This window comes from Mytilus trossulus, chromosome 6 (assembly GCF_036588685.1).
Source record: "Mytilus trossulus isolate FHL-02 chromosome 6, PNRI_Mtr1.1.1.hap1, whole genome shotgun sequence".
Lineage (NCBI taxonomy): Eukaryota > Metazoa > Mollusca > Bivalvia > Mytilida > Mytilidae > Mytilus > Mytilus trossulus.
Window position 1 is genome coordinate 49482290 of NC_086378.1, and position 72089 is coordinate 49554378.

General features: G+C 31.4%; 3 protein-coding genes across 7 annotated transcripts in view; 1 reads left to right on the top strand and 2 right to left on the bottom strand.

Annotated features, from left to right (window-relative positions):
* LOC134723496 (leucine-rich repeat-containing protein 15-like) overlaps positions 1-3458 on the bottom strand; it is a 6082-nt gene extending 2624 nt beyond the window's left edge. Inside the window, exons 1-2 of the mRNA XM_063587093.1 lie at positions 3395-3458; positions 2601-2672 (exon numbers count right to left, since the gene is read on the bottom strand). Coding sequence (XP_063443163.1) covers positions 2601-2672; positions 3395-3414 — 92 coding nt within the window. The 5' untranslated portion in view covers positions 3415-3458. The remainder of the gene's footprint in view (positions 1-2600; positions 2673-3394) is intronic.
* A 14525-nt stretch (positions 3459-17983) lies between these two features.
* LOC134721473 (leucine-rich repeat-containing protein 15-like) lies at positions 17984-49310 on the bottom strand. Of its 5 annotated transcripts, none has more exons than XM_063584523.1 (14): positions 49158-49310; positions 35424-35606; positions 35072-35143; positions 34371-34442; positions 33400-33471; positions 32063-32134; positions 30950-31021; positions 28452-28523; positions 27874-27945; positions 26915-26986; positions 21057-21128; positions 20592-20663; positions 19691-19762; positions 17984-18065 (listed from the first exon to the last, which is right to left on the bottom strand). In XM_063584523.1, the coding sequence occupies exons 2-14, from the start codon at positions 35591-35593 to the stop codon at positions 17990-17992; spliced, it is 1038 nt and encodes a 345-aa protein (XP_063440593.1). In that variant the 5' UTR covers positions 35594-35606; positions 49158-49310; the 3' UTR covers positions 17984-17989. The 5 variants fall into 5 exon arrangements, 4 of the variants coding, with proteins under 4 accessions (XP_063440593.1, XP_063440592.1, XP_063440591.1 ...); XM_063584522.1 differs by lacking the exon at positions 49158-49310 and adding an exon at positions 47814-48025; XM_063584521.1 differs by lacking the exon at positions 49158-49310 and adding an exon at positions 41314-41553.
* A 6301-nt stretch (positions 49311-55611) lies between these two features.
* The window catches only part of LOC134723497 (bactericidal permeability-increasing protein-like), a 17766-nt gene continuing 1288 nt past the window's right edge, over positions 55612-72089 (top strand). Inside the window, exons 1-14 of the mRNA XM_063587094.1 lie at positions 55612-55797; positions 56332-56431; positions 56808-56939; positions 59231-59304; positions 61604-61758; positions 62528-62591; positions 63276-63367; positions 64016-64192; positions 65053-65121; positions 66267-66431; positions 67275-67342; positions 67677-67719; positions 68304-68367; positions 70322-70398. Of these exons, the coding sequence (XP_063443164.1) occupies positions 55695-55797; positions 56332-56431; positions 56808-56939; positions 59231-59304; positions 61604-61758; positions 62528-62591; positions 63276-63367; positions 64016-64192; positions 65053-65121; positions 66267-66431; positions 67275-67342; positions 67677-67719; positions 68304-68367; positions 70322-70398 (1383 nt within the window). The 5' untranslated portion in view covers positions 55612-55694. The remainder of the gene's footprint in view (positions 55798-56331; positions 56432-56807; positions 56940-59230; positions 59305-61603; positions 61759-62527; positions 62592-63275; positions 63368-64015; positions 64193-65052; positions 65122-66266; positions 66432-67274; positions 67343-67676; positions 67720-68303; positions 68368-70321; positions 70399-72089) is intronic.

Here is a 72089-nt window from a genome sequence, read left to right on the forward strand (position 1 = left end):
GCGCAACTTTGTCATGTATTGTTCAGAACTTTACCGTTGGGTCAATATTTTAAGCGTGAACCCAAAAGTGTACATTTATGAGTTCTTAACTGGATGAATTATCATGGGTAGATATGTTTATTTATAAGAGTGTATGATTATAAGCATTTTGAAACGAGGACTCCTATATTTTTATGTCAGCGTTTTACGTTGTGTTTTTCTTCCTGCTTAGAATATTTACTTCCGGTAATTTGAAATAAATACGAGTGCAACGTCACGTTCGGGAGTCTTTACTGTGTTTACGTTTAACTTACAGCAAGGCTCATCCCGGGGGTACCTAGCGGTAAGAAGCAGCGCATTAGCTGTATGCCTTGCATTTTATATTCCTAGTAAGGGTCATAGTTTAGAGGTAAGAAGCAGCACAGATAGCTGTATGCCTTGCATTTTATTATGGCACCCTCAACGGAGTTGGGGTGACATATTGTTATTCTACGTTTCTTTTTTTTCTTATTTTTCTTCCACACATTTTTGTCCAGGCGATTTCTCGAAATCCAATGGACCAATGTTGATGAAACTCTACTATAGTGAGGACCCCCAGATCAAGTTGTGCACGAAGCATGGAATGGTTTAAGATGGCTACCGTTTCCATGGAAACAGAACAAATGTAAAAAAATCAAGTTTTTTGTTTTGGTGAACTGTTTGGTTATGCTTGAACTCAGAATCCTTATATTTTAATACAATGTAGGTGCCCACTATATACAGGTGTTGGATGATTTTGACACTCATTGGAACTACTATGTTGCCATGGAAACTACACCAAAAATTTCAAAAATATCAAAATGCTCCAAACTTCAGGAAACTTCACAGTAACGATGAGCAACATTGGCAGATGAGGAATTTGGCGTTGGAATTTCCAAAATCGCTCTTGTTACCATGGAAACAATGCAAAAAGGTCAAAACTTTGAAATTTTCACAGAACATTCCAGAACATCAATGTAAAATTTATTCTAGAGACAGTAAATGGTATATGATAATGGAGGGAAAAAATTGCAGCGGGGGGTTTACTTTGGAATATTCAAAATGGCCGCTGTTACCATGGAAACAGCAAAAATATGAAAAACTTTAAAATGCTTCAAATTTAATGAAACTTATAACAAATGTCGCCTAGCTAATGTAGACTTGACTTTTGAGTTTGGAATTTTCAAAATGGCCGCCGTTGCCATGGAAACAGCAAACATATCCAAAATTTCAAAATGCCTCAAACTTTGCAAAAATGTTACTCAACATCTGTAGATGCACTATTTGACTTTGGAGTTTTCAAAATTGCTGCCGCTCACCTGGCAATGAGGGGAAGGGTGCCATCCGTTATTGCTAGCAATTACAAATCTAGTTCATTTTGTTATTGATATATGTAAGATAATCCCAGTTGACCCATACGAAAATACATGAGAAAGAATATTATTTAAGTAACTTCGCCCCGTATGTTTATTATATATTGTTGTTGGAATATTGTATTAGTATAGAAATATATCGGCTGTTTATCATTTTTACTATTGATCATAATTTTTCACGCTACCAATGACGAGAGAGAACAGACAACAGATTTGACGTCCGTATTTATTTATTACTCCGTGTTTTTTACTAGTTTTATGAGATATTCGTATTTGCTGGTTTTATAACTATATATGTTTTTTATAGCAAAAAGCAGAAATAACGACATATATGAAGGACTCGGAGGTGCGACAGCAACACTGAAGTGCGATGGTCACGCTGAAGTGCGATGGTCCACGCCGAAGTACGATGGTCCTTGCACTGAAGTGCGATGGTTTTGTGTATGACGTTGTCAGGTTGTTTTGGATTTATGAGACTGATAGTCCCTTTAGTATCTGTCGTCCCTCTCTTGAATAATGTGACGTTTCAAATACAACATGGATTCTCAGGCAGGAGAATATGGTTTTGTAGATGAAAGTTGCATGCTAGAAAAGGAAATTAAAGAAAAAAGAAAGAAAGAAACGAAACGTTTTTAAGTCCCGGTTTGAAGCATTACATGCTGAGGTTACAAAAAATTGTTAAAACATGTTAGGCAGCAAATCGACTGAAAGATGAATTTGGTTACCAAATGGGCTAACAAGTTTTCTGAATTATGCCTCAGACATTTCGTACGATAAATACAGTATACTTATCTAAACATTAATCTTAATTCATTTTTACGTATAAGCGTCACATGATTGTATGTGGGCAACATAAATTACGTTAAAAGGTGGTAACTTACACTACAGGAAAATAACTCTGTAAAATCAGCTCAACGTTTTAATAACGTTGTGTTAAGGGAATATTAAGCTTCTCAATGATCAAAATTATTTTTTTGTCAAACTGCTATATAATAATTGTATTTTTTGTGATAAAATTGTTTGTTCAATTTTTTTGAAATTTTTATATTTTTGTCAATTGGTCAAAGTAAATACTTTGTCAAAGTTTTATGAAAATTAAACGAGCCAAATAAATTTTAGTGAAAGTGTTGGGTACCACATTAAAGACCTTTAAAAAATGTAGTGAGTTTTAAATACCACTGCTAGAAAGTTTAGCTTGGATTACATAGCAACATATAAAAAAATACTTACAGTTGACGGAGGTTTGGTAGATTCATAAATGCTGACTGTTTTATTGCAGATATTTCATTGTTGTAGAGATGCCTTAAAGATAAATTATTCTTAAAAGGCGACTTTCTGACAATGAATTAAAGTAAGTACATTTTTAACAGTCATCAAGTTTATATATAAAATATAGGCCTCATAACTTGTCATTGAAACGATACTATTCTACAAGGTTTTTGTAGAGTACAACGATGAAATGAACTGTTTACAGGCCAATACAATAGAGAACAGACATGAAGAATGTAAAATCCCAAAATGTAAAACAATTTGAGTTAGTACGTTTTTGTGTGATTTTTCTGAACTTAAACTATACAACTGTTCACACTTTATCATCAATAAAGTAGGCGCCTATGTGTGGCTCCTAATAAAATATATTTTATTTCTGTAAATTATTTTGGTGTTTTAACACCACTTGTTAGCACTGAATTTAGGCTATTCCGCAGCGTCAATTTTTTATTGGCGGAAGAAGCCGGAGAGACCGGAGAAAACCACCTACATTGATAGGAAAACTGACAATCCTAGTCAATTAAGATTAGACCACTCGGCCACTGAGACTTCTCTATTTGATTTAAGTGTTCAATCAATATTGCATGATAATATATATCATAAACCTTTTTTCTTTTAATTTAACTTGTATAATTCAATGTTGAAAAACTTGAACATTTTGATATATTTCAAGATCCATCCATCAAGTCTCTTTTAATTGGACGCTTAACTAGAATTTTATTCCCATAAAAAATAGAAATATTATCATTACTTACAGACTATACAAATTTGTCATATTGACGAACGTATTACTTTCTATAGATTGTATCTTGTTGTTATGAAGATGACTGGAATATGAACAAATATTCAATAGTAATTATAGATTTCAAATTTCATAAAATCGAACAAGTAGTAACAAAAAACAAAAGGAATATATGATGCATCGAAACAGCTAGCGTGTCTTTCAAAACTCGCAGCACCCACTTTACCAATCATAGTCGAAATGTTACATTCTTGTACATGTTGTATACGACACCATAGGTAAAATGCAGAAATGACGACTTTTCTTCTATCTAAGAAGAGTTAACTGTGAAACACAAATCGTCATTGATAATGACCTCTAAGTGTTGAACGCTTTCTTATGCTCTTTAACTTCGTACTTTATTTGGCCTTTCAAACATTTTCTTAATCGAGCGTCACTGATGAGTTTTTTTGTACGCGAAACGCGCGTTTAGAGAAGTGTTAAAGTTTAGTCATAGTATCTATGATGAGTTTATTTATGTTGTAGCGATTTCAGATTATTCTAACTTGGAAATATTTAACCGTCATATTATAGTATCTGCAATAAAAAACGATTTATTTAGTGCTCATTGGTGAAACGTAAACAAGGATTGGCATGTAAAATTGTAAATTTGAATCAAAATGAAGGATACATTTTCAAATATTGTGTTACTGTACTATGTTAACAAACATAATATTACCAATGAGTTTTGGAACAGATGTATTGTGATAGAAGACATCAACTGTACATAACATACAGCAGCATCTGAGCAGAAAGTTGATATACCAGGGTAATGTCAAAGAACGTCTCGTACTTTTTCTAAACTAATCCCGTTGGAATTTGTTAAAAAATATTCCGTATCAACTTTTCAAATAATACACGATGGTCTGGATGTATACATTCTGCGTACTAACGTTGTTTATCATCTTACTCATGTTACTAACGTGTAAACTTGTTCTTTCATTTGTCTTTGTTCTATTATTAATATTACTTTTACTGTTTGGTTCGTTTCCTTTGATTTTCATTTGACGTGGTTCGACTTATACATCCTGTCAATGTGTTTGTAATATCTTTTCTGTTTGGTGGTGTGTTTTGTATATGCGACTTTTTTGTGTTTCTTTGGTTCTTATAATGTGACTCTGTACATTGTAATACCCTTCATTATGTTATTGCTCTATTATATATCACTATATTATAGTTCTACTATAAATTAGAAAATACTTTAAAAGAGGGACGAAAGATATCAAACTCATAAATCTACAACAAACTGACAACGCCATGGTTAAAATTAAGAAGACAAAAGTACACATGACACACCATAGAAAACTAAAGAAAAAACAACACAACCTCCACCAAAAACTAGGGATGATCTCAGGTGCTTCGGACAAACGACACAATTATTTTAAACGCGTAGTAGTATTAACCATTTGTGTATTCTTAAAAATTCTAAAGAACTTTTGGACAATTTCAATTATCGGTCTATTTCTGCAATTAATTCTAACATACATTTTATTATTTAACCCTGAATGCCAACATTTCCCATGTGAAATTATAAAATTGTTTTGAATGAACACTGAACGACAAAATTCCTTCCTATGTGACGTTAAATTTTTCTGATGTCAGATAGATGAAGCAATAAATGTGTTTTTATTTGATAGATGCTTTTTGTGCTTTTTATTCTAAGTTGTAACACAGCTGCTGTACCACTTTTTTGACTATTTTATGCATTATGTCTGTGTTGTTCAAATCCTTGTAAATATACTGGAATTGGATGAGATTGTCGTACAAGTGAGAGTTTTAGCGATATAAAACTACGTTCAATTCACCATTTTCTACATTTGAAAATGTCTGTACCAAGTCAAGAATATGACAGTTGTTATCCATTCGTTAGATGTGTTTTGTCATTTGATTTTGCCATGTGATTATTGACTTTCTGACTGAATTTCCCGGGATTTAGTATTTTTTTTATTTTACGTTTTACTCTATGAATGCTTGATAGAAAACTTTGATTGAACAAAATGTCTTATTTGTGCATTTTTTTTCTTTTTTTCAAATGTAAATATATTTTGAAACTGGACACAGTGACGCTTTTTAATTATCTTAAATGCCTTTATCAAAAGAAACAACTGATTTAAAGATTTCGAACCAAAAGTTACTATACGCACGAATTTATATCATCAAGTTTTTCTTTATGTTTTTTGTTCAAAAGATACTGTCGCCAAATAGTTTTATGTGTCTCTTGAAGTTGAAGAAGATTGTCAATGTTGACTGTGAATGACGTTTTTGTTAATCACTGAATATCAATATTGACTGTGAATGACCTTTTGTTAATCACTGAATATCAATATTGACTGTAAATGACGCTTTGTTAATCACTGCATGTCAATGTTGACTGTGAAGGACGCTTTGTTAATCACTGAATGTCAATGTTGACTGTGAATGACATTTTGTTAACCACAGAATGTTAATATTGACTATGAATGACGTTTTGTTAATCAATGCATGTAAATGTTGACTGTGACGGACGCTTTGTTAATCACTGAATGTCAATGTTGACTGTGAAGGACGCTTTGTTAATCACCAAATGTCAATGTTGACTGTGAAGGACATTTTGTTAACCTCAGAATGTCAATATTGACTGTGAATGACACATTTTGTTAATCACTGAATGTCAATATTGACTGTAAATGACGTCTTGTTAATCACTGCATGTAAATGTTGACTGTGAAGGATACTTTGTTAATCACTGAATGTCAATGTTGACTGTGAATGACGTTTTGCTAATCACTAAATGTCAATGTTGACTGTGAATGACGTTTTGCTAATCACTGAATGTCAATGTTAATTGTGAATGACATTTTGTTAACCACAGAATGTCAATATTGACTGTGAATGACGTTTTGCTGATCACTAAATGTCAATGTTGACTGTGAATGACGTTTTGCTAATCACTAAATGTTAATGTTGACTGTGAATGACGTCTTGTTAATCACTGCATGTCAATGTTGACTATGAATGACATTTTGTTAACCACAGAATGTCAATATTGACTGTAAATAACGTTTAGATAATCACTAAATGTCAATGTTGACTGTGAATGACATTTTGTTAACCACAGAATGTCAATATTGACTGTGAATGACGTTTTGCTGATCACTAAATGTCAATGTTGACTGTAAATGACATTTTATTAATCACTGAATATCAATGTTCACTGTAAATGACTTTTGTTAATCACTTAATGTCAATATTGACTGTAAATGACACATTATGTTAATCACTGAATATCAATGTTGACTGTGAATGAAATTTTATTAATCATTGAATATCAATATTGACGGTGAACGACACATTTTGTTAATCACTGATTGTCAATGTTGACTGTGACATTTTGTTAATCACTGCAAGTCAATGTTGACTGTGAATGACATTTTGTTAATCAATGAAAATCAAAATTGAATGTGATTGACATTTTGTTAATCACTAAATGTCAATGTTCACTGTGAATGACGTTTTGTCAAACACTGAATGTCAATGTTCACTGTGAATGACGTTTTGTTAATCACTGAATGTCAATGTTCACAGTGAATGACGTTTTGTTAATCACTGAATGTCAATATTGACTGTGAACGACATTTTGTTAATCACTGAATGTCAATGTTGACTGTGAATGACACATTATGTTAATCACTGAATGTCAATGTTGACTGTGAATGACACATTATGTTAATCACTAAGTGTCAATGTTGACTGTGAATGACATTTTGTTAACCACAGAATGTCAATGTTGACTGTGAATGACAATTTGTAAACCACAGAATGTCAATATTGACTGTGAATGACGTTTTGCTAATCACTAAATGTCAATGTTGACTGTGAATGACATTTTATCAATCACTGAATATCAATGTTCACTGTGAATGACATTTTGTTAATCACTGAATGTCAATATTGACGGTGAATGACACATTTTGTTAATCACTGAATGTCAATGTTGACTGTGCATGACATTTTGTTAATCACTGCAAGTCAATATTGACTGTAGATGACATTTTGTTAATCAATGAAAATCAAAATTAAATGTGAATGACATTTTGTTAATCACGAAATGTCAATGTTGACTGTAAATAACGTTTTTTGTTATCACTGAATGTCAATAATGACTGTGAATGACATTTTGCTAATCACTAAATGTCAATGTTGACTGTGAATGAGTTTTTCCTAATCACCAAATGTCAATGTTGACTGAAAATTACGTTTTTGTAATCACTGAAAGTCAATGTTGACTGAAAATTACGTTTTTGTAAACACTGAATGTCAATGTTCACTATGAATGACATTGTGTTAATCACTGAATGTCAATGTTCACTGTGAATGACATTATGTTAAGCACTGAATGTCAATGTTGACTGTGAATGACCTTTTGGTAATCATTAAATGTCAATTTTGACTGTGAATGACATTTTGCTAATCACTAAATGTCAATGTTGACTGTAAATGACGTTTTTGTAATCACTGAATGTCAATGTTGACTGTAAATGACATTTTGGTAATCACCGAAAGTCAATGTTGACTGTGAATGACATTTTGGTAATCAATGAATGTCATTGTTGACCTTGAATGACATTTTGCTAATCACTAAATGTCAATAATGACTCTACATGACGTTTGTGTAATCACTGAATGTCAATGTTGACTGTTAATGACATTTTGGTTATCACTGAATGTTAATTTTGACTGTAAATGACATTTTGTTAATCACTAAATGTCAATGTTGACTGTGAATGACGTTTTGTTAACCACTCAGTGTCAATGTTGACTGTCAATGACATTTTGTTTATCACTGCGTGTCAATGTTGACTGTGAATGACATTTTTGGTAATCACTGAGTGTCATTGTTGACTGTGAATGACATTTTGGTAATCACTGAATGCCATTGTTGACTGTGAATGACATTTTTGTTGTCACTAAATGTCAATGTTGACTGTGATTAACATTTTGCTAATCACTTAATGTCAATGTTGACTGTCATTGACGTTTTGTTAGTCTCTGAAAGTCAATGTTTACTGTGAAAGACATTTTGTTAACCACTGAATGTCACTATTGACTGCGAATGACACTTTGTTAATCATTGAATATCAATGTTGACTGTAAATGCCATTTTTGTAATCACTGAATGTCAATAAAATTGAGAATGGAAATGGGGAATGTGTCAGAGAGACAACAACCCGACCAAATAAAAAACAACAGCAGAAGGTCACCAACAGGTCTTCAATGTAGCGAGAAATTCCCGTACCCGGAGGCGTCCTTCAGCTGGCCCCTAAACAAATATATACTAGTTCAGTGATAATGAACGACATACTAATTTCCAAATTGTACACAAGAAACCAATATAAAAATAATACAAGACTAACAAAGGCCAGAGGCTCCTGACTTGGGACAGGCGCAAAAATGCGGCGGGGTTAAACATGTTTGTGAGATCTCAACCCTCCCCCTATACCTCTAACCAATGTAGAAAAATAAGCGCATAACAATACGCACATTAAAATTCAGTTCAAGAGAAGTCCGAGTCTGATGTCAGAAGATGTAACCAAAGAAAATAAACAAAATGACAACAATACATAAATAACAACAGACTACTGCAGTTAACTGACATGCCAGCTCCAGACTTCAATTAAACTGACTGCAAGATTATGATTTCATCATATGAACATCAGGCACAATCCTTCCCGTTAGGGGTTTAGTATCATACCATCATAACATATATGAGAAGAACATAACCCGTGTCATGCCAACAACTGTTTTTAGAATAAATGTCTTTAGTTCCGACGCAAAGACCTTATCAGTGACTCAATATTAACGCCAAAATATGCAATCTTTAATGACTTGACAACAGTATCGTAATTATATCCCTTCTTAATCAGTCTATTTAAAGGTTTTGTAAGTTTCTGAGGTGAATACTGACACCTTTGTGCTTTATAAAGAATATTTCCATAAACAATTGGATGTGAAATACCTGAACGTATAAAAAGTTTGCATGTTGAGCAATATTTACGAATGATGTCTTTATACCGATGATAAAATTTAGTAAAAGTTTTGACTAGTTTGTGATATCGAAAACCCTGGTGTAATAATTTTTCAGTAATACATAAATTTCTCTCGTTAAAATCTAAAACATTGTTACAAACACGAGCGAATCGTACAAGTTGAGATATATAAACACCGTAAGATGGTGACAAGGGAACGTCACCATCTAAAAACGGATAATTAACGATAGGAAATGAAAAATCATCCCTTTTATCATAAATTTTAGTATTCAGCTTTCCGTTAGTGATATAGATATCAAGATCGAGGAAAGGGCAGTGGTCATTATTAGTATTAGCTTTATTTAAAGTAAGTTCAGCAGGATAAATTTCATTAATATACATACTGAAGTCGTCATTATTGAGAGCCAAAATATCATCCAAATATCTAAAAGTATTATTAAATTTGTTTATCAGATGTTGTTTTGATGGGTCTTTGCTTATTTTTGTCATAAACTGTAACTCATAACAATACAAAAAGAGGTCCGCAATAAGTGGTGCACAGTAAGTCCCCATTGGAATTCCGATAATCTGACGTTATACGGAATCCCAAAAGTGAACAAAAATGTTATCTAGTAAAAATTCAAGGGCATATATAGTATCAAAGCATGTCCAATTAACATAGTTTTTTTGTTTATTGCTACTAAAAAATGACCTAAAAGAGTTTGAACATATATATTCACATTCTGATTTTTTGAATGCCCATTTAATTAGGTGTGTGAATTTTTTCTTAATGAGAATGTGAGGCAATGTGGTATACAGGGTAGAAAAATCAAAACTTTGAACAGATTCAAAATCACCAATATGAGCATGCAATTTATCAAGTACTTCCAACGAGTTCTTGACACTCCAAAAGTAATTTATTCCACTATTTTCGAAGGCCTTATTTGAACAATTTATTATAAGGTTTTTAATTGTACCAAGTGTGCTGGTAAGAAGAATAGACAATTAAGTAGTTGAACAATGGCTTGAAGACGAAATAAATCTATATTTGATATATCTATATGTTTTGTGTAGCTTCGGAAGCCAATACATAGTTGGGACTTTTATTGTATTTGGCTCTGCTTGTAAAGCGGTGGCTAAAAGTTTATGTTTGTTACAGATTTCGTTTTCTGAAAATGGAGTCAATTGGAATGTTGGTGAATTTGTGATTTCCTTTTTCAGAACCTCAATGTAAAATTTACGTCAAACAATAATAATATTATTAGCAGCTTTATCGGCCGGGACAAAAACAAATTCCTTGGCTAGTTCTTTAAGTTTATGTTTGATACGAGAAATAGGTTTATTGTGGTTATTGTTAACAGTAAAATGTTCTTTAAAATGTTGAATACGTATATCAACTATCTTCATTACTGAATTAAAAAAAGAGTCCAAAGATTTTTTGTCAGCTTTTTCCCGTTTTATCCATTTCATACAGTAAGTATGGAGTGAGTCGTGGATGATATTACGACACTCATTCCAATTAATAATTGACGGGGGACGATATTTAGGTCCTTTACTGAGGAATGATTTTAACTCTCGGTCTTGAACGATGTTAAGATCTCCTGTTATAACATGGGAAATGGGTCCATAAATATAAGCAGAATTACTGCAATTACATGAAGTAGGTGTATTTTCACTGATATTAACATCTTTACACAATTGCCTATAATTAAACACAAATTTCCGGGTAGATTTCTTGTAAATATAACAAATAAGAGGTAACTCAGTATTATCAAAATAACCAGGAATTTGTTCTTTAACAGAATGGTCGTTAAATATACCGGCAATATTTACATAATCAATGCAATGTTGACTGTGAATGACATTTTGTTAATCTCTGTATGTCAAGGTTGACTGTGAATGACATTTTGGTGATCACTGAATGTCAATGTTGACTGTGAACGACATTTTGTCAATCACTGAATGTCAATGTTCACTGTGCATGACGTTATGTCAATCACTGAATGTCAATGTTCACTGTGAATGACGTTTTGGTTAATCACTGAATGTCAATATTGACTGTGAATGACGTTTTGTTGATCACTGAATGTCAATGTTGACTGTGAATGACATTTTGGTAATCACTGAATGTCAATGGTAAATATGAATGGCGTTTTTGGAATCACTGAATGTCAATGTTGACTGTGAATGACATTTTGTTAACCACTGAAGGTCAATATTGACTGTGAATGATATTTTGTTTATCATTGAATGTCAATATTGACTGTGAATGACATTTTGGTAATCACTGAATGTCAATATTGACTGTAAATTGCATTTTGCTAATCACTTAATGTCAATGTTGACTGTGAATGACATTTTGTTAATCACTGAATGTCTATGTTGACTGTGAATGACATTTTGTTAATCACTAAATGCCAATGTTGACTGTGAATGACTTTTTGTAATCACTGAATGTCAATGTTGACTGTAAATGACGTTTTTGTAATCACTGAATGTCACTGTTGACTGTAAATGACCTTTTGGTAATCATTAAATGTCAATTTTGACTGTGAATGACATTTTGCTAATCACTAAATGTCAATGTTGACTGTAAATGACGTTTTAGTAATCACTGAATGTCACTGTTGACTGTAAATGACATTTTGGTAATCACTGAAAGTCAATGTTGACTGTGAATGACATTTTGGTAATCAATGAATGTCATTGTTGACCTTGAATGACATTTTGCTAATCACTAAATGTCAATAATGACTCTACATGACGTTTGTGTAATCACTGAATGTCAATGTTGACTGTTAATGACATTTTGTTAATCACTAAATGTCAATGTTGACTGTGAATGACGTTTTGTTAACCACTCAGTGTCAATGTTGACTGTCAATGACATTTTGTTAATCACTGAGTGTCAATGTTGACTGTGAATGACATTTTTGGTAATCACTGAGTGTCATTGTTGACTGTGAATGACATTTTAGTAATCACTGAATGCCATTGTTGACTGTGAATGACATTTTGGTAATCACTAAATGCCATTGTTGACTGTGAATGACATTTTTGCTATCACTAAATGTCAATGTTGACTGTGATTGACGTTTTGTTAATCTCTGAAAGTCAATGTTTACTGTGTAAGACATTTTGTTAACCACTGAATGTCACTATTGACTGCGAATGACACTTTGTTGTTCATTGAATATCAATGTTGACTGTAAATGCCATTTTTGTAATCACTGAATGTCAATGTTGACTGTGAATGACGTTTTGTTAATCTCTGAATGTCAAGGTTGACTGTGAATGACATTTTGGTGATCACTGAATGTCAATGTATACTGTGAACGACACTTTGCTAATCATTGAATGTCAATGTTGACTGTGAATGACGTTTTGTTAATCACTGAATATCAATGTTCACTGTGAATTACATATTGTAAATCACTAAATGTCAATATTGACTGTGAATGACACATTTTGTTAATCACTGCATGTCAATATTGACTGTGAATGACACATTTTGTTAATCACTGCATGTCAATGTTGACTGTGAATGACATTTTGTTAATCACTGAATGTCAATATTGACTGTGATTGACGTTTTGTAAATCACTGCATGTCAATGTTGACTGTGAAGGACGTTTTTATAATCACTGAATGTCAATTGTGACTGTTAATAACGTTTTGCTAATCACCAAATGTCAATATTGACTATGAATGACGTTATGTTAATGACTGAATGTCAATGTTCACTGTGAATTATATTTTGTTAATCACTGAATGTCAATGTTGACTGTGAATGACATTTTGTTAATCACTGAGTGTCAATGTTGACTGTGAATGACATTTTGTTAATCCCTAAATGTCAATGTTGACTGTGAATGACATTTTGTTAATCACTAAATGACAATGTTGCCTGTGAATGACATTGTGTTAATCACTGACTGTCAATGTTGACTGTGAATGACATTTTGAAAGTCACTGAGTATCAATGTTGACTGTGAATGACTTTTTGTTAATCACTGAATGTCAATGTTGACTGTGAATGACATTTTGTTTATCACTGAATGAAAATGTTGACTGTGAATGACATTTTGTTAATCACTGAATGTCAATGTTGACTGTGAATATCATTTTGTTAATTACTGAATGTGAATGTTGACTGTGAATTATCTTTCATATTGTGCCGCTGTGTTTTGTATATGCGACTTTATTTTGTGTTTATTTGGTTCTTATAACGTGACTCTGTACATTGAAAGGCCCCGTCGATATGTTATTGCTCTATTATATGTCATTATGTTATTGTTCTATTATAAATTATAAAACACTTTAAACGACAAACGACACAATTATTTTAATCGCGTAGCATTGTTAACCATTTGTGAATTCTTAAAGATTCTAAAGAACTTCTGGACATTTTCAAATCTAGGTCTATTTCTGTAAATAATTCTTACATACATTTTATTATTAAACCCTGTATGCCAACATTTCCCATGTGAAAGTATAAAACTATCTTTAATAAACACTGAACGACAAAATTTCTTCATATGTAACGTAAACATTTTCTGATGTCAGACACACGAAGTACTGAATGTGTGTTTTATTTGATAGATGCTTATTGTGTTTTTGTGTAATATTGTTTTAATTTTATTTTAACACGGCTGCTGTGCCTATATTTTGACTATTTTATTCATTATGTCTTTATTGTTCACATATTTGTAAATATACCGGAATTGGATGAGATTGTCTTACAAGTGAGAGGTTTAGCGCAAAGAAAGCACATTCAATCCACCATTTTCTACATTTGAAAATGTCTGTACCAAGTCAAAAATATGACAGTTGTTATCCATTCATTGGATGTGTTTTGTAATTTGATTTTTCCATTTAAATATGGACTTTTCGACTGAATTTTCCCAGACTTTAGTATTTTTGTGATTTGACGTTTTACTCTATACATGCTTGATAGAAAACCTTAATACAACAAAATGTCTTAATTATGCAAATTTTATAATCACTGAATGTCAATGTTGACTGTGAATGACATTTTGTTAACCACTGCATGTCAATGTTGACAGTGAATGACATGTTGTTAATCACTGAATGTCAATATTGACTGAATGATATTTTGTTAATCACTGAATGTTAATGTTGTGTCTGTGAATGACATTTTGTTAACCACTGAATGTCAATGTTGACTGTGAATGACATTTTGTTAATCACTGCATGTCAAAATTGACTGCGAATGACTGTTTTCTTTTATAAATTGTTATATGCAAAGGGACCTCAGTGTGACCCATCTCGAAAAAATCTGGTGATCTCAGTGCACATGGATGTTCTTAAACTATTATCTGATTGTAAATGTTAAACACGTGCTCAATATCCAGGCCTTTTTGTTGTTTGTTGACAAACAGGTGACAATTGTTTGACTTCGGCTTCAAAACACGAACTTTAATTGCCTGCCATATTTTCACAACAACACTGACCGATTGAAAAAAAAATTGACGATTATACGAAATGTTTACGAAAAAAATGAAATAAAATCGTATACAGAGGACTTAGTTTATGATGTTTGTATGCACTGGTTCAAGAATTGGAATAACATTATTTCTCACCGGTCACTCTTTTATTATGACTTTAATAAATTTGATATTTGAAACTTCAGATTTTCATTAACATAAAGAGATGACACATCACTCTTCAATGTAGATTGCTGTTTGGAATAAATAATTAAAACATCATTGTATTTTATTCACCAGCGCTAGGCCTTGACAGAACAAAGTTGAAAGATGAGGGACACGCCAGACGAAGCTATAACGTAGACCATAGTGAGCTAGTATTCCCCAGATTACGTCACAGGCCTCATTAAGATTCTTAGAAAGAAAGAAAAATGCACGAAAGCTAGAATAGTCCTCAAGTGAAAGATGTCCGTTCCTCAAGTATTGAATTATCTAGATGTTTTGGACAGAAAGGAGAGACAAGCGGACAGAGTAGCGATTCTTTCCACTTTTCCTGTATACACAACCACCACATTGGAAACTGCTTTGTCTGCCGATGTCCTATAGCCATTCTTCCCCCCCGAGAAAAAAAACCTGGATTGATCAAATTATTCCCCACGAAAATATTAGCATGATTCAACATTTACCCCTTAGCGTGATGAATGGGGACCAGGATCGGGCCAATTTCCCCCCTAATAGGTCGAGAACCTTACTTTTTCCCTTTGTTATTTTATAACGTTGGCGACGTCAGACTGATTGTTGTTTAATAACGAAATAACTACGAACGTTTTTGTTTTAAGTTTAAGGCAATGCTTTAGTTCATTAAAAAAAAAAGCACGCTGAGACAGACATAAACAGCAAAAACATGTATATTTAGTCTATTTAGTATGACTGTGAAACGACAGTTTTTCAACCCGAGATAGATAAGATAAGACTATTTACTTTTGATTTTTTACTTGCATTATTGAAATACAAGTTTACTCGTCATACTAGCCTGTTGTCATAAAAAAAACCTAACTGTTTGGCATTTCAAAGCATGAGGGTATTAGTATGTAGTATACACCTACATGTAGTAAGTTTTCAGTTAAAAAAAAACCATGTTAATGTCTGTATCTTGAGGATTCGTATGATCAGACAAAACAACACAAAAATACAGACGGGTAAGAAAAAAGACGAAACTGATGGACATGCAAGCACAGTATGGTATATATATAAACCGGCTGGTAAGGTAGATATGTAAACAGAATGATGGACACATAATCAGTCTTTTCACTGCCTGGTAAACTTGTAAACAGACTATTAAACACGGAAACAGAATAGTTGTCATCAAGACGAATTGGGGAATATAAAGTCTGACTATTAAACATGAAGAAAAACTAATGGATACATAGACAAACCGTTGAAAATGTAGACGGACAATTGGACATAGGCAGACTAAAACCCCGTTTACAGACTTGTGGACACATATCCAAACTGTGGAGAATGTAGACAAAACTAGGGGACTATTAGAAAGACTGGTAGACACATAGACAGACTAACGAACAATTGAGTAATTTAAATGGAAATTAACAAAAAAATATTGTTCAGCATACAAATCTAATTTAACTAAGTAGAATTTAATTTTCAGACTTATATAAATATAATGAAATATATCATATGGGGGAAAGATTGTCATGGGGAAAAAGTGATTGTTTGTATACGTTTTGACAAATTTCCGCGAGGGAAGAACTCCAATAATCCAAAATTTCCTATGGGGAAAATGGCTTGTGGGAACAATGGCTATGTTCCGGACCATATGAGTATTTGGACCATACGCGTATGGTCATGACCATATGGGTATAAACTCATATGGTCCGACCATACGCGTATGGTCGGACCATACGCGTATGGTCGGGGTAATTTACACTCTGTTACAGTTTACTTTTAATACTTCTAAACTCTTCATATGGTATGACCGTTCATTCAAAAGACGCTATCATATACTAGGTAATTTTATCATTATTTTATAATAAAAAGATAAGCTAAATAAAAATAAGAAGTTTCACATTGTTAATTTTACTTAATTGTCAAATTTAAAGTAAACACATTTTATACCGATGGTCATTACCGATGGTCATTACCGATTTGTTATTACGAGTAAATGGCAATATGTCGACTAAAAAATTAAATTCCAAAAATTTCTTAATGAACTGTTACATAAGAAGTCACTTGAAAGTAGCATACTATTAGTTTATTTAAGTTGTGTTGTGAAGATGGTGTATTGCAGTCAACCATTTTACGATATTTTAGATCTAGAGCTTCTTAAAAACACTGTAGACATCAGAATTGCCAAAGACCTCGGTATCACTGTACGTAGCTGCAAAAAAGGCTTGTTTTTCACTCGCAAACAAAATGTGTAAATGAAAAAGATCGTGCACAAAACTTGCAAATGCAAAAAAAGCTATGATACCGTGTGGAAGTGAATGTCATCCAAGCCTACATGCACGAATGTAACTAGCGATGAAAACTAACTATGGCGTCAATGTTAAAATTTTTACGTAGTTTTTTGGATTATAAAATTAAAAAATTGTCAGGTTTTAAACCATCACTGTTTTTTTAGATAAAGTTCTTGTATTATTGAAACGTTTATAATGTAATTTGGAACAATTAATATACCTATATGGTCCAAATACTCATATGGTCCGGCCCGTTAATAACCAAACGAGTATTATACTCATATGGTCCGACCATACGCGTACGGTCGGACCATACGCGTATGGTCGGACCATATGAGTATACGCATATGGTCATGACCATACGCGTATGGTCCAAATACTCATATGGTCCGGAACAGCTATATATAACACCGGTACAAACACATACCGCATTGTTAATTCTTAAAGTTTAATTTTCATTCTTGAAATAGACGTATTGTGTACTATTTAATTTATTTCTGAATAATTTTCAAATGTGATATTCTATTATCTACAGTATCATGAGTATTCATACATTTATTTAAATAAGAATTAACTAATCTTTAACACCTCTTTTTTTTTTATCTATCATTGCAATAATTATCAGCTTAGATTAAAGATATACTTACAGGTGAAATAGCCTTGGTAGATTCATAAAAGCTGATTGTTTTATTGTAGATATTTCATTGCTGTAGAGAATCCTTGAAAAATATAAAATCAATTTTGCTTAAAAGACGCCTGTCAGAGCTATACGTTTAAGTTTGTATATTTAACAATTTTCAACAAGTGGCGAGATACCAGATGGACATTTTAACTCATAAGTCTAAAATAAAGTGGAAGCGCCATGGCATGGCTAAAAAAAAATAAGACAAACAGACAAACAAAAGTGTACAAAACAAAACTTTAAAAAGACGCAATAATAAGAATCTAAGGGTGCCATCAAGTATTCTGGAAAGGTAGGCAGATCCTGCTCCAGCTCCACAAGTTGCGTGTAGCTCATGTAAAAACAAACCCGGTAATAACTCTAATCCGGTATGATCTATTCGAGAAAAGGGGAATCGATTAGAGATACGATATAAGGAACATATTCTTCATCATCTGTGAAACAAATATTGCATAACGACCAACCTACTCGTGATAGCGTACGTAAAATCTAAAGAGGATTGGTTTTAATTTAATCGCATGAATTGATCAGTTAATTAGCTTTCTTGTGAACAGCAACCCTTGATCCAAGAAATGCTGATAGAAAAAAACATGACCTGGAATATTTATTATCAACTGGGATATATACTGTAAACCAACTTATTGCCGCCGATTCTTTATTTTGTATTAGAGACTTACTTTTGATAACTATTTACACCACTGGGTTGATGCCACTGCTGGTGGACGTTTCGTCCCCGAGGGTATCACCAGCCCAGTAGTCAGCACTTCGGCGTTGACATGAATATCAATTATATGGTCATTTTTATAAATTTTCTGTTTAATACAAAACTTTGAATTTTTCGAAAAACTAAGGATTTTCTTACCACCAGGAGTGGATTACCTTAGCCGTATTTGGCACAACTTTTTGGAATTTAGGGTCCTCAATGCTCTTCAACTTTGTATTTGTTTGTTTTTTTAACTGTTTTGATCTGAGCGTCACTGATGAGTCTTATGAAGACGAAACGCGCGTCTGGCGTATTAAATTATAATCCTGGTACTTTTGATATCTATTTACTAGCGAATTTGCCGAGATCTACTTTAGCGATTTTCCAATTCTCATTATATTGGTAAATGAAGAGGTGAAGACCTAAGAATTACATTTGGAATGTTTTTCTCCTCGCTAGAGAGGCGAAAACTGGTTGTTTACTGTGCATGCAGGCGCTACGGAAATATTGCTACATAGATATGTACAGATCACAACTGGGAAACTAAATTCATCTCTTTCATCGTAAAGTTTTGTGTCCAACTGATACTCATTGTCAATTTTAACACGTTAGTCAATATATGAGATTTGGCGAAACTTTAAGGAATTTGTGTTCATGAATGCTCTTTAACTTCGTACTTTATTTGGCCTTTTTAATATTTTTGTGTTTTGAGTGTCACTGATGAGTCTTTTGTAAACGAAACATCAAATTTCAATCCGGGTATAATTGAGTTATAATAAATAGTTAATCAATATTATATTGAAATGACGATGCCTCATAAATATTTTTACTATTTAGTCAGTGTTAAACATACTTAAGTCCAGGAATCATAATACATTGATACTTAGTAATTGACGCCAAAGTTTGTTTCATCGAATGTGTTTTAAACCCGAAGAAATCAACATGACTTTGTTACTTACAATTCATACAAATTTGTCATGTTGACGAACGTATTACTCTCCACATACTGTATCTTGTTGTTATAAAGGTATCTAGAATATATAAATATACAATAGCAGTTATCGATGTTTATATTTTATAAATCGGCAAACATAACCAAGAAAAAATATTAAAGGAGCAAAAAAGGATTAATCTTTTGCGATTGATGACTGTGACCGTACACTCAATTTATTAAGTGTAAATGGATAAACAGATTCAAGTTTAATCTTTTGTTAATTTCTGTCTCTTTTGAAACATCTGTATTTTCACTGACTTTGAAAGATATGAGTCTTTTTCGTTTTCGTCTTTTTTAAGACATTGTTAAGACCAAACAAAGTCTTTTGAATCTAATAATGATACATGAAATATTGTGAATTTTAAAGTAATCAACCTATAACGTTTCCAATACTGTGTTATGCGGTTTGAGAAGAAACATCGTATTATAAATCCATGTTTGAACATATGTATTTCGATTGAGGATATTCTACAAAGTTTGCAGAAGTGTAAATCTTAAAGTTTATAGATAGAAAATCTTGATGCATGATTTTTGTACTTGAAGCTTCCGTTCCACTTTTTTCCAATGGAAACATAAATCAAAACAGTACATAACAAGGAAAATGTCATTGATTAATTTCAATCCTTCTATCTATGTAAAAATAGGGTATTTTTTAAAAATCAAGGAAAGGGGTGATTTTCAATTAGTTAGGTGTGTGAAGTTCACATAGATCGGTAAGATAAACATTTTCAAACAACTACTTTTATACGCTCAGATTCCAATTTGTTTTTACTATAGAATTATTGCTTGCAAAAAAAACCAGTTGCTAAATGTAATTGTATAGCGAGAGCCTACAAATTCATTTAGTTTCAAACATTTATACGAACAGATATCGAAGGTTAGGTAGATTCGTAAAGGCTGGCTGTTTAATTGTAGATATTTCGTTGTTGTAGAGATACCTGAAAAAATAAATATATAGAAAGGCGCCTTGCAGACCAATAAGTTAAAGTAAATATATATCTAACAGCTGTCAATTATACAGATACTATTGTAATATATGAGCCTCATCAATTTTTAAATGAACACAACTAGTCTACGGATTTTGTTTTTTCAAAGAAAAAGGCTGTAGAGGCCTGTTTATAAAACTACGAAAATAAGAAAAATACATAAAGCATGGCAACACTGCAAAAGCGGTGACTTCAATATGTCAATAGCAAAGGATGAAACATCCTTAACTCTAAACTCAGTGTTAAACAATTTTAATTATTTCTTCATCGTTTATTCGACGCCGAACTTGGTTTTATCGAGTGCATCTTATATAAAAAAAAAATGCAAATGACGTCGTTACTTACAGATTATACAAACTTGTCATGTTGACGAACGTATTATTTTCTATAGACTGAATCTTGTTGTTATAAAGGAATCTAGAATTTAAAATATATATGATATAACAGTTATTGATGATCAAATCTCATAAATTGACTAAAACGAAATTTTAAAGAAAAAAAAGGATATATCATCAGGTTAACTGTCTCCTGCAACACTCCCAATCCCTCGTATACAGTTAACGTATTATATTCTCGAAATTTGAACAGTACGTAGATAAACCAATTTGACGACTAATTTGCCTCTGAAACGCATCTCGAATCGGTTCAGTTTGGGATTATTACATTCAAGCAGTGATCGCTTTATTATGTGGTGTTGATATCAGTTGTTTTTTTCCAATTTTTCAACAATCATTGTTTACTTTGAGGCATATGCCATTAATACAATGCATTTCATTTATTAAGGCGGTATGGGAGTCTGAAATAAAAATGATAGAATTTGTTCGTACTTTGCCAAAACGTAGTAGCTATTGATATATGTTGAAAAATATAATAAAAATGATAGGTCATCGTGCATTTTCTCAAGCTACAGGACGTGACAAAATGACACATTTTGTATGGATTATACAGGAAAAAAACACCATATTGTGATTAGAAAATAAACAAAATGATAGAATTATTAGATACTAAAGGAAAAGATAGGTTTCAGACATTGCTTTGAGATTATCAAACGAAAAGATAGGGTCACCGTACGTTATTCCCGGCTAAACTACAAAATAGGAAAATTCCATGTAGATTCCTTCAGACAATGCACTGTTTTAGAGTAACCTCCCCTTAAAATGCCGATCTAAAAAAAAAAAAAACGACCAAAATTAATCAACATTTGCAAAAATATTAATATTTATAAGTTTTATTCTTATAAACTGTTTTTTCTAAATGAAAATTCACATTAAATATCTGCATTCCTGCATCAAGTTTGCTGACTTGATAGAAAATCTGGACCTTTGGTTCTCTGTTTTTTACAATCCAAGATGGAGGCAGACACCCATACCACCTTAAGTACTATTTGATATAACGTTTAATCATGTTCATATCAATGTCTTTCAGTTCTAAATTGTTGTAAATGGAATCTGATTGATAAAGTTCACTGTATAAGGACGTGTGCACAGTCCTCTTCACATGTTTTTGTAATTTCCACTCTATCGTATAGACAGGGAAGAAAGTCTACTTAACAAAGGATAGGTATACTCGTCGACTTCATAACAAACTAAACATAACATAACATAACATAAGGTAGGACCCTTTTTTGAATGTAAAAAAAAAGCCAATACATTAAGCTAACTTTTTTGTCCGGTCGTAGACATTTCATGTGGTGCAGTTTTTTTACAAAATGGAAAGAAAATGATATTTGGATTGTTGTTCAAATTTCAAGATGGGGAACAATTTGAGTTTTTTTACTTTGTTTTTGGCTTTTGACATATCATTTTGCCTATTATACAGAGTTAAGTTGTTTATTCATGGTATGGAACTAAAATTCTTTATCTTTTTTCTAAATTGTGTCCATTTTCACTCAGTTTAGCGACAGCACAACATTTTAAATTTCGATTACATTGATAATATCACAATTTTCCGAATTAAAATATTTTAGACTTCCCGTTGTTAAGTTTCGAAGCCATTCAAATACAGTATTTCTTATATATCAACTTTTATGAGGATTTTTAACTTTGCATTATAGTTCAATGAGTATGATTTGGACCTCCTAGTTATTATAATATTTATTGAAAGATTGTAGTTATGTTCTAAACTTTCAGTCGACAAACTGCGAAAAGTCCTGGCAAGAACAGAATGCATATTACTTTAAACATAAATCTTTTAACCCCATACCATCTTGCTTTGGCATTACAATTACACCATGAGGTTGGCTTAAATTCTTTTATTTAAAATGCACACTTTCGTTTTTTTTTTGTTTGCATCCAACTCTGAAGTACGTAGATATGGGACAAATGGAAATAGACAGAATCGAAGATATGTCCGATGTACCTTATGGTATTTCTGTATTTCGAAAAAAGTGGTCGTATTGTACAGGAGGTAGCAGAAAATATTGACTTAAATGCTGAATCAATCGATGGTAAAGATACATTTCACTCCATGCCTAGATTTGAAATTCATTATCAAAACGAATCATCAAACACCCACACGAGTTCCATAAAGGTTAAATGGGAACTAGAAAGATCTTTGATGTTGAATGATTGAATACTAATCTTATGGCATGTTTACCTTTCGACCAGCCAACAGAACGGTATGGGCCTCCTCGTTATTCTAAAGTTTATGGGAAGATTGTGTCTTGCTTCATCGCAAACTGAGATATATCTGTCCTGTCCTGTCCTGTTATTTCTGCGACTTCTTTCGAGACAAAACTTATATTCAATTCCATTTTCTACAGAAAGCAAGGAACAAATTGTTCCTTTTTTGACCGGTTCTTACAAGAGGCTAAATCTGAAATTTCGTCTGTAGCCCATGCTCCGGTTTTAGATGCCAAGCCTCAACTTGGCAATAGTATTTAAAACTATGAAACAATGCTTAAATATGCCAAAACGTGCTAGTCAACAATATGCTGTGCAAACATTTGACAATTAATTGTATGATGTTGCCCAAATGTACAACGGTCTATTCTGGACGTGTTCGAGGATTAACTTTGGTATATGAGTCTAGCTCTCATGGCTCTTTTGTTCAATTTAAAAGTGTTTTTCAATTGGTGTTAATTAAGACAAAAATCGTTTATCATATAATAAAGAACCAAATGTATGCCACAGTTCATTTGCTTAAACACCCGAGAGTGCTGAAGGTATTGCATTTTTTTCTAGTTTAAAATAATATATGTTGCCATTGTTTGAAAAATTCAGAATACACTCTTGTAAACTATCACCAACATTCGCATTTAGTGATATGTTTCTTCGTGCAGTTGAGATATTGTTACAGAACATTAGGGCTGAACTGACTGGGTAGTGGCTTTTACATTTGAAAATGGTAGCAGCGATGTTGCGATGCTTTTTCATTACCAATCAGAGGAACTATGCTAGGTGGACACCAGCCTTCATCTTGGATATGTTGAATTTTTTTGAAACGGTAAAATCTGTCTTTATATTAGGTGAGTTTACAACCAGACACAAACATGGAGCCATAAATAGAACTTGGGTCATATGGCTACAGAGAAATTCGAGATTCTAAAGGTTGTAGAGGCATAATATAGGACTGACAAGGAAAAACCCGCTGTATTTCTTTGAATTTTGCAAGACACATTCTTGCGTATTTTAGTTCTGAATTGAGATCAAGATCGGGATTAGCGACGGATGCGAAATGTGAACACGAAGAAAACAAGCCAACTGTAATTCCACGAGTCAAGAAGAATTTGATTTGATTGAGTATATGCATTCAAATATGACCTATCTATTTATCGTTGCCGATTAGCCTTAGCCATTGATAGATACCAGTAGTTCTACAGAAACGAAAGCCTAAAAAACATTCATGATTCTCTTCTTAAATCTCTTGAACGTGGCATCCAGATGGTGAAACATTTTGTGGAAAGCTGCTCTAGTCTTTAACCCATGTCTTCCACAGTCCTATGTCGAGGTCTCCTCTCAATACTTTTGATGATACGACCAAGACCTCAAAATTCAAGTGTAAATCGTGTGACTGTGTTAAGGCACATACTAACCAAGTAAAAATAGTTCGTCGTGCTTTATTTCTTGCTAATGTTTGCGAGAATGAGACTGTAGTCAGGATATTGGCATATCCTATTAGTTCCATACCTTCAACTCTGTTCCATGATGATGGTACCATGTGGAAATGTTGGAAATGTGATTTAATGCATCTCCCTGAAGAGGAAATTTGCTCTCCCTTCAATCTTCTAAGTTCTGATTGTATTTATCAAAGGTACCAGGATTATTATTTGATTCCCCAGAAGCACGTTGCTTCTACATAAGACTCAAATAAAAATAGTTAGAGAACCCAAACAAGTATAAAGTTGAAGATCATTGAGGACAAAAATTCCAAAAAGTTGTGCCAAATCCGATTAGTTTTCAAACGGGAGATTAGGAACCGCCATTAAAATTGAAAGTGCATTTATCGACTCATTATATGATCCGAAGGGAAAGTTAAGGTATCTTCATGATGATATAAACAAGCTAAGGATGGAGTTTGCCGCCACAAAGAATGCCAGTCATATGAAAATTCCGCCAAGTTTGGATAAATTCTCATATTGCTAAACCAGTGATCATACTTACCTAAGACTCTGGTTGGAAAGAAGATAAACACAGTTTGATTTCGGTTTTCTGTTAGGGACCAATGTCTGTAGTTTTACTTCAAGACCTTGTTTGTACGTATACGGACAAGGGAAAAGAGCTTGCAATTACAACTGTGTATGCAACCAACAGAAATCCGTTTATACCAATATTTGTTCATGTGAAATGTCTGATGGTTGTAGAAATTAATTAATTCACCGAGAAATATTCAAAGAGGACGACGACAAAAACGATGACTGATGTCAGGTTTTCAAAAGTTGTCATGCCCTTTGTTTGTTTAAATACCCCCATGCAACCACTTTTTCTAAGGGATTAATGTGTGTTTTTGTAAGGCAAACAAAACGTTCATAGAGCTAGAATATACGCTGAAACTTTAGTACATCATTAAACTCATTTGATTTAATTGCCTTGTGAAATATGTGTGACTGGCAATAAATAAACATCAAAGCAAAACCAAAATGACTTCGATTCTTTTTATAAATGCCGTAAAATTCAGAAATATATAGATGCGATGTAAAAACAAAATGAATTGAGATTCGGTAGTTCTATCATCTATTCTGTTGCTAGTCTGAATTCCCTTTTAAATGTGAATTCGGTGGTTTCATTTTTTTCAAATTAAGTTGACAATGAAGTGATACAGTTTATTTCATTGTGAATTTCCTGTTTAGAAACAATTCAGATATTTTTTTGGGACTTTTTAAAAGCTATTGTGAAATAAATTGACAACAGTGAAAAACTCAATCACTAACCATGACCTTATTTAAAAAAAATGCATTATACTTCAATTCTACGACCAGGCAAAAATTAAAGAATAAACATTTCTCTTTTTTTAAAGACACAATTAAGCCTGCAGGTAGGATGGTTCATTAAAGTTGAAAAAGTGTTGGTTTGGTCACTCCACTAAATAGAATAATCGTCGAAAGTTGCATGAAAAAGAATGAAATTAAGTTATTAATGAAACTTTCAAAGATATGTGTTGTCATTTTGAACCAATCATTATTTAACGCGCATATAATTTGTATCTCGTAAGTTTCTGTCATCATTAGTTTTAATATAAAGTCCACAAAGGCGGCTTTACGTTGTCGTTGATTGGTTTACTTATAATGAATTGTGTATTCTTTTCTTTGATAAAAGTTAATCAACATGGTTCAGGTTTCTAAATAAAAGGTTAACTTATTTCATCCAACAAGAGAGGTGCATTTTTTGATAACTTGAGATTGAATTATAAGTAAGAGATTAAATATAAAAAAGAAGATGTGGTATGATTGACAATAGGACAACTATCCTCAAAAGACCAAAATGACACAAACATTAGAAACTATAGTTCACCGCAAAACATAGCAGTTTCGTATGTAAAACAATGCCTTTGATAAATAAACCCCAATAAACGTCCATTTGAAAAAGACGAATGGCTGATACGAAACTTTTGATAAATACGGCAATTACTGATGATAGCCTGTTGTCTCGCTTACTTCATATATTTTGTATCTGTAACTTGTAAGTTTGATTGATAAAGACACATACATTGATAAGTAACGATATTGAAAACGCATTGCTATGAATCTTAAAAAGGTAAATACATACATTCTATATAACTGTGATAAGTTATTGAAAGCATCTCTTGGTATAGCTGTGATTCTGTTATATTGTAGATGACTGTAATATTAAGGCTTAGTACTGTAGAATATATTTGATCATCCTATGCTTGATTGTCATTGGATAAACAAATTATTACAACTAAAGTTTTTTGGCATATATTTACTAAATTTCGATAAAAATTAATGTTAATCATTTTTAAAATGTCACATATATCATGCAAGGCTTTATCTAAAAGATATAACAGACACTATTAAAAAACTATCGCAACATACATAATACTGGATGTGTAAGTATTGACAGAGTCAAAAATCTAAATAAATATGATATAGGTATACAGATCTGCATCGTTCTGTTATATCTATAAGAATGTTAGATAAGTTCCAATGGAGAGAAAACATCGAATTCAACTGTCAATATATAGTTGACGGTTGTATGGTCTTCACTTGTAAATTAGAACAGAAATTGAACCTCTGCTTTTAAATAAAATATCATTGATACTTTGGGACAGGAAAACATTTTGTTTGCCCTCCGCCTTTTTCCACAATCTGTTATATTTTTGGTTTTCAAATAATTATTTTTGCGTTTTTCCGTATCATTCGACGAAAATGTACTACAAATAATTTGCATTTGCTATTAACTTCCAATTCCAAGTTTACTATCCACAGCAGGCATTGATATATTATATAACGAGAAGGTATATTTCGTACATTTAGTTAGTACAAATATAGTTTGACCTCTCACACTGGAAAAAATGAAAGTTGACACCAGCCGTTAATGAATATTGCATAAAATTTAGAGTTATTTGTATTCTACATTGATCGATATGTACAAAAAATCATACTGTTCACGCTATCAACAGTATCTAAGCATTGCAAAAGTGCAAGGTAGTGTTGTATTAGTAACATATGTAATTCAAATGCTCCATATATTTTTTCTTAACTTACAGATAATACAAATTTGGCATTTCTTGAAATGGAATTGAATTGATGCTAGATATATTATTGTTTTCCATGTATCTGAAAAAAAAAGAAACCATTTGGTCAAGATCTAAGTGTTGAATAAATTGATACATTCAATTTCTACATAGGTTTTTGTTTAGCGCAAGATGGCTTTATACCTTGAAGAAAAATGATCCAATAAATTATTATTTTGCTTTTTCTTTAAAGGCGGAAGATTTCATTCAGCCATGATGCATGTATTCGGTATTAACAACATTACTGTGAGCACATTACTTTTAAACAATATTTATCATGATATTACTTACATGTATCATTGATTTGATTTTTCCGATACTGCTATTATCTTAAATTGTTTCTTATTAATTAATTTGACACACTTGAGTATGTTGCTGTTTTATATGCACCTGTGTTTTTCTACTTTATTTGCACTATTGTTTCTATTAAGTTGATGAGTGTATTCTATGAGTGCACCTTTTACCATAAAGCCAGTTTAAGTTGGAGAATCTTAACTGTCATGAGAATATACAAAATGCTTCTTTAAAAGGACAATAAAAAATACTCACAAATATCGAAGGCTTGAAAGGTGTCTAAACGTATTTTCGTCGACATAATTAATTTTGTTGTAACCAAGCTCGCTATGAAAATAAACATTGTATTCATTTGTTAGAACCATACACAATATCTCAGCATGCATATCGACGCTATCTTAAGGTAATATTAAATAGGATGTTCTAACCGCTGTCATAAGTAATAGCGTAAAATTGACTAAAAGAAGTTAGCAAAATAAAATGAACAAAAATGAAAATATTGTATCAAATTTAACCAATACATGTAGTAAAAATTGTAAAAAGATTAATGATAAAAAAAATACTTTTGGTTTTGTATTAAAGGCAATATATATTTTTTTATTATATAATTGCACATTCAAACTCTACTAAAACATTATAATAGCGTTTTATATAATAATTAAACAAACGTATTGTGAGAAGATATATAATCGATAACAAGCAGTTTATTAGAGATGAGTTCGAAGTGACACGGCTTCATAATTCAAAGGCAAATTTCGTGCATCCTTCATACCAATACGGAGTTGTCCAATTATTTTATAACTGAAAAAAGCGTGAACATAAGCAAGAGACAAAATCTAAATTTACCGATGGAAAATCAACAGACTAACCTGGACGAAGTGGGAAAGGTTTAAACTTTTTCTTTTTTTCCAAGGGCTTTGGATTCGATATGCATTTGCAATAATACGACCAATACCTGCCACATATCGAGTCAATATCAAATTCAGACTGTAACTATTGGTTGTCGTTTACATCAATGTTGTCATACGGGTCCTTTTAACAAGCTGGCTATGATCATTATTGAAGGTCGTATTGTGACATATAGTTGTTAGTTATTGTGTCAGTTGGTCTTTAGTGCTGATTAGTTCTATTGGCATTCAAGGTCTTTTTAATATTTAAACTTCTTACAAATTATATAAGATATAATTCAGGGCTTAGTCTTTCAACTTGTGAATACATTCTATATGGACCTGTTATATAACGATGAACTTCTGACTTCGTCCTCATTCAATATCACATGAACATGAACATATATGACGTATTGACCTCGTCAAACGTCCATAGTTGATAAATAAAATAAACATTATTAATTGAGGATAAACGTTAACTTACCTTAGTCAAAATTCATTATATGCTTTATTCATTATCAAAGTACTATATATATGTGATGTTTAAATTCACAGCCCCTGTTTTAATTCATCTACCGTTTATACAGTCTGTGTTGTAATAAGCTTCGTCATGTTTTAAAATTTTAGAATTGTATGATTTGTGGGTAAGACTGATATATTGTATTGATAACAAGATTGTTATAATTGTCAGAATAGATTAATATTTATTTTACATCATGGTCATAGTGATAAAAGATAAATGTTATCCTAAATACTTCTCATTTTTTTTTTTTATTATTATTTTACGATGAAGTTGTTCCTTGTTGGACTTGCTACAAATTAATTTAAAGGTGTTATGTATGATTATCATATGATTCATGGCGCGCCCAGTAAGATGTCGTAGGTTATTATTCAGTCTTTATATATAGATGTATATATATAGCTTAAAAGTAAAAATCTTGCTAAAGCAAATTTACAGATCTAACATTGTTGGGTTGGTGTTTAGACGAGTTGTATATACATTATGTACACAGCCATGTATCACGACCATTGATGGCGATCCGGTGGATACATCTGTTGTAGAGTTGTCACTGACTCAGACGTACTTATAAATATAATTATTTTCTGTGACTGTATCTTACATTAATTTGTAGGATCCTTTACTATAGATAATTTAGTTGATCTGTAACAATAACATCTTCATGCCTTATATATCATGTACTTCAGTACGCCGCTAGATTAAAACTGACGTGGAAAGGTAACACACGACCAGCGAAAGCACTATTATCGTAGAGCCCAGGTGGTCGTGTGGTGTAGCGGAACGGCTGTAGTGCAGGCGATTTGGTGTCACGATATCACAGTAGCATGGGTTTGAATCACGGCGAGGGAAGAACCAAATACTTGCGAAAGCAAATTTACTGATCTAACATTGTTGGGTTGATCTTTAGACGAGTTGTATATATATATATATATATATATATATATATATATATATATATATATAACCCATGCTACTGTGATATCGTGACACCAAATCGCCTGCACTGCAGCCGTCCCGCTAGACCACACGACCACCTGGGCTCTCAATAAAAGAGCTTGCGGTGGGCATGTGCTACCTTTCCTCGTCAGTTTTAATCTAGCGGTGTACTACAGTACATGATATATAAGGCATGAAGATGTAATTGTTACAGATCAGCTAAATTATCTATAGTAAAGGATCCTACAAATCAATGTAAGATACAGTCACAGAAAATAATTATATTCATAAGTACGTCTGAGTCAGTGACAACCCTACAACAGCTGTATCCATCGGATCGCCATCAATGATGGTGATACATGGCTGTGTATATATATGGTTATGTGTTTATGAAACAAAAACTATCTTACAGATTTGTCAGGGATGTCAAGTTACAAAAGGTTTCCTGTCGTACATATTCAATTGCATTATTTTGTAAGTATCTGAAAAATAAAATACTCGATAAATTATTGAGATTGGAGAAAAATACAAAAAACTAATAACGGAATGCCTCGCAACATAAACATTTCATTGACTCACATCCCTCATCCCTTTAAAGTTTTGATTTGGTTGGAAGCTTTCAATATTTTGATCATTGACTGGTGTTGCTCCATATGAATGCTTTAATGATTAGGATTTTTTTCTTTTTTTCTCAAAAATTAAGCACTGCGGCTTGTAAAACATGCAAAATTGAAAACTCACTTTCTTTAAGATATGCCACAAAACATGAACACAATACATGTGAAAGGTAGTTAAACACATGTTTTACTTGGATTTTCATTTTTTCTTTGCATAAACATTTTTGTAATGTATTGAATAAAGAGCCAGGTGCTTGTGGCTTGATCTTGATTTGTAGTCCGTTAGGAATGCTCTTATTATACTCTTAGTTTCACAAATTAGATAAAGGGTGTTCAATTCTATTTTTTTTTGTTTAATAGCTCTCAGTTGTTTAAAATAATCATCGATGTTCATGATATAGGAGCTAAAAACTTAACTTCACTGGGGTTATGTGGATAACATGATACAGGTCATTCAGAGAAAAAATAATATAGAAGTCTATGAAAAGGACCAACCATCAAATTTAGTATGTACCGGATCATTTAGAATAGACAATACTATGCAGATAAGAAAAAATTATGTCAGTCTAAAAGGTTGCACAACGGTACTGATATATGATGTTATAATACGATTTTTTTTTTTATTAAATCGTGTTGACAAATATTTCGGCTCAACAAATGGCCTTCTTCAGGGTCAAAAGTTTTAACAATACTTATATTAGGTGTAAAAATAGATCAGTAATAATACGTGTAAGTTTTTGTCTATTTATTTTAATCCAAAATCCTGAATCTCTTAATATAAACAAAACACAATGATTAAATATACGTGACTGTGTATATTAACATTAAAAAATGAACGAAAAACAAAACTGTTAGTATTTATCATTGATGCAGTTTGGATGCCGTAAAGAACGAATAAAATCTTACAGATGTTTTAGTGATGTCAAGGTACGAAATGCTTCGGGATGTATATGTTCAATGGTATTATATCTGAGGTCTCTGAAAATAATAAAACTCTATGCGTTAATAAGATGAGTGAAAAATACCAAAAGCATACTAGAATGTATTGATCCAATGCATAAGTTATATAAGAAATGTATGTCATGCTAGTATTTATTTCGCTGTCTCATATCCGTCACTAATTTAGGATTTTGATTGGTTCTCAGGCGTAATTCAATATTTGATTTTCTACAATGTTTGTTTTTGATCTATGTATAATTTCCTTATGGGTATAAAATGTCTCTTTTTTTAATTTAAGCACTACAGTTAATAAAACCTGCAAAACTGAGTTGATATAATATCAAGCTTGTGCTTTTTTTTTCATTTGCATAGTGTTTTACTTAACAAATAAATCGACTGACAGAGTCGAAGTCATAATAATGTGTTGACATAGGGTGACACGTCAATCTTCAGAATTATATACAAATTTGGTATTACCTTAAACGATATCTGAACGGGTGTATGTATTAAAAACATTGCACTTCTGATAATTGTAACGTTATAGTTGAAAACTCAAACTGGTGTCAAACAAAAAGATGACGCTTTATTACAATTTTTTATAATATAAGCATATCTTTCATTGTCTTTATCGTGAACGATTTAGTGCTACTTTTTATAAGTGTTTTCAACTATATCATTGTGTAAGTGTTAAGTAACAGTTACTTAATTATTTCTATAAAATTTCTGCGCTACTGTCACTTCCTTAGAACGTTCTTAACTCTCCTAGTTTGCTCGGTTTTCTCATTACTCATTATTAAAATGTATTGTGATTCGTAATCGTACTTTCATAAGGAAAATTTATTTGTTTTTCTTTATGTTCTTCTCACTTTGATCAATATATATTTTACACGAGTTTCTGAAGAATTTTGGCAACTAAGCGATCGTTTTCTAAAATAAAACGCATGGTAGTGGTTTGAAAGTTGGTTTTGGTTAATACCTAGCACGATATATGTTTATGTTTTCATCTATTTCAACCGGATAATTGTTTTGTATTGAGATTAATTTTTAACCAAATCAAGTTTGTTTCTCACTTGATTTGAATTTTTGATAAATGACATTGACAATAGAAACAAACCAAATTCCTCCTTAAAACTCCGTTGGTGTGTAAGGCAGTTTATGCAATGCGCTTTTTTAAAATGTAACTCCGGTTGTTAGTTAAAAAGTTAAATAGAGAAATCACGAATAACGATTGTTTCATTTTCTTTTCAGAAAACAGAACATACTGTCTAACCAATACGCTTCGCAAAAGTAAAAACTATACTTACAATGTTTGTAGTTGTCTTAAATTGCTAAATACCATTTTTGCTATACTTGTTAATTTATTGCGATGTATATCCCTGGTGACAAAACAATTATGATTAATTTGCGTCAAAAACTTTTTTTTTTCGATTATGCTCCCATGAACGCTAAAACTCTTTATATTTAGGTGAGGTATGGATTTATACTCGAACAATGTTACCTTAAAGACACAGGATAAAGCAAGATTAGTTTACTGATGTTGAAATAACAAAATTTAGTTAAGACGATATAATCAATATAAACACACACAAAAATGAAAAACTGAGGTTTGGCAATACGGTAAGAGTCGCTTGATCTGATAATGCCTAATGAGTCAAATTATTTTAATCGGAAAAGAAATCACAATGGACAAAATTAAAGATCTGACGTCTATATAGGTATCAAACGATATAGAACCTCGAAAATATGTTGATAGTGAGTTGAGATACAGACCATTGTTACAGTATTGGTTATTTTATTCATTGTAAATGAAAGTCATGCACTCACTAAATAAGTGGGGTTATGGGGTGACCGGATATTCGCAATATATCTTAAGGTGACATTAAAGAAAATTTATTGTTGGAAACAATCTGATTAAACTATCAAAAATACCAGCTTCACCTGCATATATAAGAAATACATTTAAACAACTGATCATTTGGTATTAAAGATCTTTCAGCTGCTACGTAGACTATTTAAACGTAGACAATTCCTGAGCAGAACGAGGGTTACATCACGGAACTTCACGGCCTTTTCCTAACATTTGATATTAATTTTATTTAGTCCTACTGGTATTATCGGAGAATGGCGACAATTGACTGGATTTTTAATTATCAAATTAGAAATTGAATACATTTTTAATGAAGTTGTTGTGTAATACTTTTCCTTAAATAAATTCTGAGTGCATTATGATTTAGTCTCATTTTTTTCAAAGTCGTTTTTTATGTGGTATACTTACAGAGTGATCAACTGGTGACAGTCTGTGTAGGTTTCATTTCTAATTTCTCGAATCAAATTGGTATGAATGATGCTGGTTGTAATAAAAAAAAAAAAAATACAAATATCTCAACAACAAAATTCGATAATTTACAACAGCGTCAAGTTTAATAACATTTTACAAGTATTTATAAAAAATATACCTATGTCTTTCAGTATCATTCGTTTTAATTTTTCTGTATTTTGCTTAAATCAATGCTACCCGTCGATTTAACGATCCTTTCAGTTAGGTTATGTTATAGATGTGAATATGAAATAGTTTTTTTGTAACTTTTAAAAGTGAATAAAAATAAAGGAATGTTGTCTTTAATCTTTTTCAAGCTCTTCTATGGGGTTGACCATCATGTCACTTGAGCGCATGAACTACTAGTATAAACTGTCAATTTCTGTAGTGTTCGTAAGCTTTAAAGGAGACGAAATTTGTGTCATCGCTTCATGTTTATTCGTTGATCCTTATTTTAATATTATCTGTTTTCTCTGATCTTATGTTTATAATTGACTCTTTTTCCTTGGTCTTTTTTCATGCTTTCCAAAATACGTTCACAACAGTTTTTCAAAGGATTTCATTTTAAAATAATTTTTAATGATGTATGTGCATGTATAAGTAATCATGGGACAATCAATCTAAACTGATTAAGTGCAAAATTTTAATTATTGACTCACATGTATTGTAAAAGTGGCATCTCTTTACAAAGTTGAACATCAATTTCATCGATGTTGTTGTACGCAAAATTCCTTGAACAAAGAAAATTGATTAAAAATAATCAGAAATTATATCAAATATATAAGTATTGAAAAAATCTGCAGATTTTATGTTTAATTAACAATGTCAAAGTCAATTTTTTATCTCCAATATTCGTTCTTCTGATGCCACATGTTAATAAATGGATTTGTAAAAAATGTCGTTTTATTTCTTTGTTGGTATTTTTTTTGCAATATTGTATATTGCTTACTTATTGTTATAAATATGAAATTTGAAATAAAAAAATTAACACAATCAACTCTATATACTTACAGGCGGTACGTATCATTTGGTAAGTCTGGAATACGTTCAAAGGATTTTGAATAACAGTTTACATCAAACCCTAATGTTGAGTTACTACAACTGCAAGTCGACGGACATGATGTATTCACTAGTTTAGCACAAACAATTAGTACAATAAAGAACAGACTTCTATTCTTCATTTTGATTGATTAACTGAAAAGCAAATAAAAAAATGAAGTAAATAAGAAAACATCATATCAAATGATGAATCAACTGTAATTATAGCAAAATATTAACACAAATATTACAACAAATGAACTGAAAATATACGGCTTTGCTTAAAATACTGAGATATAGCCCGAGTCAAGTGTTGCTTTCACTAGTATATGAATTGAAAATTTTTCTGGACTGGATATAGTTGTACCTCTTTGACAAATGTTTCTTTATTAACCAAGTCAGCAGTATACTTGAGTATAACGAGATACATTATATGTTTCTTTATAAACACTCCCTATAAGTTGTTTTTTTATTAACTCAACATATATCTCCATAACATTTAGCAAGGAGAAAATCATTGGTAAGAAATTATAGGGTTCGCTCTATGTTCCTTTAGAATTTAAGCCAAAGATGAAGAACTGGATCTTCCGTCATACTGTATTTGATACCTTAACTATACATTTGGTGTCCTTGGTAACAACGGTATATTGCTGGGTCTTCCAAGTTCCACAAAACCTCTTTCTAAATTATCAATATGTATTTAATCAAGCCGGGCTTGCGAACCAAACTATAATACATGTGGCGTGATTCCGATGTGGATACTAAACAAAATCCAAACATCTTGTGGAGTAAGTACAATCTTAAACTCTTTCATATTGTAATAGTATAACACTATAAACGTCAAATTTTCACTATTTGAACTAAATGATAAGCTAAAGGTCCTACTTTGTTTCATAAAACAAAACGTCCTACGTAGGTATACGTGCAATGTTCTTTTCATAGGGACGAACAATCGGAATTCCCAGGGGAACAGAGTGTGCCTTCTTTTTGCCTACTAGTTGCTTTTTTCATATGAGACTGACGTTCGACATTCTTAGGAAGAAAAGAACCAACTGCAGCAGTTTCCATTATGTTCGCTTTTCGCTATACAGCTGATTATCTGCTCTTCTAAAAAGCTCAACATTTGATGGAAACATCTATCCTCTCGAACTTGAGATAAATTAGCTAACAGATTAAATTAAGTCTCCCTGTTATCAAGACTTTCGTCTAGAAATTCATAATAACGATCGATAAAAAACAATGGTTTACGACTAGAGTGATGATTTCAGTTTTCCAATTGTATATTATTAGGTAGCAGCATTACAGCGACGCCTGCCGCCGGAGTATATATCTAATAGGTGATACGATAATCTAGGGCTTGTAATTCCTATCTTATTTTTCCTTGATATAGGAATGACAATCACAAGGAAGATATTCAACAAAGATTTCCCAGTAAAAAAGTTGAAATCGTCACTTCGTAACTTTTACGAACGCCCTAACTCGTTAAACACGTCAAACCTTATAAAATGTCCGTTTTACAGATGACAACGGTTATGTGCCAATTATCGTTACCACAGTCACTTACCCTTTTCCCTTATGTAACGTACCGAATAAGATTTATCAACTAAATTTTGTTTAAATGAAGTAACATGACGGGTGCCACATGTGGAGCCAAAACTGTTTACCCTTCCCATGTACCCTCAGTGTTGGTTGATGATTTGTATTGTAAAGTTTTTGGTTTTCTATATGTTGTATTTTGTGTGGTGTTGGTTTTTTTTTACTTATTCTTATTTTGCAGTGTCATTGTCAGTTTGTTTTCCGACTTGTGATTTTGAATGTGTCATTGGTGTCTTACGCTCCTCTTTTATCAGAATCAATTAAAAATGTTAAACTGATATAATCACATTTGATATTATGGCTGGTTTACTCCTCAATTGCCAATAATTTACTTTGTTTAGCTATTGCATTCGTCATGAAACAATAAAAATGTACTTTAAAATAGCATAATTTACGGTAAGACTTGTTCTCATCATCGAAGGCCGTTCGGTTACCTATAATTAGGTTCATATACTTTACTGAAACTAAGGTGGTCAGCTAAAGCCTATTGCTTGGATAAAATAAGAAAAAAAACCGTGTATGGTGTAATATTGTATAGCATTTGGTGCAATAGTAGAATATGTATGGAACTATGGTGTATGGTGAAGAGGGAATAGTGTGATGGTGTAACGTGCGATCAACAATGATGTGAATGAATGGTGTAAATATAAAAAGGAAAATTTAGTTTGATTGCAAATGAGATAACTGTCCAAATAAGACCTAAATGACACCGAAATAAGATATAGGTAATCGTACGTCCTTAAACATTTAGCAAATTCCATACCGCATAGTCAGCTATAAAATGCCCGAACTAACGACCTTTTTTATATAAAAAATCAGCAAAAAAGTAACATGTAGCACTTAAACAAAAGACAATCACCGATTTACAGGCTCTTGACTTGGGACAGGCATATACATACATAATGCGGCGAGTTTAAAAATGTTAGCGGGATCTCAATTCTTCCCTTACCTGGGACAGTAATTAAACAAAACAACATAAGAACGAACTATTAAAATCAGTTGAAAAAGGCTTAGATCATCAAATGGACACAATAGCAAGTGGACGTCGCCGGGTACTTGTACAACCTAACAACAAAAAGACAATAGGAAAAGATCTGACAGTACTTGCAGTTATCTGACAGCAAATTTAAAGCCACAAACAACAAAATACACGCATCTAAGACTAAAATATCAATCTTTTCATCACACATTTAATGGATTTAGTTTAAAGACTATTGTCAGAGAAAACTTGACCTTGTGCAATGCCAAGATACATGTGTCTACACATTGTAGATCCCTGAATGTGTATATGTACATGTATATAACATCCTTGTTATATTTAGTTTGCTTTAAATTTACTGATAAAAAAATCAATATTTATACTAATAAAAACAAAATTGAAAGATCGTATTACAGTGTTGAATTGGTAAACTTTTATAATAAATTTATTCAAAGATGCGATAATTTTTTAAGTATAATTTCTAAATTTCTGGTCACGGTTAACAACATTGCGGCAAAAATGAGGATGTGCTATCCCATTTGAAATAAGTTTTCTATAGGTACAACCAAACTTCAAAACCAAATCTTTCTTTCTCTGAAAAATTTAGTAAAGGTTTTAAGTAATTTATGGTAACGATATCCCTGGTTTAAAAATCAACCCGTTATACACATATTACGTCCGTTAAAATCAAAAAACGTCAAAATAGAAAGGAGCATAGCAATCGAGCTGCGAAATCTAAACACCGTAAGATGGTGTCAGAGGAACATCTTCATCTAAAAATGGAATAGGTAATAAAACATCGTCCCTTTTCGTCGTAAATTTTAGTGTAGAGTTTATCGTTTAACACCGAAATATCCAAATATAGAAAAGAACAGTTACCCCAGTTCCTTGGGGTAAATTTCAGCAGTATATTGAGAACATTCTTGATTATTCAACGAAAATATATTATAAAGATAACAGAAATTGTTGTTTATCAATCAAATTCAATTTCGACGGTTCTTTACTGTGTGTAAGAAACTTTAAGAAATTTAAACTATGCAAAAAATTGATAAGAACTGAATTTTGACTTTATACATTAATTAGCAATATTGTGATCAAAATTCGTTTTTTTAAGATAATTAAAAATTTTATAGTCGCATGCTTTCTTTGAAATTAAATTACATTATCGTGTAATGTGTATGTTGCAAAGGTGTTACCTGTATATTGTAAGGGTTGATGGTGTTTGTGGGAAGTTTACACCATTAACAAAATGCATTTTGTCTGATTTATATTCTTTCTGCTGGCTTCTCACAACCAACCGATGTCTATATCAATTTAACACTAGATAAACACAAGGACTTATACACAGACGAAATATAATTTTGGAATGGTTTTATCATGTGCTTGCTTCTTCCAACAAAACGTTGTCATAACAACGGTCTAATCCAACCAAAACAAATACATACCACATGTGCATCTCATATAAAAGAATTTCTGTTATAAATCATATTAAGTGAAATGATATATTTACGTTAAATAATCTTTCTACACATCTAAAATTCACCCAACCATATTTAATGGCATTCCAGTATCAAAAACCAATAACTTTTGTTTCCTATATTTAGATTTGTCAGAACTACACAAGAAACTCTTCGAAAAATATTAGGATAAACGTCAGTTATTTCGTTACCTCCAATCATTTAAACTTTTATAAAATTCTTCATAGTTATAAAGCTTGTAAGGCTTGTTTTGCATGTAAAGGGGTATCGATAGAAAACTTATTTAAAAACGAATCCTCGTAATATTAACAATCCTTAAAATAAACTATTCTCAAATGTTCAACAATGCAGTTGGATCTTTTGATACTAACCTTTCATTGAAATATATATATATTGATTATGTAATTATTGAATTAAATGTTTTGTAGATATTACACATTTATGTATTTCTACAATCTGACTTCTCCTCTGAAAGGGCATAGCACAAGTGCATGTATGATCTGACTGTAAATGACGTCTACACATTAAAATAATTAAATGTTGGATGTAAACTGAATGATATTTTAGTCCTTTATACATCACTTTTTTTATTAGTTGTTTTTGACATTGAACTAGCTGTCAGTAACTTTGAGTTAACGCAGATCTGAACTTAGTGTCTTTTTGTTTTTGAGATACATAATTACCCGTTCACAGCCACTCTATGTATCCATCTGATGAGTTTAGCCTTTTTCAACTGTTTTAATGTTACACTGTTACATCACTGTTACAGGTTTCTGTAGGGTTGAGCGATCACAGACACAGACAAATCACAGATCACGCCACATTACAGATGTGAAGTTCATATGTGATTGTAATATTTGTGTATCGTATCTTGGCTAAGTCAAATTAACAACTTATCCAGAGGACAACTTTATGGACCTTTTACAACAATCTTAAGCTTGAAAACTATCTTGTAAAATTATCACAAATCGAACGTTAGTGTATTTCAAAATTAAGATGCTGCAATGTAAAGTCATTGATGAATATTATTGTACTTAAAAATGTATCTTTATTCATTTTAAAGTAAACTAAAATGCTATAATATAATATAAAGTATGTTTTTTTAAATATTCCATTTCTTAGTTATTTTATTTATTTATTTAATTGTTTGTGATTGTATTGTGTATGCATCTACCTCTTTTTCTCATTTCAATGTGACGGTGTGATTTTTTTTTAAATAAAGCCTATTGTATTGTACTGCTTGTTTTGTTAAAAGTCAGGCCGTTAGTTTTCTCAATTGAATAGGTTCATATTTTTCATGTCGGAGTCTTTTGTAGCTGACCGAAGTGTATGGGTATTTTCCCAGTGTTAAAAGCCGTACGGTATCTATATTTCCGGTATCAACTTTATTTGTGATTTGGTGGATAGTTGTCTTATTGGCAATCATATCCCATCTTTGTATTTTTAAGGCAGGTCATCGGTATATGTTTCCTAGGATAGAATTTTCTTATAATTTGTTAAAATAAAGATTCAACTATGATTTTATCCTATCAGTCGACTTTAATGTTTTTACTGAAAGAGTTATCAACCCTTAAATGACTTTGTTGAACAAATTGATTCCAAAACACAAATATTTGGTATTTGTTTAAATATTTTGAATAATGCAATAAATCAGCACGTTTATATAAACAATCTGACCAATACAATTGAACATATGGGCAAATCCCTAGACTGATTGTGTATTGCGATAGTACAATACAAGATGGCGGTATACGTTGAATCTACCTTAAAATGCCAAGTCCTTATAATATGATATTTACTGTCAACTTGCCTTGATTCAATTGCGTTTCCGTTAATAATGATTCCAGTCACGATAAATTTTAAAATAATTGTAAGTCCTGTTTACACATTTATATAAATGTAAATTGATGTTTGTTCACTACCATTACTACAATGTGTTAGTGCATTGTAGCTACTGATATCAAAACACAAATATATGTGTAGTCAATTAATTCATTTATTTAAGTTTAAATCCACAAACTTATATTCGTCAGGTGACATAAATGTCATTGCTCGAATTTATTTATTGCGTTTTAAATCGTTAATCGATAATATCCAAAAACAGAAAATTTAAATGTATGATATACAATTTTGAAATCATTTTCTGGTTGAATAATGTGTATACTATTTGATATTTACTTAGTTTTAAACAAACAAGTTGTTTTTCTATTTTTTTACAATTTGTTTATCAAGGTTATGTATATTTTACATTTATAGTCTTTGTATGAGGTCGATACAAGGATATATTACCCTGAAGGTAGATAACTGACTGAGGACGAAGTCCGAGGTCGATATACTTCTCTGGGTCGATATATCCTGTATTGACCTGATGAATAGGCTATAATTGTTTTATAATTAATTGAGATCATATTCGTCATTTTGTTGAAATTTTATAGATATCATATTATCTCCAAGATAATAACAACATATTATACAATTACTGTCTTTTGATGAGGTAAATATGCGGTTTTATTGACTTTTGAAAAACAGATATTTACTGAGGCCGTCCGTAAAAAAATGTAACCCTAGTAGAATGTTTGATGGAGCAATGTTTTAATTTGCTGTGGTAAGCTTTGTTAAATAATGTCTTCATCATGCATTGAGACAACAACAATCAAAACCAATAAGTGAACAAAGACTCATGAAACCAAAGGACATTTTCATCAACAGTTATAAGTGATAAAAATAAAAAACAACACACACTCCACAAAAATTCTGGAGTGAAATCAGGTGCTCAGGAAGGGAAAGCATTTCTGCACCGTATACGACACCCTTTGTGTTATTTCTTTGTTCAGTTCGGTAATGATGCAAGGTTATTATGACTGCGGAAGAATATCAGATATGATTTCTGAAACACTTTTGTCATAATGGCAAATCAGCTCATGATGTTAATTTCAACGGTCATTAAAACAGTTTACTACGGTTCATGAAAACAATTGTTTTAAAACACTAACCATCGAAAATGTTGTAGGCAATTTAATACTGATAACAGAACCGAAAGACATGTATTAAAATTATATAACAAACAAACAGAATTAGATAGTGCATATAACACTTGTATGAACCTTTTGTACATTACTTACGTGAAGAGTGTAGATTTCAGTGAGCAGTGTAGTGTGGTGTTCTTGGATAAATAATATGATTAAGATGAGTACAGAACATATATAAAAAAAAAAGAAGATGTGGTATGATTGCCAATGAGACAACTACCCACAAAAGACCTTAATAACACAAACATTAACAACTATAGGTCACCGTACGGTCTTCAACAATGAACAAATCCCATACCGCATAGTCAGCTATAAAAGGCCCCATTAAGACAATCAATTCAACAATTCAAACGAGAAAACTAACGGCCTTATTTATGTAAAAAAAAATGAACGAAAAACAAATATGTAACAAGTAAACAAACGACAACCACTGAATGACAGGCTCCTGACTTTGGACAGGCACATACATAAAAAAAAATGTGGCGGGGTTTAACATGTTAGCGGGATCCCAACCCTCCCCTAACCTGGGACAGTAGTATAACAGTACAACATGAGAACGAACTATAAAAATTAGTTGAAAAAGGCTTAAACTCATCAGATTGACAAAACATACAAGAGGACGTGGCCGGGTACTTATACATCCTGACACAAAAAAACACAATGAACAGATGTGAGAGTACTCGCAGTTACCTGACAGCTAGTTCAAAGCCACTAACAACTATTCAAAAATCACGCCTCTAAGACTAAACCCTATGACCTTTTGGTGAATTTATAATGTGATCTAGTTAAGATTGGGCTTTGCTAAGCAGTCCATATAGCACTTATACAGGTTTGTTGTGCTTTATACAGCATTGTGTGTATGATAAGGGTACATAGCACCTTTATTTAATGAATTAAAGGGTTTTGAGAATAAAGGGTACATGAGAGAAATGGATATGGCATTTATATGTGTATAATGTACAAATGACACTAATTAGATGTTTGAGTTCTATACTATGCATTTAAAATAATTAATGTTTTCATTCATTATTCCCATTGAGATATGACTTTGGAAAAACCAAAAAGAAGTAATCGCAGCAGATAAAAACTCCGAGTAGATGGGAGTTAAAGAGAAATACAGAAATTCTGATTTAGGGTGGATGTACCTATTAATGACATTCCTTTTCCAAGCTCAACTTATTCAATTGTAATTGAACGTAATGATATTCCAGTACTCATGACTTTTACTGCTACAACAATAACCATCACAGAAACTATTGTTACAATTTTCAGAAACACTAGTACCATACAAGGCAAGGAAGCACATTCAAGAATTTAGTCTATGTCACAGTGGACTTTCCCTTAGGTCATTAAGTATTGCATATTCTGGCTTTCCTATTGATTCACTTAAAGGTTCTTTGCATCGGAATTAAACACATTTATTTTAAAACCAGTTGTTGGCATGACACGGGTTATGTTCTTCTAATATGCTTTAAGATGGTATAATAATAAACTATTAACAGGAGGGATTGTGCCTGATATTCATATGATGAAGACGTAATCTTTCAAAAAAATTAACTGAGGTCTACAGCTGACATGTCAGTAACTATTAGTAGTCTGTTGTTATATATATTTCATTGTCACTTTGTTTATTTCCTTTTGTTTCATATTCTGATATCGGACTCGGACTTCTGTTAAACTGAATTTTACTGTGCGTATTGTTGTGCGTTTTTTTTTTCGCGCGCCGCAAATTTTTTAGTCTGTTATGAGTTTTAATTTTAGTTTAGCTGAAGGACGCCTCTGGGTACAGAAATTTCTCACTATATTAAAGACCTATTGGTGGCCTTCTGCTGTTTTCTGCTAGGGTCGGGATGTTGTCGCTTTGACACATTCCCTATTTCCATTCTGAATTTCGTTTCTCATATTAGGGAAATATTTTTGAAAAATATTCTAATGAATCACATGAACTTATATCATACATAACATGCATAATGCGCTTACCATTGCCAGTTTTGGCAGAAACAGCGGGAATAAAGATAACATGTTCTTATGATCAGGTATATATTTAGTGGAAGGACCATTTGCATTTAACATTTAAAGGGATAAATAGGGACTTGTTTAATGATGCAGTAGCCATCGGCTTTATTTGGAAACCAATGCCTCGAAACAGCCAATTCCTACACACAGCATAACGGCCCCAATCCATAATCAGAACAAAATGGTCATGCCTTCAATTGTTGAATAGTTCCTGGTATCTGATTTCTAACGTTTGACAGCAGAGTTCAATCAGACACAAAACATGTTTGACACCTTATGAATGATCGTTACAAAAATTCTACAGTGATTTTCAACTAAGAACTCATTTCAAATCATTATAGATCATTCTACATTATCATATATCATTAAAAATTTAGAGCTGTATATTTCCTTTTTCATAAATACATTTGTATTAAACATCATGTTTACATTCAAGATAGATTTTAAAATAATGTAAGTTTTACCTGTTCACACTTTTAAATGAACGCTACGTAATGTTTATCAACTAGCTATTATTACTATATTTTTCAGTCTGGTGTAAATATTCAAATGAAAATGAAGACGACATTTAATCTGAATGTAACAATAGATACAAAAATTTAAAATTCCACGGTGTTTAGTGAAAGACATGTTATTGCACGAAACTGCGTAATACATTTAATATTATGCAATAGCATCAACTTAAATCACGGTTAAAAGTTTTGAAATTGATGATCACATTTTAAACACTTTTTACTGTGTTCGTCATTTACGCAGTTCTTAAAAGATAAGTTGCTGATTTCTCTTTTTACAGTTCTTTATTAGTGTGACGAAAAGGAAATATACATCCGATATTGTTTGATGACTGATATAATATAGATATCAATTTGTCAGCCGTCATCACGTAAAAACGACGAATCAAAGAATTAAACTTTATATATAACTAATATATTACAAAGGTGTAGATTAAAAATTTTACTACTCCAGGCCCTTTTCTTTTCCACGTTATTAATATTGCCAATAATTAAGAAGTTCCGGATCGAGTCCGATAGCGAAACCAATAGTATATTCACCTGTTACCGATTACCTTACCTGTACGTTCCGCATCTGACAGGCGCACCGCCGAACGGTGTATTCAGAATTAATATGCTATATGCACGGGTCATAATCACAGGGTTGCAACTACTTTTAAATTGTCAAATTTTAACTAGTAAGACTTTCTCACCAGTAAGACTGTCTAAGATAACAATACGAATACTAAAAATCTGGACTTAAAATAAGGCGTAAAGGTACAGTTTTCAATTCGTTAGCGGGCATGATGTAAAACAGCGAATCAAAGAATTCACATTTATTTAGAACTAATATAGGACAATGCTGTTGATTGAGAAAATACTCCATTCCAGGACCTTTTTTTTTAAATAATTAATATTACCAATAATTCATAAGTTCCAGTTCGACGAGTTCAAACAGAAAGATTTGAAAGCAGAGAAAACAGTATATCTTATAATCGGCATGATTTTATCAGATGACAATACTAATACTAAAATAAGGCTTGCGCATAGTTATATACTTTAATTCAGTCACGGACCCGCGATGCCACGGGTGTGTTCTAGTATGATATAAACGTATGAAAATAAGCTGTAATGATATTCGAAATCTGAATGAAATAACCAAATGTATATCATATATATACATGTGGAATATGTTTAAAGGATGGTCAACAATGCATATTGCCTCTTTATATATATCTTGCATTGTTTACAGGGGACTTGTTATTTGCCAATCCATTGCAAGACAAGTGTTATAAAACAGTGTCCTTCATTTAATGTGCGAACAGCGGTTTACTACTGCATATTTGCGCCTGTCCCAAGTAAGGAGCCTCTGGCCTTTGTTAGTCTTTTAAGATTTTTAGTTTTAGTTTCTTGGATATATTTCGGAGTTTAGTATGACGTACATTATGTTGTTTGACCGTTATGGAATAACCGTTTCACAAATGATATCGGATATGTTCCTTACGTCGTAACTACAATCCCCTTCCCTTTCATGAATGTGACCTACCGAATTAGACTATTTACCGGATTTGTAATCACATAAGCAACACGACGGGTGCCACATGTGGAGCAGGATCTGGTTACCCTTCCGGAGCACCTGAGATCACCCCTAGTTTTTGGTGGGGTTCGTGTTGTTTATTCTTTAGTTTTCTATGTTGTGTCGTGTGTACTATTGTTTTTCTGTTTTTCTTTTTCATTTTTAGCCTTGGCGTTGTCAGTTTGTTTTAGATTTATGAGTTTGACTGTCCCTTTGGTATCTTTCGTCCCTCTTTTATGAATGCACTAGTATACATTTTTTGTTAAGGAACTAGCTGAAGATCGACTCCGGGTGCAAGAGTTTCTCTCTGCATTGAACACCCATTGGTGGCCTTCGGGTGTTGTCTGTTCTGTGGTCGTGTTGTGGTCTCTTTGACGCATTCTCTATTCCCATTCTCAATTTTACTGTTGCCTTTATTTATGTATACTACAAATGCAGCAACATGTTGTGCAACCAGTTTTAAAATATTAGTTGTTCCCTATTTGCATGATATGTTATATAACCAATAAACTTTAACTAAACTCTTAATTTCTCGAATCTTCTTTTCATTATCATTTGCGTATATTTACCAAAAATTAGTGTATCTAATACACGAAAAGAGACATATTCAAAACATTTACTCAGCAATATTTGAAATTATATTATGAAAATTATTGTTTGTTATAAATTATCCACGACTCAAACATAAAAAAGGGATTCACACTTTTTTAATGATATTCCATGTACACTCAAATTGATATGCAATGCCTTGTTTATATAATATTCCGTTTTATCATTTGTGTAAATATGCTTTGCAAAGTTGAAACTTACGAATAGTCAAAAAAATTTATTCGTATGATACCGTATAGCGGGTTATTTTCGCGGGGTGTAAATTTTCGCTTATTTTCGCGGATAGAACAAAATCGCCAAAATAAATTCCGCCAATTTAAAAGTGTACATGCAAAGGTAATGTTAAAAATGTTGAATCCGCCAAAATAATAACCGCCAAAATATTTCGTATACATTATTCAATGAAAATCGCGAAATTTTACACCCGCAAAAATAACCCGCTATACGGTACTAGTTTTAACTTATGTTAAGACCCGCCATGACATTTGCAGGTTTATGGAGGTAGAAAGTCATTGTTAGAAAAATTATAAACATGATAAATATCGACATTCAATGAAATACGTATAGTGAAGAAGAGATAAACACTTACCTAGGCTTCTTTTTTTGCGTATGCCGAACTATACATCATTTATAAGATTTGAAGAAGTTTTAGCGTATTGTTTGAAGTGAAAAATATTTGAATTCATATTTTTAATTGATACAAAAAAGATTAAATTTCTGCTCTATAGATTTCCTTTCATAAATGAAGTCTGAAATATATCCATCATAAATGTACCGTATCAAATGCATATAAGAGAACACCTACTTATCAAAGTCATATGTAGTTATAAAGTGTTACGCGTCGCATACTATGTAAAGAGACATGCATAATAAATCTAAATTAAAAAAAGGAATTCTTAAAGCTTACTTTGACAAATTTTAAACATATTTTAACAAGTTTAAATTACATGTTCTAAAATAGAGCTACAAAAAAACTCTGCTCTTAAGATTTTCTTTCATAAATGAAGTCTGAAATATATCCATAATAAATGCACCGTTTCAAAGGCATATATGAGAACACATCATAAACTGTTACGCGTCGCATACTATGTGTAGAGCCATTCATAATAAATCTAAATTAAAAAAAAAGGATTCTTAAAGTTTACTTTGACAAATTTTAAACTAACTTCATTTCAACAAGTTTAAATTACATGTTCTAAAATAGAGCTAAGAATTGTTTGTATTGTAGTTGCTTTTACAAGAAATATGTCATAATAACATGACAAGATCGTCTTGATAAATATACAAAAAGTACATTTAAGACAATGTACACTCCTCAGCCTTGAGATGGCTAGTCACATATAGTTGGTGGCGTTTTTCTCACAATGACGTTCTACCTCTATAAGCCTGGATATGTCGTGGCTGGTCACATATTTGTTTTCATATTTTTGTTTAGTTTGTAAATTCCACAAATTTAATTCAATTAACAAAATGCAAGACATCATGACAAACATGCAAAAAGAGAGCGACATTCGACAACAATGTAAAGTCATAAAAAAGTGAGAAAAAAAAACATCAGCCTTTTTTTATCTGCCCCTGAAACAAATAAAGTACAATTAAAAACCAATTGTTCAGAAGACAATTGAAGGTCTTTCCGCATCAGTTTTAGATTTTATTGAAAAGAAGCTAGTTTCGGTTTAATAAAAGCCAAAATTGGCATCAAATCATAAAGTTTTTCATCCTCATTGGACGAGTAAGTGGTTTCTGTATACTTTTATGTGAAATAAGGGAGATAAGTAAATATCACTCCGGTCTTATATGAAACATTCTTTCACACTGATTTCAAAAATATATAGTTATCAACTTGCATTTATGTAGCTACGTTTTCATAACTCACATTTAAAATCTTATAATTCCTGTCAAGATTTATTTCAGAAAAGATGTAAGTTCTTACCTGTTTTCACTTTAAAATATATGCTAAGTGATGTCTGTTAACTACCATTATCTTTGAAGGAAAATATTCAATAGCACACACCTGAAATCACATTCTCTATTTAAACTATTTGTGTCGTATTCGACATTTATTTAGTCGTTAAAAGATACATTGTAAGTTGTTGATGTCTATCTTTACAGATCTGTGTAAGCTACAATGAAAGGAAGACATGCATATTGTATTGTTTTATTGCTGTTATATTGAAGCTTCCGCGTTCATGTGTTTCAACCTGATCAGCATAATACATACGTATAAATGTTAAATCCAAAATCTTAAAACAGGTGAAAAAATTGTTTATCGTAAATGTTTAAAGGGGCAAAGGCTGTAAAAGTCACGTTTTCCGATTGGACTCAATTTCTCATTTTTGATTTAAAACATACAATAACATATATCCAAATTATATAAAATTAAGAAGATTCTTGGCTATATCGTGATTTTACCTCGGTTTGGCCGTTTATGACAAATAGTGTACACTGAGCGTTAGCGAGGGGTAAGATATCGGCATAAAGGGACAACCCGTAGTAAAATCACGATATATTCAAGCCCCCAGGAATTATTTCGATTCTAATATAACAAATACGGCATTTCTTTGGATCGAAGTGCTCTAGGTTGAGGACAATATTTGCCGTTCCTATAAATAAACGCACAATTAAATTAGCGTAAAAAACTGAGTAAACTGAATAAATGACATGCTTAAATTATTTTCAATAACGTATTTAGATAGTTTTGGATGAATGTAAATGATTATTTACTTGAAAATGTATATTTATGTATAAAAATAATTGGCTTATACTAGATTTCAGCATCGTTTGCTTACTTTTCCGTGTTGTGATGATTTTCGTTTTCACAGGCGTGTATTTTCCGTAAATGCTTATATTTTTACGTCATCTTACTATGACGGCGGGTACCGCAATCATAATAAAAAGCATATGACATGGGAGTGTAATCGGAACAGCCCTAGCAATATATTCATATTTTACAATGGGTGTGTACTCAAGCGTTTGAAGGACGTCATGTTAGAATCTAAAATAAACAACTTAGAAGGCATGGACTCGATAATATGTATCATTTGTTTGTTTGTGGGTTTTTTTTAGACACCTTCCAATTATCCATAGAGTTGACTGCGACAGTCATGTAGTGGTAACCGTAAAACATTCATATTGAAATAAATAGATAGCGAAATCTTTCAATTGGATATTTCTACATCAGTTTAATTTCATATGATATGTAAATTATCGTTTTCTCCTCTATAATAATACGTTTCTTGTGGATTGAAATAGTTAATCAACAGTTTTACCTTTGTTTTACCTTCAATGTGGCCATTCTTTTCCTGTTAATAATTGAAGATGCATAAATTCTGCATAATCTATCTCTAACTTAGGAAGATATAAACTCCAAAACATATAAAAGAACCAAAACCAAAATACAAGACTAACAATATACTAAATAACTACATGTATAAAACCGGTTTCCCATAGATACAAAGTAACCATGACGTAACATTGTGCATGATCAGTGTTTCGAGCAGGGAACCAGAAACACTGAACTAAAATGGACTGATAATCATCGATCAAGCAAAACTATACTCAATTGAATATTTTGTCTTCGCCAATCCGAGAAACTATCAAATTTCGGCGATTAAAGAACCTGCCTACTCGGAAATATAACGAATTTACAGCAATACAAAGAACAAGTATAATTCAGAGAAGGATATTTCTAATGTAGTTTTAGAATAACGAATAAGCGGCAATTGGTGTTTCACAATGCTTTTCATCATTATAAAAACCGCGTTACCTAAAATAAGAATCTGCAATGTATCAAACTAAAACAGCTGTGTCTATATATCTTCCTTTTAATGTATATAACTATTATGCATACAAATGTGTGTAAATCATTTTGCCCATGTGCAAATAAGAAAAAACTAAATTAATATAAAAAAATATAATATATATATTTATATATTTTCAAAACCTGTGCATTTGTTATACAGATAATTCTGTTTGAACATTTTAATGGTAAACTTCTTTCTTTTTGAAATTACTGACATGGTAGAACTTTTTTTCTTCAAATATTGAAAATTGAATGTATAATACTAACAAATACTAACAACTGTATAAATATGTTATTTACTTATGTTAACGAGGCCGGGATAAGGTACCGGTACTTGATGTTTTAAACTAACAAATGTACAGATTTCAATAGTGTATGACAATTGTTTTTTTTAAAGCGTTTCCAGATCTGTCACTATCCGGATTATTCTTTATCTTTACAAATACTTCAATTTCTGCAAAGTATCTAATTTAGGTACTTCAAAAAAATATTGAACAATTTTGAACAGTTATATAAACGTGATTTTGAATCAAAAGTAGTTTGTACATTGAATATAAAATATGAAAAAACAATATTAGATAAATAAGCGATATGGGATATCCCAAAAATCCATTAACATTCTTCCCCAATGATCTTTTAATAATGTATTATGCATCTATGTTTGAGTTTGTGATGGTTAAGCTTGTCAAATAATGTCTGCATCATACATTAATTGTAACGGTCAAGCAGAGAATTCTGCTGGAGTTCATGAAAACAATTCAGATAGAATTATTCACCTACCCTGACCAAACCGAATTATTGTAGCCAATTCAATACTCCTAACAGTACTGAATTACGAAATAATTTACAAATTTTAGCTCTTCTTTCTTATTTCATTGTACAATTTTGGTTTATTTACATATATGTATTAGAAAATCTCAACAAATAAAGCAAACAAACAGGACTTTTTGTACATTATGAACATTAAATAGATGTACACGGCACTCGAATGAAATTATGATGAGTACATAGTGTAATTAGGATTGGTGCAAATGGAATTTAGATATGTTGATGATGTTCTAGTACAAATTGTTCTTTGATAAGCAGTGCGTGAGTAAATATTTCAATTTTGTGTAATTTGCACTAAAATGAACTTAAGAATCTTGAGTATATAGGATACAGGAGAGAAGTGCATATGGCATTTATATGTGTATAATGTACAAACTGAACTTATTAGATATTGACGTTCTTTACTATGCATTCAATTTAATGTTTTCTTATCAGCATTACCATTGATAGATGACTTCGCAATTACCTGTAAGAAGTAATCGCAAAAGAAAAAAGACCCAGAGTCTAGGGGAGTTCATAGGAAATAAAGGTTAATCTTATTTACGTTGAATGTACCAGGTATTGAAATTCCGATATCAAGCTTATTAAATTCAAATGTATATTCTGATTAGTTATCTGGAGGTTCACAGTCCTATCAAGTTCAAGACTCAAATACTGTATGATCAAATTTTATTGTTAAAAAAACTGATAATGAAAATATGTTCAGATGAATAACACTGCTGAAACACAACTCATTACACATACTGTTGTTACAATTCTCAGAAATAATATACAGGGCAGGAATGCTAACATATCAGATTTAAGCTTTACACCAGCACTGAAAAATCTTTATATAAGCCATTAAATCTCTAATCTTTTTTTACATTATCATTTTTATATGTTAACCTCAACATTGAAATTAGTATCTTATACATGACATACACGAATTTGATGAACAAAGACAAGAATGTCAGACATTAACTAATTGTATAATTAATGTTTAAAATTATAACATGATCTTTTATTTTTCATTACGCAATACAGAGTCACTCGTTTGAGCAGGTGCTTACATTAACATGATTTACTTCATAAATGCGTAATCAGCTTAACCAACACATTGGTGCCCTGATTTATAAGTATTAGATACAATACACAGGTAACAAAAAGACAGGCCGGTAACAACCGTTGCCAGATATTTTTTTGCACGAGGATTCCGGTCTTCTTTTTTTTGGTTACTTTTGTTTTGTATCTGATTTGTTCGGCGTTCCAATGAAGTAGTAGTACATTTAACAAGACTGAACATTATAGAAACTTTAATAGCCATAAAGCAGTAAATGTAATTTATTGTGTAAACACATTTTTGTTTCACTTCACTTCAAACGAGAGTTTTTTTATTTTCTGGAATAAAAAAAACAGAAGTTTAATAATTTGATAAAATAAGAAGCATTTCAAAAGATGTTGTTCACATTTAAGGCTTTTTAAAATACAACTTCGCAGAAAAGTAATATAATAAAGATATATTTTAGTAAGCTTACGTTTGATTTTAATGGGTAAACGTAAAGGGGAAAAGGGGGGGTGAATTAATTTAAAATAAACAGGAAGTGACATTTGTTTAGAAAAAAATGCAAAATGTGCCATTCCACTTCCCCTACCCCCTGTAATCACCTGTACAAAAATCGCACGTTTACTGTCAAATAAATAATTCAACATTCTCGGGGGCGGAATTCCCTTTTTAGGACGTACAATGCATTTGAATGGGGTATAATGGTGCAGCCCCCTTTTTTTTTATCTTGGTTGGGAACCCCCGGTTTAATTTTTTTTTTTATTTCAATAACAATATCAATGTATCAAAAGAATGAATGAAATTTTATGAAAAGTCGATTTTGTACTTATTTAAGATCATACATTGTCTAGGGTTTTTTTTAATTCGTGCTTCTCTCTGAAAGTGTTAATTGGGAGTAAAAACGTGTTACTATATTATCAAATCGCAGCTTACCGTCCAAAATTGATGACGTAATAAAGTTGAATGATTTTCTGCAACATTTTCTGTTTTTTGGACATGTAATACACGAACACTTCTTATTGATAGGATCAATCGGGCATTGGTGAGTTGATAGAGATGTTATCTTTTGATAAGATTTGATTTTTATTTACATATTTTCTTTCTTTATTTATTGAAATAAACCTTTCGATATCATCATTTCTTTACTTAAAATTTGCATTTTCCGAAATACTATCCATGTCTATATATTAAAGCAAATTTATTTAATAACCGATTTTTATCTTTTTTGCTTCATAAAACGAGTGGTCATTTGCTATTTAAAATTTCTAAGCCATCATTCACCCGAATCTTTTTTTTTAAAATCAGCATTATAATAAATATACGGAAAGTAGGATAGAATCTAGCCATGTGTTATGTGTTCCCTTCAACAGCTACATAAGTTTCAGATGACTTTTGTTTAATTTTAAGCAAACTTTAGTTATGATATAACATGTAAAAAGATATTAAAATCAGACAATAAATAGTTATCCGAGGTACTCTGAAACGTTAAAAAATTTAAAAAAAAAAAAACTTGTGTCAAAAGGTAGCTTAATAATACGTTAATATTTACGAACATTATTCTAGGTATACTGTAATAAATTCATGATTCGTAAAATATGAATATCATATCACGTATATTGTTCACCGTACTGCTTTCAAAAATGAACAAAGCCCATATCGCATTGTCAGCTATAAAAGGCACCAAAATGACAGTGTAATACAATACAAACAAGAAATCTAACGGTCAAATTTGTGTACAAAAAATGAACGAAAAACAAATATATATAACATAAACAAACGACATCCACGGAATTACAGGATCCTGACTTGTGACAGGTACATACATACAGGATGTGGCAGGGTTAACATGTTAGCTGGATCCAAACCCTCCCTTACATGGGACAGTGGTGAAACAGTACAATATAAGAACAAACTATAAAAATCTCTTGAAAAAGGATTATGTGACATATAGTTGTTAATGTTTGTGTCATTTTGGTCTCTTGTGGACAGTTGTCTCATTGGCAATCATAATCATACAGCATCTTCTTTTTTATATTATCTTATCATATAGATAAACAAAAAATACAACCAATAAAAGCGGACGTGGCCGGGTATCCATTTCAGGTTTAAATTATTATCAAAGAGAGTAAACATAATACATTTGAAAAAAATCATCGAACTGACCCACGGATCAATCACAATCCCTTTTGTGATACGCTTAAAGCTTTTTATAAATATATGATTTGATTAATGTATGGGCAAATTATATATTACTAATCTGCATTCACATTCTAGTATGTAACATGTGTAAATTTCAGTAAAACAATAAATTAAAAAACATGAATTCTTTCAAATATGAGACAGAAGATATGGTATGATTGCCAATGAGACTACTCTTCGTAAGATACCAAATGACACAGAAATTAACAATTTAAGGTCACCGTACGGACTTCAAAAATGAGCAAATCCCATACCGCAAAGTCATCTATAAAAGGCATCGACATGATAATACGAAACAATTCAAACAAGAAAAATAACGGCTTATTAATGTACAAAAAGATACGAAAAACAAATATGTAACATAACAACCTACGGCAACCACTGAATTAAAGAATCCTGTTTTTGGACAAGTACATGCATACAAAAGGTGGCAGGGTGAAAGATTCATTTCCTTTTTAATTTAATTTTTTCTAAACCCAAATATCTATTTATAATCGTCGACAACAGGAAACTATTAGCTTTTTAGAAGGAAGTATTTTCATGTATAAAAATTATTTAATCAATCTTTTATCTTATTTCACACAAAACGTTTAGATGATATGTGGCTTTTAGTAATATTCAGTTTGTTCATATTTTCGAAAGGCCTCTCGGCCCGAAATCCAGGAATCAGACTTCAAATAACGCAAAAAGGGATAGATATCGGTATGTACAAACTAAACTCATCTTTTCCTTTTTGGTGTTTGTCAATTAAAGTATAAATGAAGATATGGTATGATTGGCAATGAGACAATATGTCTATCTGGGACTTTGTCTTTTTTGTGTGACTTTTGTTATATTCCCCGTTAATAATTTTTTTTAATTTCCCCAAACCTATGGTTCAAGAATATCTTTCAGATTTATTGTAGAAATCGGCTATTTTGTGCATGTGTTGTAGTGTATAATGTGTGTGCATGTGGTCATTATCTCTTGATTTCCGCCTTAATTGTTCAAAGTTTTTTTTAAAGAAAGTCGATCGAAAAACATTAATTTGTTTTAAAATTTAAATTGTGTCTGAGCTGAAAGAAAAACTTTCGAATGAGAAACAGAGAACGATAAATATAAAGATGTTTTCAAATTATGTCATTGGTGCTGCTAGATTTGGTTTCCTAATAGCCTTTTTTAATAAATTTTTCTTTCTCTTTTATGTTTTGTATTATATCAAAACAATAGTTTAATTGAATATTTGTGTTCTTCAAGTCAATACTGTGGCGGCTGATTTAGTTTCCAATAATGTAAAAACAATGAAGATTACAACGCAAACTGGAAGTGACATTAACGTAAACTACGACCTGAACAAGTAAGTCATACAACGGCATATAAATGTTGGGGTTTTTAGTGAGTCGTTTTCATTTATATATAATAAATTTTGAAAAGCTCGGTAATGAATAGTAAAAGAAATTATTAAATATAACTTGAAAAACTTGCAGATTTCTTTTATCGTATTATCTGCCCTGTATCACAAAGTTTAATATTGAGCTGTTCAACTTTATTCATGGATTTATCAACTATAATCTTGAAAGTATCAACTTTCGTCTTGGAGTCAAACAAAAACTTGCCTTTTCAAAATTGCTCGTAATGAGTGTTTTGCACCCAATAAATATCATATGTGTCTACTTATTAATACTTGTTAAGTGTAATATTTTTAATATACTTTCAAACTTCATTTCTTTCAGTGTTAAAATAACAAGGTTTCAACTTGGAAAGAGTAGTATTTCACGATATTCAGGAAATAGCCTCAGATGGACTGCAGAAGGGATGAATTTGGATATTGACGGACTATTTCAATATAAATATAGCAGATTTTTGTAAGATTTTCGTCTTCACAGTTTTCATTTGTAGGAAGGGATAATAAAAAGCAACACATTGCTTTTGTTTAAGTGAACGTTATAAGGCAAAATTTCTTTCGTTATATATAGATATACATTGTCCAGGTTTATTTATATATATAATTATATAGCTTACCAAGTCTTTAAAAAAAGGACCAACCAGCAAATTTGATATGTCCTATACGAATAATTTAATTTGGACGTACCGTGTCTTTTGGTTGGTTTACTTTGTTTTGTTTATCATCTCAAAGACAGGATTTTGTCAAGTGAGTGTGACGTCATCCACGCTTTTTTTCATGATTTACGCCGGTATAAAATGTAATTTAGAATAAAACTATAAGAAATTACTCTCATATTTTTTCGGTCTCTTTAAAATAAAACATGAAAAATGTGGTGCAATGTTGATAATAACAAGCTACACGAGTTATGCAGTTTGCACCACATTTGTTATGTCATTTTCTCATAGACAGAAAATTATTACAGTCATTCCATGAAGGTTATGTTATAGAATTGACAATAAAGACAACACCTGTTTAGTTTAGGTTGTTTTATGTAACGTATCCGTTTTTATTCTGTCGTTAGTCACCACTTCAGTTTTGTCATGCATATCTAGATCTATTTTACATAGTCATTTTATAACATTTACTGTCTGAGAACGTATGAATTATTCTAAATAATTCGGATGTTCTTAACTCAGGCAGAAAATCCTAGTCATATAAGTCGCAACGTTTTGAAACATTTGGCATTCTGTGCTCTTCAACCTTATCTTTTCGAACTTTTTTCATCTGAGCGTCATTGGTTAGTCTTTTGTGGACGAAAAGCACGTCTGGCTTATCATGTTTTAAATCTGGTACCTTTTGTTAGCTATTATGCATGTGATTATCTGTCCTATATGTTCTCCTATGTATTTGTATTTAGTCCTGTTATGTAATGTTGTCATTTCAATGTTATATTTAACATTGCCATAAAAGTGAGGGGTTTTGCATGCCACAAATATAGATTCAACCCACCATTTTTTCTAAAAATGTCCTGTACCAAGTCAGGAAAATGGCCATTGTTATGTTATAGTTCGTTTCTGTGTGTATTACATTTTAATGTTGTAATTATTCTGTTGTGCTGTAGTTCACCTCTGATATTTGATGCGTTTTCCTCAGATTTAGTTTGTAACCCGGATTTGGTTTTTTTTCTCAATCGATTTATGAATTTCGACCAGCGGCATACTACTGTTGCCTACATTAAGCACGTTTAGTGTCTTTAAATATCAGCTACGGATGTTATGCGAGCTAATACTCCTATTTCGAGCCTAGTACAAATACAGCTGATATATAAAGACACTAAACAGTTATTTTCTTTTTCCTGCAATCAGTTCTATATATTGTTTGTTATGTGCTTTGAAAGACACAAAACTTTTTTTTTGCATTTATTTCTAATTGCAAATCCCTTGAGACACGCGTAGTTATATTACAATCACACATTCAGCTGAAGACGGATTCGCAAAAAATAATCTCGAATGGTAAACAGTAATACATCGCTCAAGGTAAATAATTATCTATTTAATCATAACAACTAATTTTAACAGTAAAAACAAATAACAAAACGTTGTCCAATTTGAAACAGAAGTGTACGAGTTGTTCTACGATTCAAATTTTTAAAATGAACTTGACCACGCCCACTTGTATTTTTTGTCTATCATGTCATTTTGGTCTTTTGTGGATAGTTGTCTGTTGGCAATCATACCATATCTTCTTTTTTATATTGACATTTACTTAACATGCATGCTAAAATCAACAAGCTTGATTTTTTACACAATCAGACACATTCAAGTTTTTAAATCGATGATTGTTTATGTTTGTATGTAATAAAAAAAATTGTTTAATTCTTATTGCTTTTAAGAAATGTTTAAAAACAAACAGAACGTATAAAGGTAATCCTTAATTTGCCAAAAGCCAAACAATGCGTCATTGGAATGCGACTGTAATACACATCCAGAAGTCACGCAGGTTCATTAAACATTCAACAACAGCAACACACAAATGTATTCCGGCAGCGGGCGGAGCTTTAAAGCGATATCTGCATAGTAAACAGACACAGCATAGCAATATCTGTTGGCATGTATCTGTATAGTAGGACACCGAATTGTAGGATGAATAAATGTATATGTGTGTGTAAAAACAAGATATCAAAACTCAAAGGAAATATAAAGAAATAAACCGTTTTCATTTAAAAAAAATATCATAATTCTCAATAAAAATGTTTTTTTTTTATTTCAGCGAAAAGTATTCAGACAAAGGAAGCTTCACGGTGAATTTTTCAACAATGTCGTTCAAAATTATTATACAATTAGGTATGGAATTTATATTCACACTCAGTAAGTGTTGGTATTGAATATGACATAGGTATAGCCAATTGAAAAAAGTGAAATAAATATCAATAACACAACCTAAAAAAGGAAGAAAAAGAATTATATACCTTTTTCAAAATCTAAATACATCCAATCTTTATCATGTTTATGAATACAAAGATATGCAAAAATGTCTCGGAATAAGATTTAATCCGTTTTAAAGCCAATCGTCCAAGGTACTAACCGGAGTTTTTGAAAAAAAATACTCAGTTTGCAAACTGAAAGCTACGTATATTTTTGTAAGCTTAAAGATATTTGTATAGGCTGAATTGATAAAAGTACCATTATATCTATAGCACATTTGCATGTACATGTTGAATACACTTGTAAGTAATGTGTACAATGTGGACAAGTTCAATTGCATCTGTAATACGACTTAGAGGTTTAGCTAGATGTAAACCCAGGTTTAATCCACCTTTTTCTACATAAGAATAGGTTTGTACCAAGTCAGGAATATGACAGTTGTTGTCCATTCGTGTGATGTGTTTGACTTGATTATGGACTTCGCATTTTGAATTTTCATCAGAATTCGGTGTTTCTATTATTTTCTTTTTTAGAGCGAGACAATAACAAAAGCAACCGATCCGTGTCATTACGTTGACGTAAATGACTATCAGTCTTTTTTTTAAATAACAAATTATTTTACCAGCAGGTAAAAAAAATTATTTGAATGATTGAAAATGTTGAAAAGACGTGAGCCATGACTGACGGTATAAGAACCTCATGGGTAGCCAATGTCGTTAAACATGTTAAAATGGTCCTCTTGTCGGGGTTATGTAACTTAGTTGTAAGATAAGAGAGAGATAATCTGCCCACGAATGCCTTAGAACCATCCTGGACTATTATCTTTTAAAGTAGTTGTATGACCAAACCTGATATATATAGTAATCTGACTACTTTTTCTTTTGATGTAAATCATTTAGCCGAATGACACATGTTTAAGTTTGCATACAAGGCCACTCTGTTTTAATTTGTTGTCCAATCATGTAACCTGCAACAGCATTGATCATGGTACTTGCGAATGATTTTACTGTTTTAATATAATGTTTATGATTTCAACATAATTCATGTGAAGCTTCCTTCCTCTAAACAAAATCACACACAAGAAACGCACAAAAACATAGAAAATCATGAACACCACCTTATTTAAGAAACTTCATACGGATGTTTAATGCTTTGGTGAGGAATCATGATTGAAAACCTATATAAAACATTTTTTTTTTTAAAAGGACATTTTATGAAAATCGAATTATATTATCTACACATCATAATATAATATAAGGGATATTAACCAGAGTTATTTTACATTTATCACAAACAGGGGCTAGCCAACACTAATTCATTTGAACTTTATTAACGTTTAAACAATTTTCAATTAAACATATATAATTCTAGTACGCCAAATCTACTTTTTTATGTTTTGAATATTTATGACTATACCTACATAGATTTTACTTTGAGGTCGTCCATCTGTATCAACATCAACTAAAACATTAACTTTGTTTTGACAGACCGTATGCGTTAATTTTAATGTCAAAAATTTTAATATCACATAGGGATATAAGATGTAAGCACTCATTGAAATAATGTTCATTGAGTGACAGAACATCATATATATATATATATATATAAAAAAAACAGAAGATGTGGTATAAATGCAACTCTCCACAAGAGACCAAATAATACAGAAATTAACTGATCTCAAAAGAAATTTATTAAAGTTGGAAAGTTTCTTTTTCTTTTCTGTTTTTCTTCTCTTATAAGGTTCTGTATTAATTCTGTTGCATATGAGTTCAAAAAGTCGGTCAATAATGGCGCAAATTAAGTACAAATTGGAAAACAGATGGTCTTCTAAAATATCAGTTTACAAAATTCAACAAATATGCTGTCGATTAAAAAGTTCAGTATTTAGATGACATTATCTTCGCTGTTGTTTCATGGGTCAGTATGGTATTTAACTAACTAGTAAGAATTTCATGGCTTAAAATATAAAATTTTGTAACGTAGATTTAACTTAGATTTAAGAAAGAAAACTTCGTTCAATGAGATTTCGTAGTCGTGTGGACTGTAAGAGTAAAACGTAGAAAATTACAAAGTGTTTAATGTAACTGCAAAATCGTTAAGATTGTTTTTCAAAACTCCACACCTTCTTATTTGCAGTGGTTTTGTTTATTACGATTTACTAGTTTTTTTCTTAATCATTAATTAACCCTTTTTTTATTTAATTTAACACATATTGAAGGGACTGACAGTAGCGGAAGGCCAAATTTAAAAGCTTCTCAATGTGTTCCTTCAAGTGGTACAATAAAGTATGTATTCCATGGTGGAAAAGACTGGATAATCAAACTATTCGCAGAAAAGGCAATTCGGGCTATTCACCGTCAAGTAGAGAAAAATGTAAGCTATATAGGAAGTATTTAAATGGGGTTACTGTATGGTTAAATCATGTCTTTATAAATGGATGCTTAAGTGTATTATCTTTCAAATATAAGATGATTATATGTCAGGTCAGCTTTTTTCTACTCAAATACAAATTTTCAAAGCATTGAGTTTAAGAAATGTTCATAACACGCCTTTTTGCCTTTTGTGAGGAGACACATATGATATGCCCTAACTTTTGTTTTAAAAATACATAGAACTATGTTCTCATAGCACTATATTGGTAGAAAGAGAAGCGAAAAAATACAAAAAGGATATTCAAAGTAACAAGTCGAAAAGTAAATCGATAACGCCATGCCCAAAACCAAAGAACAAAGACAACTAACTGATAACTAAACCTTAAAAACATAACAAAATAAAACAAAGACAAAGCCCACACAAACCCCATTAAAACCGGAAATGATCGCAGGTGCTCCTAATAGGTAAGAAGATTATTCTCCAAATGTTGCACCCGTCGTATTTCTTTTAAAAAAAAAGAACAAACCCAATGATAAAACTTATTAAATACATTTCATTCGAGGAAAAGAAGCAAGATTGTAGTTCCGACAATTGGAACATATTTGTCGTTATGTCGACAGCTCGCAAAAGAGTCCGTTTTGAGAGGATTCTAATTTTCAATTGGTCTTTACAAAAACATTTATTGTAATATTATCTATCATCGCTATGCAAAATGTCCAAATACATCTTCATGAGGAAGACAACTTATAATGATTAGTTTACCTTGTAGTTCTGTGGAATCTTCAAGAGTCTTGTCGAGAAGAATGCACACAGCATTATTTCAAATGTGAAAGGTATTTTTTTCGACTTTTTTACTTTCAGGGAAAAAACTGAAATTATGTAACTGCGTTTTATCAAATTTTCACAACACATTTTATTGTATATAAATCTACATATTTATAGAATTATAGAGAACTGTATCGTAACAAAAAATAATTTAGTAGTTTTGATAATCTTATAAAAGCCCACAAAAGCAGAAGTTTGTCAAATTATCTTTTTTCTATTTTTTCCACTTAATACAGACGATACCTTTAGACGTATTATTTGATGCACATGACGGTTGTCTAGCTTCAATGTACTAACCAGTATTGCTTAAATTAAACCAGTTATGATCAAATGAATTTAAAATTGAAAGGAAATGTCACTTAGTTATAACCTATGCACTAAACATTAAGACTGCATATAAACTACTACACATTTTTCATCTCATGTATACCATAGATTTTTTTTATACCTAACATAGTCGTTAGGTATAAAAAAAAAAAATCCCAAGCCATTGTGCCAAATGATTGATGCAATGTCATGGATCAGTGATCACGTGATCTGGTAAATATTTAAACTTTCGAGAATTTTATTTGTTTTTCACCGGTTAACATCGCAGGCCAAAACATATGACACTTGAATTATTATGTTTTAAAAACAATGAATTTATACACCAATGCATTCAAAAACAGTTATTTTTTCTATTTATTTTACAGTTCAGATTCCAGTAGGAAATTCGATGATAGTTGACTATAGGCTTATATCAAGTCCAAGTGTATCAACGAATTATTTGGAAGTATACCTCAAGGTATACAGTTTAGATTAGATATGCATTTATATATAACAATCACATTTAAAACAACGTTTTTAGTTTGAAATATATCAAAATGAACTGGAATTATATAGAAAACAACTTTTTTAGTTTGAAATATATTAAAATGAACCGGAATTATATTAGAGTTATAATAAACAAATATTTACAACATTTTTTAAAAGAAAATGAAATCAAATGAAATCAATATAATTGCAGTTCCTGTTATCGAATATGGTTTTTTCCTATTCATTATCAAGAGACTTCTATTTTGAGTACGCAACTCCTCTTTAAATATTATGTTGTTTTATGAATTGTCATCAAATAATGCAATTTACGCCAAATGTTTATCTTTTTATTGCAATAGTTTCCTAAAGCAGCCATAGACCATGCATTTGCTATGTGCACTATTTGAGAAATCATTGGATGAAAATTACTCGTAGAACATATTGTGTTAAATGAAATAGTTGATACATGTTCTTCGACGATTGGAAGCATAATTTGCATATATGTATACGAACTTAAAATGGTTTAATAAATTCACTATTTTTGCAACCCCATTTGAATAACGTTATGCATGGTTTTATGTAAATATTTTGTATCAACTGTCATAAATAAACTATTTAATTTATAGTCTTTATACAGGGATCGGTACTGTGGCGTTACAGTCAACCTGAAACACCATATTCAGCGCCTTCTTTCCCATACAATTACTATACTACAAAAATGGCCTATGTAGCAGTATCTGATTATGTTTTCAATACTATGCTTTACCAGGCGTATAGACACAACATGATTGGGATGAATATAACCTCAACAAACGTAAGTATATTCATCATTAAGCATGATACAATATCATTGTGTTTTCTACGACTTATAAATATCTTCGAGAGCTTTAAGTACTAATACTGTTACAAAAGTCATGAACAGTATCTCATTGATCTTATATTATATTTTATTCTATCGCAAATTATTTTGGTAAATTATCAAATGTTGCTTTTCAAATATTCTCATACTAGTTAAAACGGGTGGTAAAGATTTATTTACGTGCAAAGTGTTTTGCCAGTTTTTCCGTGATTCATGAAATCTGTAAAGGAAATCAGCGTGCAAGAATTTTTTTATTGTTCGTTCATCGTAAAATGAAAACTTTATTTCGTTTTCTTTTGTACAAATAACTTCCCGTTACGCTCCTCCTTTAACATCGGACTTATGGTCTATCATGGTTACGTAATCAGCTTATGGGTTGGAGGTCGTTGATTTACACCAAGGCTAAAATTTAAGACTTTGAAATTGAAATGTGCTCCGTCTCCGCTTGGAGTCGGTATATGTTCTCCGGGCAGAGTTACGCTGATTTCTGAGAATTGGAACATTGTGAATAACCACATTAACAATATATCATTTGGTGCCAGTGAAATACAAATAAGGTACCTCGTACATCATGTACATATTACATTTCATATATTCTTTACTCGATACCAACTTAAAACTTGACATGTACTTCATGTAGTGATATGATACTCTTTTAGGTTAACATTTTACCTGACATTATTTTGATGAAGGTATATTTCAAAAATACATATTACAATTAGAAATTGTAATTGTGAGATTTATAAATGCAGTTCAATTAAAAACGCATTTTCTTCAACAATAAAATCTTTATATTTTGTTTGACTAATTTGAAGATTGGATCTAGGAGGAGTATGCTGAACACCACCTGCTCAGATAATTGCATTGGGAGACTAATTCCTCAGGTGAAGTATTTTTCAAAAAAACAATATATTCATTCTTGTATACTTTTGTTTATATTCCCCACAGTTAAAACAAACCGAAATTGCAGAATATTTTTTATGCATATCAGCAACCCTTGTTTCCCACGTCGAATACCGCGAATAATAAGTAACTTTTTTGCCAACATGCACATCATCTTATTCCACGGAGGCAATTGAAGAATTCTAAAACTAAAACAGTTTCTTGCAGCCATTTTTATATTCATCACATGAAATAATAAAACAAAATGCCCTTTAATTAATATTAGTATATAGAACTATTTTATCTATAAAATATGAACAGTTATTTTCTTTAAAATCATCACATACATTGGCATTTCATGATAGCCTTAAAGGCATACGATACAGTTTTGATCCCGTATTTAAAGTTTGATGAAAATTTCCATATAGACGATTTGTTTCTCTGATTAAATCAAATATGTTATAAAAAATATACCTTCATGAGCTACTTTTTGAGTTAAATGAGATCAAAATTGTGTATATTTCCCCAAAATTATGATTTGTTACCGTATTTTCCTTTTCGAAAGAAAGACATTACTTTTGTGTTTTAAAAGATAAACACAAATTGTTTTTTGTTAAATAATTTGTAATTTCTGTATTCTAAATATGTATGCATGTTTTGCTGTATAATTATCAAAATTAAAACAATTGCACTATTTACAGTATTTTAAAATTTGGTCCATATAATCTCCATACAAAATGAAACTAAATGTCGTTTATAAAAATGGGGTTCCATGCACTCGTTTTCAAATTAAATCAGTTTGAATGATAAAAAATCAGTCGAAAAATGCCTTTTTTTCACTGACGTCGCATAAATAACATTTTTCGTTAGCAACGTCATTATCTTCCCTGGAACTATCGTATGCCCTAAATTGTCTTTTTATACATTAGGAAAATCCATACACAGACAACACTTTGAACTGTGAAAGGTTAAATAAACAAGTGGCATATATGATGCAAAAAAACTTAATTTTGCTTTCAAATAAATAATCACTGTTTTTTCTTTTTTATCATGATTATTCTTTTTATCTTAATTTGATTGCATTATTCTGCCTTGCAATGTCTTTAGAATAACAAGAAAGCTAAATGTGTTCATACATTTTGCATAGCTTGCGAAGTCTTTCCCTAATTGTTCAGTAGAGCTTCATATGAAGAGTACAAAACAACCAGTAACTAACATTGGTAGTATTGTTAGTGTTACAGCAGAATGGAATATTAGTGTGTATGTCAGAGAATTGGACAACAGTCTTCATTACCTGTTTAGAGTTTCAGCGGTTAGTACTATGTATACTATAGTATATACTTATAGTTTTTTAACATCTTATGGTAGTTTTTGCACTTATATAAAGCCCTGAAATTCATCAGTTACATTTTCAATACTATTTATTATTTTAAATGTCTAAGAGTTACAACTTTGTTTTTCTGTGCAAACAATTTTCTTGCAGCTTTCAACACAGAGTCTTATTCTTTCTTCAGTTGTTACTGTGTATATACATTCGTATATTTTTGTTAAAACAATTTAAAAAAATAAGTGTCGGACTATGCTGTAGTAGCATTGTCGAAGCAGGGTGCACATTTTAATTATTCTCTTCAAATCTATATATATATATTTGCTTTATACAGGCTTCCTTTAGTTTTGATCGGTTATTTGATATATTGAGGCTTTGTTATATCTACGAACATTAAAATAAATGCTACCATGAGATAGAAATAACACTATTTATGCCGAATATGTCGAAACGCTTTTCTTGATTGCCTTCAATCGGAACACTTAATCTTAAAGTTCTCATAGCTTAGAATATCCAATTATATAAATAAAGGCAATATTAGTATACCGCTGTTTGAATATAATACTAAGGAATAAATATGATCAAAAGACCAAAAAAAAGTAGCCAAATCCAAATAAGGTCAACTTTGCATGTGAAATGTATTAATCTAACTTCTACATAATCACTGAATTTATTTACTGATAATTTTAAGAAATTTAGGGGAATACCGAGACTCTAGCATGCCACATACAACTTAAACGGGTGTTGTTTCAGTAAAACTGCAAATAAGTGTCCATAATTAATATTGAAACCATTAAGTCGTGTTGAGGTTTTTTGATTTTACTATAGGTTGGAGGGTCAAAAGTAACCCCAAGACTAAATGATGGGATGATTTATGGGCAATTATCAAAAAGCGAGTAAGTACATGAATTGACGTATATTTTATTTTTTCTGTTCAGAGTTTTAACTCTTATAACTTAACTTATGTCAATTTTAAAGCACGATGTTAAGCTAGCATTCGTGTTTTTGAACCTTCATAATTTAAACTTGACAACCACAAGCATTGAATTTGGCTTGTCAAGAAGATTAAATTATCAGAAACGTATTTTATTATTTCAAATAAAACACAAACACAAACAAAATGATATGAATTCATCTTTTAAATTCAAACAAACGTCGCAAGTACAATTTATGCTCTTTATGATTCAAACACAATGCTAACAAAATAAATGTATGTAAATTTATTTTTAGAATTCAGACAAACGTCACAGACTCTGTAATAGGTGCGATTGATGTAAGTTCAGATATTTCACACTACACACGCATACGTTCATATGTTAACAACATGTTCATATTATGCTTTTAAAATCATTTAAATTAGAAGCAATTCAACTATCAAAGCAATTTATAATATAAACGAACACTTTTCACTAGAAGACAATTCATCATGATAATCATGATTCTACCTGCCTTTTATTTTGAATACATTCTTTTTTAAATCAAGTTTATCATGTTCGATGAAGTTATTGGTGTATGAGTGAAGAAAAATAAGAATTTAAAAACTTATAATGAATACCATGATTAAAATGGTGTACGCCAAAAACGCATGTTGTCTTCAAATGGTTCATCGGTGACGCTCAAAACAAACACATTGAAAAAGGAATACAATGTTGAAAATATCAAGACTCAAAATAACGAGAGGCTTTTACAAAAATGAGGCGTTTACCATGTTTTAACTGTGCAAAAAATAAAATCACACATTAATAAATTTGTTTGTTTGATATTGATTTTTTTTTTATTTCAATAAGACACTCCATTTCATAAATGTCATTGATATCGATAGATATAGATTTATCATAACATATCATCTTTAAACAGGAAAAGGCATTAAAGTTTCTGGAAGATGACATTATGACGCCATATTTAGCACCAATGGTATCTGGTAGGTGTGCATACATTTACTAACATTTCCATTCTCAATTTTAATTTTATAAACGGTTGCAGACGATACGTTTGTTTATATGAAAGTCCCTTCAAAGTTGAAGGTATTTAGTTTGATCGCTGCAACCATAATTATCAAAAGGTATTAACAGAATGACTAAACTGACCCAATGTCAACCTTACCTGAAAATAGAATCAGAAGCAGGAAATTTAAATAAGAATGTGTATCTTATATCATGACAGTACCTAAGCCTCGGATACTTATGGTAAGCCTTCACATACAAGTTAGATTTCTTGACCTTCAATATACATGATATATTGATAATATACCTGAAGGTAGCATATATGAATATGACATGAAATAACATGACATGACATTATAAATTGGTTTCAGTCTTTATTATGGTGTTTCGATGCTTGCTATTTGTCAAAGCATTTAACAGGTTCGTTGAAAGTAATTTACAATTACATGATATATCAACTGAAATTCCGACTATACTCAAATATAAGAAGAATGTATTTATTGTCTACATGTAATACAAGAACAGTTATCTTAGTTTACCATTCTTCTAAAAATTAACTATGCTTGATGACAAGGTTAAGGTTTTGATTAAAGAGAACATTATAATAGTCATGCTTTTAAAAAAATGTTGCAAACCAGTGTTTGAATACATTTTCATATGTTGAAGATTTTATATCTGATAACATCTAATGGCCGAAAAAAGTACTAATTCAGTTTATTTATTTTTTAAATTGAAAAAGTTCAAAAAAACTTACAAACTCAAACAATACTAACCAACAGATATAGAAAATAAGAACAGAAGTTATAATCCTGACGAGGAAAAAGATGGTTTTAATCTAGTTTGATAGAATACACACATTTTGACAAAGTTAGACATACTTGACTGCTATGATACAAGTTATAACTACGGTTAAGTTGAATATTTAGAAGATCAAGCGCAACCATATCTTCATATGAATTATTATGTAAAACGTGAAATAAGTATGATCACCATACATATATGTGTTTGACGAAGAACTGTCATCATACCTGCTGGAAACCTCACATTCTAATGCAATTAGTTTGTTACGATAATTTTCATTGGACGTTGATAAATATTTTGAGGGGTTAGATTCCACGTTCTACCAGTCCGTAACTAAGAAAGCCACCATTTTGAATTCCGATTTTTTTGGATTTGCAATTTCTCAAAAAAATTAACAAGATATTCTCATTTTGAACCTCAAAATCTTCTTTTTGTCTATATTGAAACCATTATGAAGCGTACGAAAAGTAAAAAAACGTTTAGAATTCATGTTTGACATCCAGATTAAACACATGACGTCACAGTGTTAAGATGCTAAAAACAATGCGACAGTTTCGCGGACTTTTTCATTAATGCCATTTTTAAGACAAAAAATAACATTTATTTTAAGATGCGGCATTAGAATGGAGATAACTGTATTGTATTTTAAGCTTGGCCTTCGTAAAACTTGATTTTACTGTCGCAAATATCCGTTTACCTATCTCCGCTCCGCGTCGCTAGGTAAACTGAATTTGCGACAGTAAAATCTACGTTTTACGAAGGCCAAGCTTAAAATACAATACAGTTATCTCCTAATTTGGAGGGCCACACTTTGAATGTTTAAGAGCTTCATGATTATAAAATCATAAAAGAATATCAAAAGTGTTGTCATCTTTGTTTAGAAAAGTATCAAAAAGATATTAAAAAAAATAAAATGAGCAAAAGGGATGAGGGGGTAGGGGTCAAAATCTATTTGCCCAAAAAAATAGCAACTCCGTACCTAAATAAGGAGAAGAGAAAAAGACAAGCTTTTGCACACACATGAAATGAATAAAAAACACAAACCAAAAGAAGGATCGATACTCAGTTCTTACTACACTTGAGGCATTTATTGTGTTGATAAACACACGTTCATATACTTGTCTGTTTTAGGTCTATGTAAAAGAGGATTTCCACTACCAAAAATGGACAACTTTCAATTCGTACAACCTGAACTGAAACTAAAGAAGGTAAAGCTAATCGGCTTTTTTCGTTTACATATTAAATTGAGGAAGTTAAACTTTGTAAAATTTGAAATAACCTTATTGATTTCATACTTCATTGAAAACTCATTTATTTGAGAGAGAAAAGGTCGAAAGTGGAAAAAATTGTGAAACCGCTTCATTCCATAAAACAAGTAATATTGCATAAATTATTAAAAATAATAAGATGTCAATGGAAAAGTAGAATTTAAATGCTCTCGATACGGAAATATTTTTTGACATTACCTAACAATAAGTCCATAATTAAACGAACTCAGTTGAATCATAATAAAATAAAATGAACAGATCATTATACATGCGACGCAGTTCAAGTATATTAGGAAGTTTAATTAGTGCGTGGTTTTTATCTCATGAAACAACCATGTGATATTAACTTAGTGCACATCACTGCATTACTCTAACGGGAAATATTATTCATTTTAAAAAAAAAGAACGTTATAATTACATGAATTATGATATTTCAAATCCGATAGACACAATACGGTGCTAGTTTCAATCATATGCATTAACACCTAAAAAAAGGTTTGTTTTCAGATTTGAAAAGAACTTGATACGTCTACTTCATATATTTTTAAACATAACATATAATGATGACACAACGATTTGTCTTATCTGTATGTAATGTTGATAGCTGAATGCAAACATGGCAAATATAAACTTTTAATATAGAATATTAAAGAGCAAAATAAAAGTCATCAATGCATGAATTCGAATGAACAAAAATAAATAAAAACACATATTTATATTAATCGAAAAGATCAAAATTTACCTTTTATAATGTTTGGTCTTCAATGGTGTTCAACTTCGTACTTTAAACTTTCTTTTCTTCGGCGTCGCCGATGAGTCTGTTGTTGAAGAAATGCGGTCGGCGTACACTATTTTTATACTGGAATCTATGATGAGTGTTGTCTCCAAAATTTATGGAGGACACAAATAACCTTACTTTTATGTTAGAGTTATGTTAGAGTTCAGAGTTATCTGTGTTTTAAAAACTAACAGACTTAGAAAAACCCAATTGCGCGTGTTCGTTATCTAACTTTATCTATATCTCTGTTTATAGAATATTAAACATTTACAGATCACACTTCGTTGATTGATTAGATTGAGTCTAGACGAAAATACAAACGAAATGTAGATACATATTATTAAGTCTGACTCCATAAGTCTTAAATTGTTTATTCTAGACTTTTTATTATTAAGTTTTACCAATGTATTAATCAAATATGGGACGACTTTGGTCGAACCGGTGAACGGACTTGACATGTACAGTAAATGCTCTTTTAATGTATTTTTTTATTATGGAGAATATGGTTGTGATGGCAGATCTTAGTTTCTGTTTTATTCACTATTATTTTGTTAATACACCTGTCTATCAATAGATACTTTATGCCGGATCTAAATTGTATTTCAATCTTTCCTCGTTATGTTGATATTTCATTGCTACATATCCAACATCTACTTTTATTTCGTCAATTCAAAAGAAAATGAATGTTATGTTATTGTTAATAACTGATGATGACCAGTTGTAAATATATAAACTTTTATGCAATTGTCATGCAAGTGACAGGTTCAGCGCTATAAAACCAGGTTCAATCCGCCATTTTCTATATTTGAAAATGCCTGTACTAAATCAGGTATATGACAGTTGTTTCTCATTC

Coding starts and splice junctions, on each gene's coding strand:
- LOC134721473 (XM_063584523.1), bottom strand. CDS start 35,593: ATGAAGAATAGAAGTCTGTTCTTTATTGTACTAATTGTTTGTGCTAAA. Junction 31,022..32,062: donor TTGACATCACTAAAACATCT/GTAAGATTTTAT, acceptor TTTATTTTTCAG/ATACTTACAAAATAATGCAA. Junction 27,946..28,451: donor CTTTCAAGCCTTCGATATTT/GTGAGTATTTTT, acceptor TTTTTTTTTCAG/ATACATGGAAAACAATAATA.